The 71,155-nt window shown below is 41.6% G+C and overlaps 4 protein-coding genes across 6 annotated transcripts in view; 1 reads left to right on the top strand and 3 right to left on the bottom strand.

Moving 5' to 3' along the window:
- Positions 1 to 6,752, bottom strand: part of LOC105016240 (rho-related GTP-binding protein RhoE) — an 8,924-nt gene extending 2,172 nt beyond the window's left edge. The window contains exons 1-4 of the mRNA XM_010879931.4: positions 6,456 to 6,752; positions 6,116 to 6,203; positions 1,541 to 1,650; positions 82 to 216 (exon numbers count right to left, since the gene is read on the bottom strand). Of these exons, the coding sequence (XP_010878233.2) occupies positions 82 to 216; positions 1,541 to 1,650; positions 6,116 to 6,203; positions 6,456 to 6,605 (483 nt within the window). The 5' untranslated portion in view covers positions 6,606 to 6,752. The remainder of the gene's footprint in view (positions 1 to 81; positions 217 to 1,540; positions 1,651 to 6,115; positions 6,204 to 6,455) is intronic.
- A 31,983-nt stretch (positions 6,753 to 38,735) lies between these two features.
- On the bottom strand, positions 38,736 to 44,423 carry nmi (N-myc (and STAT) interactor). Its single transcript, XM_010879930.4, has 10 exons — positions 44,288 to 44,423; positions 44,162 to 44,203; positions 43,837 to 43,899; positions 43,588 to 43,746; positions 43,340 to 43,456; positions 43,039 to 43,204; positions 42,821 to 42,927; positions 40,349 to 40,535; positions 39,958 to 40,061; positions 38,736 to 39,812 (listed from the first exon to the last, which is right to left on the bottom strand). Exons 2-10 carry the CDS (start codon positions 44,198 to 44,200, stop codon positions 39,609 to 39,611), a joined length of 1,146 nt encoding a protein of 381 aa, XP_010878232.2. The 5' UTR covers positions 44,201 to 44,203; positions 44,288 to 44,423; the 3' UTR covers positions 38,736 to 39,608.
- A 14-nt stretch (positions 44,424 to 44,437) lies between these two features.
- Positions 44,438 to 59,843, top strand: parp14rs3 (poly(ADP-ribose) polymerase family member 14-related sequence 3). 2 transcript variants are annotated; one of them, XM_010879929.5, is made up of 26 exons: positions 44,439 to 44,743; positions 44,933 to 45,129; positions 45,237 to 45,255; positions 45,354 to 45,530; positions 45,887 to 46,126; positions 46,237 to 46,479; positions 46,693 to 48,755; positions 49,139 to 49,214; positions 49,307 to 49,411; positions 49,526 to 49,600; positions 52,535 to 52,711; positions 52,817 to 53,001; positions 53,088 to 53,139; positions 53,269 to 53,373; positions 53,463 to 53,525; positions 53,622 to 53,798; positions 53,946 to 54,118; positions 54,213 to 54,312; positions 54,393 to 54,512; positions 54,693 to 54,755; positions 54,858 to 55,034; positions 55,537 to 55,719; positions 55,841 to 56,473; positions 58,188 to 58,351; positions 58,440 to 58,614; positions 58,799 to 59,843. In XM_010879929.5, exons 1-26 carry the CDS (start codon positions 44,572 to 44,574, stop codon positions 59,092 to 59,094), a joined length of 6,210 nt encoding a protein of 2,069 aa, XP_010878231.4. In that variant the 5' UTR covers positions 44,439 to 44,571; the 3' UTR covers positions 59,095 to 59,843. The 2 variants fall into 2 exon arrangements, with proteins under 2 accessions (XP_034142622.1, XP_010878231.4); XM_034286731.1 differs by lacking the exon at positions 49,526 to 49,600 and having other exon boundaries at positions 44,438 to 44,743.
- Positions 59,844 to 59,894: 51 nt separating this feature from the next.
- On the bottom strand, positions 59,895 to 66,280 carry ubxn4 (UBX domain protein 4). Of its 2 annotated transcripts, none has more exons than XM_010879926.5 (13): positions 66,089 to 66,280; positions 65,386 to 65,488; positions 65,255 to 65,283; positions 64,967 to 65,085; positions 64,679 to 64,829; positions 64,343 to 64,481; positions 64,066 to 64,120; positions 63,726 to 63,890; positions 63,384 to 63,505; positions 63,141 to 63,243; positions 62,869 to 63,000; positions 62,555 to 62,769; positions 59,895 to 60,661 (listed from the first exon to the last, which is right to left on the bottom strand). In XM_010879926.5, exons 1-13 carry the CDS (start codon positions 66,168 to 66,170, stop codon positions 60,523 to 60,525), a joined length of 1,554 nt encoding a protein of 517 aa, XP_010878228.2. In that variant the 5' UTR covers positions 66,171 to 66,280; the 3' UTR covers positions 59,895 to 60,522. The 2 variants fall into 2 exon arrangements, with proteins under 2 accessions (XP_010878228.2, XP_010878229.2); XM_010879927.5 differs by having other exon boundaries at positions 63,726 to 63,878.
- Between the last annotated feature and the right edge of the window lie 4,875 nt (positions 66,281 to 71,155).

Here is a 71,155-nt window from a genome sequence, read left to right as displayed (position 1 = left end):
TGATGAGCTTCAGAGTTGCATATAGTATTATTATTTGGAACATCTAAAGCACTAGCCCAAGTCTACGCATGGAGCACCTACCTGATCATACGACACAGGAGTCTGTCTGTGATTGGATAGTTCCACCAGTGTAGTGAGATCTGTGCGTAGGTCTGACTTGCATCCCACCAGCAGGATCTTGGTGTTGGGACAGAACTCCTGAATCTCTCCTCTCCACTAGAGGGAAAATAGAAAAAAAACGTAAAATAACAGCTCTAGTACACATCAAATGTGAGCACATAACTCTTGACTTTCGCGTCGCCAATGAGACAAAAACAGTGAGTTATGTACCAGACCTCCAGTTAAGATTCGGGCTAAGATAGTTAGACAAGTGCATAAAGAGCCGCATTGAAGGACACTGGCGCTTTCCCAAAGAGTCAACCACCCACACGCTTCATATCAGGCCTTCATCTCTGAAAACAAAGGCTCACTCTTGACAGCGCCAGCTTTGTGTCACCCAACTAAAGTAATGGAAAACATCCTCTTCCACTTTCCCAGGCTTACGTTGCTCCTTGAAAAACTGGCCTCCTCTGAGAACCAGAGCATCCACATATTTCCCCTCGCAACAATGCCTGGTCTGATCTGCACGTGCGCGCCTGAGACCAGGGCCCTGCAGGGCGGGTTAGAGAGGCCGCCTGGCTGATTAAGGCCCCACTCCCTCTCTCACTGGATCACGCTCCTCTCAGCAGGCACAATACCATGCCTTTGTGACACCACAGGTCAAAGGGCACAGAGACCCACAATAGCCATGACTGGGATCTGTGAGAGCACAGGATTCTCACCTCCAAACTTCTTTAAAAAGGAGGCCAGAGAGGACGCTGGCAATAAAGACTGAAAATGCTATGAAAATGAAGCAAACAACTCTGCCTTCTCCTTTTAATGACATCTTCAATTACATGTAATGAAACAAATAATTTTTACTGTATTTGTTCCCAAAAATTTTAATACACACATTTAGTCGTGCCCGGAAGTAGCACATTGTTTTGAACACCTGCATGATATTGTCATTTGACAAAACCAAGGCACATTAGTATCTTTAACGGATGTCCGGCGTCAGGGTGACGAAGGACGCCAATTCCACCATCGTACTAAAGACTTCAATCGACATCCTATTAACCACTTATTTGTTTTCGGGGGTCATTGACAAGAGGATTTAGGATAGACCAAAACAAAGTGAAGAGGAAAACAAGAATGTGTGATTAAAACCTGCTGCGCCCATCAGTCAGTTCTGGGGTTTGTTCCCATAATTCCAGACTCCCAGTCCTCCACCCCACGTCCAGACCCTCTAATTGGCACGTCACCGTAGTTTCCCAGCACTCTTCAAAGGCCACTTGACCCGGTTACACAAACAAGCCTCATTTTAGAGGGTCAAGGGTACAGGCTGTGTCCGGTGAGTTGTAAGCTTCTGCTTCTTTGCCCCCGGAGGTACAGCAGGAAGTGTAACTCAGGGGCAAAGCAGCAAAGCTTACAACACTCAGGAAACAGCCCAGAAAACACTCACCTTTTTCAGTACACTGTCCAGAGTCTCTGGTCTACTGATGTCAAAGCAGATGAGGACGGCATCGGAGTCCGGGTAGGAGAGAGGTCGCACGTTGTCATAGTACGGTGAACCTAAGACAACATGACCAAATAATTATACGCCATCAAGAACATCGGATCTCCATAGCTCAAAATGTGATATACGGTAAAACTTTAACTGAAACGGTTTCGTCAAAACTTCCTCCCTGACACCATTTCACTGTACTGTGCGTGAGTCAGCACCTCAGGACATCCATGAATTAGTAAGAGCCCGTGACATAATTTCAGTCGCTCTGCCCGTGGGCCCCACTTTCCCTGCTTGAAGCGTTTGCCTCCATTTATACCCAGGCCAGAGCCCACAGTCAGAATTAGGACATGAGGCAATCTTAACAGAGCAGATAGAGGGTTTCTCTGATTACTCAAGCCCACGGGGTGGCAACCTTTATGACTGGAAGTGGAATTTATTTCAACAACAAAAATATAAATGTTGAGGTAGAAATGAAAGCAGATTTCAGTCAAAATAGAGCCACTATCAAGCAAGATAGTGGCACTAATATGCACCATCGCAAATAGCAGTCAGATTAAATTACCACAAAGTTTGACATTCACAGTGGCAGGCAAGTGGACTGACGGTGGCTGCCTGGTGAAGCTGCAGGGTTAATCAAATCTCAGACATTCAGTAAAGGTTTGCAGAAGGTTTGTTGAATGCCCCTTTGTTATTTAAATACCTTCCAATGAAGGAAATATTGTTTTCAGTGATTCATCCATCTATGAACGAAGTAGCGATCCATATGCGTCAGAAAGAATGCAATATGTGGCCTTCTACCTTGATTGAGCTCATAGCACAGGCCCCCAGCCACCACAAGGAGTCGATATGAGGAGTGCAATAAGGCTAGATAACCATATAATATTATTAAGATGCCAAACCAGGACATGCTGGCTAATTACACCACACTCTGTAGGACCCACGCTAATCTGAAATGTATGATTTCAGACACTACTTTTATAATGATGTAGGAGTAACTCAACTAACGCACCATTCAGAGGCCCAAGTAGCTTGATAATTAAAATACAAGCTGTGATTTAACTTCAGAGTTTTTCCTTTAACAGTCTCTTCCTGTTGGAAAAAAGAGAACATCTGTCTTGCCACCTTAAAGAACATGGCTCCAGGTGATTATCCCTTTGGTTGGTTGAAAGTGTAGGTGTTTATCGCCAGATGTGTCAAGGTTGATTGAAGAACAAGAAAATGGCAAGTAGCCTAATGTTTTCATTCAGTTTTGTGTAGCTAACTACATTATATACAGGCTACCTAAAGTATGGAAAGACATCTGGACTCTGATATGGGTCAGGTCATGTTACTGCACACACATACATCCCCAAATTGAAGCCTAGCAGCCTCTCGGCGCGTCTGTCAGTACATGCCAATATTGACGGAAACATTGTGTAAAATGAGGCACTTTCTATTGTTTACTCATTGTGCAAACAGGGTCCAAGAAAGTAATTAGTTATTACCATCCCTAGAAACTCCTATACACTACATCAAATATTCCTTGGCAGTTTTCCCCAAATAAGGGTCAATTGCTTGATTGTCTTGCTACATAGCATGCAGCTGGGCAATTGTGATTAGGAGCAACATGCATTGGATTCAAACTAATTAGCTGGGTCTGTGATCTAAATTTGGAATGAAAAATTCTTATGAAGTCTTTGAAGCATCTTCCCATGTGCAATCTAATGTCCTTAGTGCCTAAAGCCAGGTAGACAAATGAAAGACAACTTTTGTCATCTAGGAGGTATGCCAATCTGGCAAGTTCTGGATATCATTAACCACACATGTACAAACCAAGATGATTTGACAAGTGGAATTTGGAGAGGGACAAAATCTGTAATGACTATCAAATTAAATCACTTTCACATTCTGCCCTACATTACATTCCCTGTATGATGACAGGCAGCAAAATATATGTGCTTCCACAAATAGAATGCTATCCTGAAGCCAGGATTTTTTCCCCACCTTTACAGATTACAAAGATGTCAGGGAGAACTTAAAACTCCAAATGGAAGAGTTGATGACAACTTATTTCATTGGAAAGGGAATCACTACACTGGACAAGCACAGCTGGTTTGTTCTAAGAAGTATACTGAAACATATGGTTTAACCAAAGTCTACCTCACTCATTGAAAGTTTTCATGGTCAAATCCACACTGACAAGACGCCAACACATTCATTTTAAGTCTGGTGGGTACGGTTCAGAAGCTGTGTGCTATGCGTTTGATCGGTGCCTGGTGGGCCGCTGGTATATGAGGCAGACCACCCCGATTTGCCAGTCTGTCCAACTCAGTTGAAAAAACACAGCAAAAGAGTCCCTCCCACTGGTACACTTGGACCCACAACTCTTTGGTCGGGGTAAAGAGTGAAGGTAGATAATTAACAGTAAATAATTACCCTGAAGAGCATACACTGGGACATGAAGAATTGTTTAATGGACGATGAGAAAACCCCCAAAAAACACTGTAAAGACATTTGACAACGGTGGTGGCCCGAAGAAAGAAAAGGAATTCTACAGTCTTTTTGCAATTCTGCTACTGCCACTTTGAGGACACAGACACCGCTGAGGAAAGAGGATGGCTGACGGCCCTGCTGACGGACTGACAGACAAGACAGCTCATTAGCCCCATTTCGGTGCAGGCCTGAGGGCTTGTTCAATCCCCTGAGCCAGCCAGACAGCCGCACAATCTTCTCCTAACGCATTCTCCCCTACCCCCCCCTACTGTGAGTAAACACCCCCGCTATCAGACGGAAGGAGCCACTGGGCCTATTCTGAAGCAGCCATTCTGATGGCTTTAAAGACGATCCCAGTTGGAGTCCATAAAAGACAGGCTACCACAATACTTCTGACACGCAAGAAGACATCTTCCTTTATTCTTCCCATAATATTAATTCCTTAGGACGGTAACCAGCTCAAAACAAAACTACTGCTCCTCAGAAGCACAGGACACCATCAGTACGGCATCTCACATACCTGCGACTGGATGTTGTCAAGTGGCTGCAGTGTGTAAAGCTAAGAAGTGAATTGTAACGTTATTGTGGACTACTTTCCTGACTCGCTCTATTGATTACCTGTTGCTTTCAATCACTCGTCTCCATCCATAAACTGAGGTGTTCTCCAGATACCTCCATACTTAATGTGCCCACTTTTAGGGACACGTCCCATATGATGGGAACCCCTGTTCTACAACAAGCTGAGGAACTTCTCTCAACTCGGACACATAAGCACTGCCAGTGCCATCATAGCAGCCCAGACAGATTGTTCTAGAGCCGAACCACCAAAACAATGAAGAACAAAATGAAACATGATCATCAGACAGCAAGAGGCAAGCATTACATGCGAGCTATCTTCTGCCCCTTTACGAAGCTGCAATCACGTGACAGCCTGGACGTCTACATTACAAACACAACAATGGTGGTGGTGGGGGGGGGTAACATGTGGCCTTAGATGACCTCCAATTTGAAATGGAGGTCATCTAATAAAACATAACACATTGTATATAAGGAGAACTATGATATATAGTGGATGGTCTCTTTCTTCGTCTTCGGTTTGAGAGCATGAATGAAATATGTTTATTCATTCATTCATGGATTCATGAGGGAATAAACATTCTTCATTAATGTTTATGTTTTTTTACATAGCATTGTCTCTATATTTTTTAACCAATGTCATATACCCTAGCTCAAAAATTTTCCTAAACAAATGTTAGCTGGATTGGGCGTAAATGAACTCTGCACCTCGTCAAGCTGCATTGCAATCACTGGGTCATGCCCTGGACAATCAGCTGGAGGTCACAAGGGAGAGTAAAGGCAGCCCATTGCACACAACCCCCCCCCCAGCCCTCTCCCCCCTCTGAGGCTGCAGCAGCATAGGATGTTATTACCTGCAGAACTGGGTTTGGAGGAATACCCCAGGGACCTCCATTCCCCGGAATGTCTAACAACCAGAACAGGTAATGTGGGCAATGTGTCAGCAGCATTTATATACTTATGAATAACTGTATTTCAAATGGAGGCTGAGAAAAAAAGCAGGCTCCAGCTATTGTCATAGTCAGTCCTTTTTCTAAAATTATGATATTACAAATACACAGGATGGGTGTGGCAGATGTATTTGGTGAGTGTTTATTTGATATATTCTTAGTTGTTGGCTGCCCCACTGAGAGTGCCGAATGCCTTTTTTGAAGGCAGCTCTGGGTCAAAACGCATGGAGACACACAGGGTGACACTGCACATTGAGCGCGTATTGTCACGATCCATTACATCTCAGAAGCAGCAACAATGACTCCGGTATTTGGACATTCTCTTCACTTACTGAGCTTGTTTAATGTAGGCTATTGGATCGACATGACCCGTGAAATCAAGATTTCACGCAGATAGTTCAGATCATAACTTTTCACAAGCTTTTTAACGTGGTGACTGTTTCCTGTAATTCCAACGCTCAAATATCATATAGGACTAGGGTCCCGTAGTAGGCTATTAAGATATTATAATGAATAATTGTAAGATTCTCACCTGAAGTGTCCCAGAGGCTGAGTTCTATCCTTTGCGTGTCAATTTCAAAACTGGCTGTGTAGTTCTCAAACACCGTTGGGACATAATTCTATAGAAGAAATAATTAGCAGAACATAACTATGATAAACACAAAAATAATATACCTCGATGTTGAAATAAAAAAATATATGTAACGCTACATGCAATTTATTTGAATTATGGCAGCATGTGCGTAAAAACGCAGAAAGTTCACAAGCCGTATGAACATCAAAGACACAGCTCACCAACATTTCCTTGGAGCCTCCCAAACGGCACAGAGAAACAAGTTATTAATCAGTCCTAACTAAATCTAAAAACTTACCTCTGGAAAGCAATCTTTAGCAAAGACGTGAAGTAGAGCAGTTTTTCCACACTGACTGTCCCCAACGACCACGATTTTACATTTCACGCTCTGGTTAGGATCCATTCCGGATTTTGTTGAAAGCTCCTGACTGGATTCTGTGTCCTTCATTGACTATTAAAATGTCTGTATGGCTGACTTCAGAAAGAAAAGCTTAGCCCCGAAATCAGATTCCCATATCAACTGCTCCTGTCTTACAGTGTTTGAGTCCTCTGTACGCCAGCAAAGTACTATTGATAATGAACCGCTTCGTACACTAGGGGTTTAGTCTATATATGAGTCGGTGAACCAATCGGTTTCCTCGGTCCGCCCCTCTCTCGCTCGATGCAATGATTAACAATACCACGAGTACAGCGACCTCTATGCCTTTTTTCCGGTATTTTCTACCATGCGATTCTTCCAAAGCACATCAAAATGTCTTCTGAGGTGAAAAGAACCGGCCAAGTTTTCCATGTGTAAAAAAAAGCTGGAGGATGCGTGAGTACAACGCAAGTAAAACAAAAAACATTATGTTGCTTATACGTAAGTGCCTTTCAAACAGACTTTTCTATTCTGATTTTAAGTCTGGTATAAATGTCCTTATAATGTTGATGTCATCACAATTATTTGCATTACACAACTCACAATTATTTGCATTACACAAATGACATGGGGCAATGTGCCCCATGTCATTTGCTTTCAAACTGAGTCTCAATGATGATTGTACTTATACATTATGCACATATAACCAACAAATTACACATCCAGCCCAAAATGTAATGTTTAAAAAACTGTTGGTTATTCCCAGACTTCATTATTAACTGAATAAATGACATTTCATTAAGTAGACCCATTTAACAAGGGAGATAACATTTGTAAAGGCGGTCTTAAAATAACATTCAAATAACATCCGCTCTCTCAACTAACTTAAAATCAAACCTGGGACGCTCTTTGTCTTATACCATAGCATAGTGGTAAAGCTCCATCCGAAACAGGCATACATCCTCACTCTCTCTCCGCAACAGTTACTGTAAGACATTAGGATGGGTTCCCTGACTTCGCCCTGCAGCTGTTCGTCATAGTAAATGCTTAATGAGGCCCTAAATGAGGAGAAGATCCTAGCTTTCCATGAAGGAAGCACTTTATTCTGCCGCCTTGCCCCAAGGCCCAGTCCACAACATTTAGCCCGTCCCTCCACCCTCGCTCCACTCAAATGAGAAACTAATGGTGTCGTTTGCTGCTAATGATGCTCACCATGTGTTGTCACATACTGTTATTTCTCAAATATGCTAATTGTTGTAAACTGCACACAAATATGAAGAGATATGTATCTTCGTGAGTTTCGGATGCCGAGTGCTGGGAACGTCCACCAAATAACCAACAAACATAAACCGATGAAATTATCGCACCAAAACAAGTGAGAAAAGAATATGATCCATTGCGCAGCAATCCTCCTCACTGTCTGACCCTATTGATTTTTACTGGAGAGGAGCAGTGCAAGTCCGTCTAAATTAGTGTGACAGAGATGGATTGAAAAGCGCTATATGGTGAGCCCATCCCCCGTGACAGACTGCTTCACAACAGTTCAGAGCAACATGTAATGGGTGCTGACAGAGTGCTGCGGCACCTCCTGCTAGAGACCGGCTTGACATGGACCAGGTACAGCAGACGGACGCTGTCGCCGTCATGTCTCTCTACTCAGAAGATGACAATATTGGAAAATCTGCCTTTTGACACGTTTCATGTTATTGAAATGTACAGTAATATTAAAAAATCCCCGCAATTAGTCCACTTCAAACGTCTGCGGTTTTGTCTAAATCTGTGCGTGATTGAGTCACCTGACTTGGCAGTGTTCTTTAACCCACTGTCTGATATTATGTGACCTTAGTGAGGGAAAACCAACCCTTCCTTAACAACATATCACCACTGTAACTCAGATGTGGTCGCGGCGTTAAACAGCAATAACTTATTATTAACATGGTAGCATGTTACTTTAACACACTGTCACATCCACTCCATTGCTCTATTCAAGCAGGAAGCCCAATTCTGGCCTTTTTTTTCAGTACCAGATCAGCTCGGAAAAAGCTCTGATTTAAAAGGTCAAAAGGCACATGAACAGAAATGCATCAGGATCGGGAAGCCTTCACAAATACAGCCTGCGTGTTGGAACTGGACTTATGGCTGCAGTAAAATGGTCCAGTCTTTCTGGTCACTAGTCAAGCCAATGGTTGCCTGGTGGTTCGTCGCAGCACAGTGTCACAGTCGGGTTGCCACGGCCACGGAGCAAGTAACCGCAGATGTTTTGTCATTGTGAACACACACTCCAGCGTACGCGCATTAACACACACTGAGAGAGATGCGTGGGGGGAGGGGAGGAAGGAATTGGGAAAGGGCTTGGAAGAAAGGACAAGAAGAGAGGGAGAAAGAGGGCGATAGCACCGTGCAAAAAGAAACAGGAGGAGGCAGAGAGAGGAGGAATGAATAAGGAGGAACTTTGGGCAGGAGGCTAGTGTACAGAGAGGTTAAAGAGGAGGAAAGGAGGGGAGAGGTGTGAACATCTGCGACTCAGCTCTCCAGAGGTTCTGTGTGTGTGTGTGTGTGTGTGTGTGTGTGTCGCCCCAGCCCTATGTGTGGCTAATTAAACACAACCAGCAGGCAACAATGGTTCCAAGGTTTTCCCTGACTCAATTCACAGTCTGGCGGTATCCTCCATTAAAAGGCTGCCAGTGAGCTCCATCCACAACAACTACAAATGGATGGGCTTGGAGAATGGTGTGGGGATTTTTATTTGTCAGCCAGGATGTGAAGTCCAGTTGTCGCTGTGAACACCCACTGACAGCGACATTTTTAACAGCTCAACCGGGCTGGTCCAGTTGGTGGAGCATGTCACCTGCTCTTCCTGGAATGTGTGACAGAACGGTTCAAAGCCATTACGACTGACAGGTCAGTGAAATATCCAACTCTTATAGCAAGGCCCAATGTCAGCGGTGAACGTGATGTGTTTGAGGTGGTTGGATAACTAGCGGCGTTCTACAGAAACCAGATGGATCATACTGTGGCCTTGTTGAGAGCATGTTTAGGTTTTTGTAAAAACAAGTAACATACAGAAATGTCTTTAATATATTTCTAGGGGACCATGGGATAGTCCGGCAATACAACACAACCTGAGTGTATTACCGAGTTGAGACACTTCCTGTTCTCTGTAGTAACTGCAGTGACCGCGTGTCTGTTGATCTCTTGTTCCAGAGGGCTCCGATCCAGGAGAGGTGAGCAATGGAAAACTCCACTGTTGCTTCCTTTACTTCTCATTCTAAAACAAGCCCTGCTCTGACATCTGTTCTTTCCCTGTCTCTCTGCGTCTCTCCTCACGTCAAGGCCTATTGCAAAATGACAAAATTAGCTGCCCAACATGGGGAGCTCATGTCATATTCTTTTTTTTGATGACCAGAGAAATGTAACACTATGGTAATAATGTGATAGCAGCCGTAGTAGTCATAGAAGGTTAACACTATTAAATAGTCCTAATTATTCAGGGTTCAGGCAGAGGGATGGTTGTTGTTTTGTACAATTGTGAGTCAGGATAAGCTGTTGCTTGGTAAAAACACATTTGTAACACTGATGTATTCAAAGGGATTACAAGACAGAAAAAGATGACTGATGATTTCCTCTTTGTTGAGTGTATTTCCTAAACACTGAAATAAGTATTTTATACTCTGACCTCCCCAGAGCAGAGACTGGGTTAAAGGTAAATCTGTTACCACTGCGATCAATAACGTAACTCAAAGGTTAATGCCCACTGTTCTTCGAGGACTTGACCTCATGACCTTTTGACCTGACTTTTCCTTCTCTCCTGTCTGACCCTATTCTACCCTTACATCCTTGTTTTTAGGTCACTCCATCCTATCTGACATAATAACAACGTTAACTTTAGCTTAGTGTTACAATACTTCATTAAGGATTTAAGAATGTTTTGACTGGCTAAAATGTATGTTATATTCATTGATCCAAAGACATTTAAAAAGCATGTTTATTTTAGCAGACTACTGACATACAGTAATATAGACAAAACCCTGTGACACCAGATGAATGGGAGGATACTGACATACAGTAATATAGACAAAACCCTGTGACACCAGATGGATGGGAGGATACTGACATACAGTAATATAGACAGAACCCTGTGACACCAGATGGATGGGAGGATACTGACATACAGTAATATAGACAGAACCCTGTGACACCAGATGGATGGGAGGATACTGACATACAGTAATATAGACAGAACCCTGTGACACCAGATTATGGAGAGGATACTGACATACAGTAATATAGACAAAACCCTGTGACACCAGATGGATAGGAAGATACTGACATACAGTAATATAGACAGAACCCTGTGACACCAGATGAATGGGAGGATACTGACAGACAGTAATATAGACAGAATCCTGTGACACCAGATGGATAGGAAGATACTGACATACAGTAATATAGACAGAACCCTGTGACACCAGATGGATGGGAGGATACTGACATACAGTAATATAGACAGAACCCTGTGACACCAGATGGATGGGAGTGGCCATATCACAATCAGTCTCCCAACCCTCAACTAAATGTAAACCAATGGTGTTGAAAATGTAATTCACTGTGAGGTCTCCCCAATCTGCTCCCCACTATGAAAGGGTGAATGGGACTGCCAAGGGCACAGATTTATCAGTTGATGATTTCTTGGACAGCAGAGCAGTTTTAATGGCTGATGATGAAGATGATGCAGATTTGGCCTCCAATTGTTATGACTGGAAGCTCAACGTGAACCTTGTATGCCCCTGGAGTATGCTCCAACTTCAATGCCAAGTTAAGGACATGCCTACCCCCATCTGTTAATAAACATAAGGAAATTTAGGTGATTTTGGAGAATAACTGGAAAAGAAAACAGCCACAATACAGTATGTTCATACTAGAAAAAAAGTCACATTCTTTTGATGAAACACCTCTATTATGGAAGGTCATCTCAAGCAGAAGCTTTTTCTCTCCGAATCAATCACCCTCCAAATGTTCCGCTGACTGTAAACACAACTTTCCCCCGTCCAGAGCCAGGCTATATTAGATGGATGAGGCTCGTTGAGGAGAGGATTGTGAATTTGCCACAGTCCCTGCAATCCCAGTCTCAGAGTGAAGCTACACATGACTACAATCCGCTCCATCATTGGTTGGTTGGTTCTCAATACAGTGTAGCCCAAATTACCTCTGGAAACCTAGGATTAATGGATAGGTTAGGGGGAAATAAATCAATGTAGTTCCCACCATTTAGCCAGAGGCACCAAATGTATCACAGCTAAACATTTGGGTGTGATTACTAGACTTGGAACCATGTTTTCTACATTCAGTTTAAAACAGTAGATCCGCTCTACCTCCTGCCTATTGGTTAAATACACAAAGAAACATTGTTTGTGATTGGCTGCAAATGGATTTATTTTTTTGTTGTTTTGTATTTTTGAATAGAACAAATAATTCAGAATGGGGAGAATTTAAAAGTATGCATCCCAAAAACATAATTACTTTCTATAAAGTCAACTCTGAGTTGGTGAAATTATGTACCAACTGAAATGCCTCATAGTCTGAGTCCAAAATCATCCCATGATCTTTTGTTATTCTTTTTTTTATTTTTGAAAAAAAAAAGTGCTTTTGGCGTGCCGTTAACTTCCTTTAAATCATGTGAAACAGTGCTGCAATGCATTTGTCTGTCAACCATGTCCATTAAGTTTAACCTTGTTCAGTCTTTGGTCCCCTCAAACCTTAAATCAAGGACATTGTTTTGGTCAATACCCTGGTATCTCTGGGTCATCCATGTTTGTAACGTTTGCTATAGCCAAAGTACAAGTGTATCACTAATACAGCAAAGGCACTAGGGACTGTACTGGGACCTATAGACATGAGTTACTGTATGATGTTTCATATTCACCTGCTGAAACAGGACAGCGGTTGTGAAATGTCATCAGCCTGTGACCTTGTATGGTTAGACAGATGGAACAAAGTTGATCACCAGATATAGTGTAACCATTGTTTTTATCCAGTGCAATTCACACATTTATTATGATTTACCACAGGCTGTGGGCATGAATACAAAAACAGTAAATTATGCATAAGAAAGGTAAGAAAAGAGATGCAATTTCATGCCAGATTTGATGAATTATATCAGTGGAATAGAAAGCAAATTCTTGGTATTATGAGCTAATCCTTGTGCAAGGAAGTATGAATACGTTAAATTTTTTGTCTGTTCTGGTATTGTAGCTGTATGCGTTAAACAGTGGGTGTATTCACTCTATGCATTCTGATGTGCCTTTAACACCAGATGGATAACCACATGAGTGGCAGTGTACCATTTACCACCAGTATCTTCCTACTGTGTCAGCCCTGCACATGGAACTTGTTAATAATCTCCCCATTGCTCAACAAAGTTCCCCCAAGTGAAAATAGTGCCCATGTCTGGAATATCCCATGTCTGGAATATCTCAGTGTGGCAGGGTGTCATTCCTAAGGAATGTTAAGATCATGTCAGGTAGAGGAACAGTGTTTTTTCCCCCATGTAGTCATCATGCAGGAATGACTTCAGAGAAAGATCTCAGATTAATCTCTCTTATGGTCATTATAGACATTTTAATTCATTTCTGTAGACATGAAATACTAGTATGATCAGAAAGGATATACAGTATAATTTATCATTTTATTGTGTACAGGTGAACTAATCATTGATGGGGCAGTGAATAATATTCAGGTCATTCAATATGCCTGTGGACCATATTAACATATTCTTGCAAAGTGCTATTTTGTATTTATTTTTGCTGTGAGGCTAAATCCTGCCCCTAGGGTGAACAAAGTCTTTGATCAGCCAACTTACGGGCCGAGGCAGTTTTAAAAATGAACGATTCAAAATAAGTGGAGCATCTCCAATGGTTCCATGACAAGGATTTAGAGTTTCCACTAATTTAATGTCAGTGACTGGGACCAAGAGTTTATGAGGCAAAATAATATTGATGAAATACAATTTTTAAAGTAAAGACACTAAAACATTTAGTCATGGTAGTAAAATCACTCTCGGGGTAGCTTTTCTTTTTATAACATTAATTGAATACAATAAGTCGTGCTACATTTAAAAATCACCAAAAACACTAAACTAGCTCCTCCAAAAAAAGACAAGTAAAAAAGGCCTATATTAGAAACATTTTCTTCTGTAAATCCAAAAGGAAAGGGATATTATATCTGCTAGCAGCACACTTTACCATGTTTCCCAATTTACATAAAACCTTTAAATAATAAAATATCTCAATCTCTTCATGGTGTTAATGAGCCTTAAGTAGAATGTAAGTCCACTGATCATAATAAAGGGATACAGTGAACAGGATTGCTCTGCTAATGCCTTCCCTCATGATGAGAGGCCAGGTGCGTCGTGCTAACCTCAGTCCTCACTCTTAATTGGATCTTTGCTACTGGGAGGAAAGCCCAGTCTCTTATGAAATACTGTTTCCCAGAGAGACATAGGCTCATAGCCATCCCATAATTACCCAGCAAGCCTGTCTGATTGCAGCTGCTCTTTTCAGAGTTGTCTGGACTAGAGGACTTTCTCCTGTTACCATGTCTCAAGTTAAGCTCAAGACCCCTTTTCTGACTTTTCTCACAGGATCGTATGTGTTGGAGAACTAGTGTTAGAGAGAACATCTAAAGCTTATGTTGGAAAGCTTACAGTTGCCATTCATTTGTTTGAATGTGATTGATATAACAATCATCCAATATGTTTCATGATATTTGTATCAACTTCCACATTGTCCAGCCCAGAGGAAGCCATCCACTGTGGCAATATGACCTTTGACTTCTGAACCCTGGTATTGACTGCTCTGCTGACCACCCAAAGACACAAGTCTCCAATAGAAACAGAAAAAAGCAAAACACACAAAGCCATGACCCTATCGATCAGTATGAACTTTGTGCCTCAAGAGCACACAAAAATATCACTCTGCACAGAAGCAGTAACTCTGTTTTTACAAAACCAGATTCACAAAGATCAGAATAGTTCAATCAAACTAAATGTGATCATTCGCTACTGTAGGTATAATGCAGATTTTTTTTCCATTGTTATGTTCCGTATAGCCTAATGTAACATATCATCCAAATAAATAATGTGAGAATATCTGTGTTGAACCATCTGGTCGGGAATAATGGGGAGGCTACCAGATCAGGGGTTCTCGGTGGTTCAAACGTCCACATCATTATCATCAGCTTGATGAAAGAAGTGTTGTGTCTCCTCCATCAGATGCTGCAGTAGAAACCAGGTAGAGGGTTTTGTCTTTGGTTTTACTCCCCTGTAGCTGACAGGAGTAATTATATTTTGAGTTCCCATGGGAATTATAGGAACCATTTATACTGTAAAAAAAAGGAAGGTTGCTGCTGGTGTTGGTGTGTTTCTGCAGAGGTGAGCCACTGTGTTCGCTAAGGACCATGGTTCATCATGAGACATAGCATAATTGCATTCAGTTTGAAATCTCTGAGACGCTGAATTGATATTCATTAAATTAGATTAGCATCGGGCGAGAATGATATCTTCAACATGGCATGTCAACATTTCCCATAAAAAGTTCAAGATCGCCCCTGGCAACAGGAAGTGAGGCATAGATCAAGCTGTCATGTCATTATTGAAGCGTGAGCCCTCCAATAGGATGGCAACGTCTTGCACATATGAAATAACACATGACCTCAGCTCTGCCAGCCTGGGCCCCCCACTATGGCTTTTCAACGGGCCCCTGTGTATTAGAGTGATTGATTGGCCCCCTCAGTGTATGCATAATGGTCCTCTAAGGGAAGAATCATGTTTAGCCTTTGATCCCGCGTCTCTGTGTCATAGCTTTTGCATCACCGTAAACGCTGTCTAAATCACGAGGTAGGCACCGTGAAAAACAGGAATAAAAGAGGTAGTAGGGGGTAAGGGAGCATGACAAACACAAAGACATAGCTTGTTTCCTGGTTTGAATTACAATTGATGCATTTTAGTGTTCCCAAAACCTCCTCTTTCTATCCAGGCAATTCTAGCTGAATTGTGTTCAAATGGTGGTTAATGTCAGTCTTGAGGTAACAATGTCAATGGCTGTAATAGGCTTGAATCCTATCTGGAATGATGGGAAGAATCTCCAAATGAGTCCTGGGAGCTTTGGAACGACAGCAACATATTGATTACAACACTTTGGGGCTTTGAGGGCCTTCTATTAGCACTCTGCAGGGGAACTGTGGGAAGGAGAGGGGTACAGAATTCCAACCGCAGCTTTGGGCAACAGGTTGACAGAACCTTTTAATGCCCCACACATTTGTAATTGAACAAAAAAAGTAAAAATGTGTTAAAATAATACAATCTCTTTGTGGGCTTAGTTTTGGTCAATTGCATGTACCAATCCCCTAACTATCTAGCCTGGCTGACACCTTACTCAAATGCATGACTTCATAGTCTGGAAAGACTTCATGCTGGCGGCCAGAGGCGTTGATTATGAACAGGATGCACCCGCGTTCTTGAAGGTTGAAGCTTTTTCTGCTGTTTGGATATCCCCATTTCAAATTGTTATGACATAGAATCTAGTTGCTACTCCCAACTTAAGGAGTTACAGCACATTTTACATTTTAATCAAGTTTAACAGACACTCTAATCTTGAGCGATTTACAGGAAGTGCGTACATTTTAAGAGAGCTAGGTGAAACAACCACACGGTTATTTATCAGCAAATGTATTCCAACGCCAGATCTGTTAAGATGTTTGGGTTATTCTTCCTTGCCTCACTTCCCTAAAGAACAAGTATAGGGGGTAGTGATGGTCTGCTGTTTATTCACTTGATCAGGGACTGGATCATCTCATTGGACACTCACCAGCAGAATAGGACCTGGAGTGTGGATGGACATTTTTACATTAAAACACTGTTTAAAATAAAACTCAAAGTAAATGACTCATCCGTGTTGGAACACAGAATTCATGGGAAAATGCCTCACGTGAAATGTGTCTTACATGCGGTATTGAGATATCTTACATGCGGTGATATGGTGATATTAATCTTAACAGCCCGAAAACATCACCCTGCTAGCGTTAAAGATTGATGGAAGCAATATCACGCCAAGGCGTCATACATGTGTACAGAACTGGACGGTAGATGTGAAGTTGAGTAATGAGTGTAATATGTTACGTGCGCAGTGGCCGCCTCTGTCATAAATCACAGCGATGAAGGTGGCCATTTAAATGTGTATATGCTGAACAGTATAGAGAACGGTATTAAACAACTTCAACTGAGATGTTCTGCTGTCAGCTGTAGTGCGTACGTCATCCCTCTACACCAGGTATATCTTACCTGTGACCGCAATGATGTACGTCACATGATCAGGCAATCTGCACAGAGAAAGAACAAAAAACTCCCCCCAATACCTGATTAATCCATAGTGAGGATTAATGGTTTTCCTCTGGAGCGCAACAGTTCAGCGGGTTGACCCGATGTTGTGTAATCAGGCCCTCATCCAGAAAACAGGAAATTACTCCATCGTTTCCATCTCTTTACCAGAAGACTTTGGCAGTGAGTCCCTCAATTTAACTTGAACAAACTCTACCGGCTGAGGGAGGTTCCAAACTACATAAAAAAGAACATAGAAAGGGGTGTGGTGAATGGGCGTTAGGCCACGGCTAAGGGTTGTTCTTAGGCAGGCCTCATTAATACCGCCCACACCCGTGGTCCATTGACATCAAACACCACCCTGAGGGGCCTTATTACTGTCATAAACCTGTTATCAACACGATTACAACTGTAATAACATTGTTTCTGTTATACCTGGGGTGTACTGTGGCATAAACCATGGCGTTCTGACTTCCAACCACCTGGTTTATAATATGATGTAAGTGGAGTGGAGAGAATAATGAGCTTAGTTCTGGACTTTCCAACAGTCACACATCAGGTTTTGATTAAGCCTTTCAGTTTTGGTCAGGTTGCTTACCTTTAACCATGAGTCACATAGATAATACGGACACATGATTTCAAAATAAAATAAATTCCCCAGAAATTCAGTTTCTTTAGGCAGTCAGATTTGATGTAACTAGCAACTTGCACATTTATACATTTGTAGGTTAGTTCCTGTCCCAACTGCAGCGGTTCCTTTTAATATGCTAAATATGGGTATGAAATATTGGGGAACATTGAGTGTTGAAGATTAGAATAAATGTGGGGCTTGGAATGTGCTGCTTGTATGTTTTCCAGGTAAAGTGAGTAAGGCTGCCCAGGTCATCTGTCCTTCAGATATATTGAAGCCTTTTCTGACCTGGCTCTAAATCTGGTAATGCCTGGGGTGTGGGATCATTGTGGAGGTTTTTTACTGAATCTCACATGGGGAATCTCACGTGTGTGTGTGTGCGCATTTATTTGGGGTGGAGTTGTCATTGAGTCATTGCTTGTCTTCAACCAGCCAGCATTCTCTCTAAACAAGACACAGCCTACTGGGCCTTATAATCCTATGAACACTGTGTTGCCAGACTCACAGGGAGCTATAGATTTCATTGCCTGCTTCACATTAGTACAAAGTGAAGGGGTTGCTGTATAGCTGACAAGGAATAACTCTCAGTAAAGTGTGGGGGGTGGTGGTCCCTGTTCTAACCTTAGGACCAGATTATAAGTCAGTATGTGTGCACACAGAGGGATATACTGGAGAAAATTGCCAGAAGAGGGAAGTGGAGAAAAATGGATCTTGGAGAATTCAAGCCAAAGCACTAAAGTTCTACCACAGAAAAAGGAACAGGTTATGTTTTCATCTCTTCATATATTTATGCCAGAACTGTTCAATAGTTTTAGGCCATCTGAGAAAATTGCTAATGGGTATTTGTCAGGGCATTAAGTGTATTTGCTTGTAAAAACTTTATATAACATTAAAATGAATAAATAATTTACATGTATATAATATATTCAGGTTAATACTTTGGCGTCAAAGTATTACAAGAAATGATCTTGTAAGGTGTGCTGAACGAAGAAACCATTATTGCAGAAAGGCAACAAGCAGAAGATATTGAATGTTTTTGGCTGCAACACATAACATTTTTGTGGGGGGTTTTGTTTGGATCTAGAGAAATGCTTTTTTTAATTTTCCTGCTGGAAGATCCAAAAAAGACCATGTTGTAGCATCCTGGTAGAGGCAGACAGATTTTGATCTAAAATCTCCTGGTGCGTAGCAGAGTCCATGATGCCATGTTTCTAACCAGGTTTCCAGGGCCTTTGGAAGCAAAACATCCTCATAACGTCACATAAACAAAACCATATTTCACAGGAGGGATTAATTTATTTTCTGCATAACCAACCCTCTTTCTAGGCCAGTACCACTTTTGGGTTTGTGACCCAAAAGCTCATTTGACCAAAGAACTGGTTCCAGTGGAAGTTCCAATTAGGTTTAGCAAACTCAAGGCACTTGTGTTTGTCTTGATGAGAGTAGTGGCTTTCTTCTGACAAAACATTCAAAGAGCTTGTTGGCATTGTGGTGCCATCTAATTGTAGTTTTGCAGACTTGGTGATTCAGTCAAGGTGTATAAAACTGTTATCCTTTTAGGGTTGTTTATTTCTCAAACCATCTCTCTGACTGAGTGTGGGGGGAAACACACTTATTTCTAATAACTCTAAATTACTTAAACAAATATAACTTTTGTACAATATCAGCGGCAAGGCATTTCAATCAATGGTTCATAAGAATTTCTGCAGTGCTAATAATCCTGACACATGCCTCAGTGATGTTCTAGTTAAGAATGTTTTTTACTCTGACCTGAAGCAAGGGTTAGATTAAGCTGATAAATGCAAATATTTAAATGGCCTTTTTTGCTATTTATGAAGGGGCCCAGACATTCTGGAGGGCACTATATAAAAGCCAAGCTATTTTCCCTAGACCTGCTACTATTAACCCTATCCTTTGAAATGCAGCGCCATATTAGCCAAGGCTTGTGGCAGCTGTGCTGTACTAGGACGACTATTAGCTGCAAGGCTACGGGGGGGGGGCACAGTTGACATTGAGGAATTTAGTAAGGCACCCTCTTTCCACCCTGTAAAACAAAGGCTGCAGTGCAGATGCAGACACAGCGTCGGGCCGGCTTCATAGCAACTCAGGGAATGTCTTTGATCCGGCACCTGTGAGGAGGAGAAGTGAGGCCATGGTTTCTTCTGATATCTAGCTAACCAAAGATATTGGTTGCTGATGTTGCCTTTGCCGTCTGTATGTACCAGCAATCCAACACATTCTGTTTAGGTGCTACAGGAGCGACTACTGAGGTGATATATTGTCATTCCAGTCAAACGCCTGCTTACTCTCATCCTACCACATGGCCTGCATTCTAGTCTTAGGTACAAATATGGCATCCAGCACAAATTCTAACAGGGAACAGTGAAGGAATCTGCGGGCCACAGCTGGGATACAATATACAATACAAGTCAGACATTCCTGGACACACAGTCATCTGGAAAGCCATCGCTAGAATTCATGACTCATGCCTAACAGTCTATTTAGACACATAACAATGGTTACATAAGCACATTTCTGAGGAACATTAACAGTTGTCTACAGTGATGTCCTTATGTTTACAGCACAAATGGGCGGATACCAGAGGCATGAACTGTACAGCCCCGTGTGCTTATCTGTGGCCTTTGGCCCACTTCTCATCCAGGCCCCTCCCTCTCCTCGCAGTGTCTCAACCTTCACTCAACTGAACTGGCTGTTTTCATCCCGACGAGAGGAGGTGGGAGAGAAAGGTCAGAGGGGTTTTATGAAGAAAAAAAGGAAATTCCTCATTGTCCATACAGTCTGGAAAATGTCCTCTTCACCTAAGGACCCATCGAACACAACAAGTATCCAATCTGATAGGGTGGCTGTTTTTGTATTGAGGCCTTGAGGGTTACCATGGTAATGGCAATTTGTTAGCGATATGGGATTTGAGGAATGCCTTTATATTGGCTGGTAAGATATGTCTGGTTGAAAGTTAAGCTCAGCAAGAAGCTAGTGAAAGTGGTTATTATGGCCCATCGTCGGAATGCTGCCTTGCTATCGGCCTGATGTGGGGAGAGACCAGCGACTTTAATTACTGCGAGTGAAATAGCGCACTCTGTCTGTGGCCAGCAAACTCAGACAGACAGTCCACAGGCCAGCTTTCCATTCCAGAGGAAACAAAGAGAAATGGGTTGTCTATAGACAGGGCAGCAGTGCTGAGAGGAAGCTGTGCTAAGTCATTCCGACAACTTTGTGGTCTATCAATTACAGTGTGTTTTTCTTCAGCCTCATCTTATTGTACTTGGCTTGGCATTTACATTGCAGTAACACTAACCCATCTTTGCCATTTAAAAAATAATCGGTTGTTGTCAGGCTTTATACTCTAGCAGGTAATATTTTTAAATGACAGAATACGAACCTTCATTCCACAATGAGCTCAAACCTGAAAAAGTGTCTTGAATTGCAGATGTTATCTCCTGTGGTATTTTAAATAAATTGATTCTAGTAAAACTGTATCCTACAGCCCAAAAGACCTTCAGCAGACGTCACACAAACAACGTCAATATAAACATACAAGCTCTTTGTGCCAGTTGAAAGAGTGGTAGTTGAAAAATTCCTGTTCACTCCCCATAGTGCCTCAATGCCTGAACCGCCTGTTCACGTTCCAGACATTTTGTGTTTCGCATAACAGTCAATAACTCGGTGTTGAGATTCATCCGATGAAGGAGCGCTTTATATTGAATAATTTAATTGTCAATTGAATATACTATATATGTCATATAGTACCTGAACCTTGTTGTCATCATAGACTGGAACATGGCCTTTAAAACATTTGAAGAATGGAACGTCAACTCTAAGGAAGTAAAAACTACTGAGGCAGCTCACAGGAGCTATGTGAACAAAACATGTTATTCCCTACACTCCCTCAGTCAGATTTTAAGTGACAGGAATTTATCAATCAATCAAGTACATTTTATAACAGCCTTTCGCCCATCAGCAAAACCCAAAAAGCTGACGAAAACAAGATATAGACAGAAGGTTCTCATATTTACACTGGCTTGGCATCAGTAGATTGGTTCTCCCCTAATGAAGAAATGCCTGCTCAACATAAACCTTAAGCGTCCTGAGCAGCAGAGTTAATCAGCTAGACAGGTCCCATCCGGTTGGGTTGTCAGACAGCAGGGAACCCAGACGCCTTTCTCATTTGGTAAATGTCACTCTCCTCTGCTGAGCCAGATATGTCTTTAAAAAGTTCCTGCAGATGACAGTTTATACATCACTTATAAGAATGCACTGCGGCTGATGTCTGAAACGTTTCCCATCGCCGCAGAGCGGAGATCAAACATTTGACCTCCAGCGTCCTGAGGTTCGGGATCCTCCTGTCTCCGCAGAATGCGCCACGTACAGCACGGGCCAGCAGAGGCGCTACCTATTTCCTAACCCTAACACACGCTGTTCACACTGTTGTCATGGGACGTGTGGGACCTGTGATAGATCCTCGCGTCAGATGTAAGAGTGGGAACGGATTCCACGTTACCACCCTCCGACCAAGTCCACAAAGCTCAGCGGACACGCGTGCGCGCTGTCCCGCTGCCAGGGAATGCAGCTGCCCCAGGAGAATTGTCCGAGTCCATCTCAGGTTTCTGTGGCTTATAAAATCCTCTAGCGAGCAGATTTATGGTGCAGAGGTCCTGTTTAAAATGTACAACAAACATGACTAATAGCCCTGTCTCTCTCCTGGCCAATAAAAGAAACTCTAAACAGATGTATTCAACCTCTCTCTTATGCTCTCTAGCTCTCACATAAAACTTTCCATTTGGCCGGGTGTTAAAGAAATAGGAATAGAAATAGGCAAAGGATAAAAGTAGGTCTGCCAAAAGCACAAAGGAACAGTGCTCAGTATTATATGACATATCAATTTCATTATCATACAAGATAGCAGCATAGAATACTGATCTTCTTATAGTTATCCCCTAATGGATAAAGGAAACATTCACTGGAAGTTTTGAAGTCTCCTCGGCTTTGTATGTAATAAGTAGGAACATACACTTAGATCTCAGATTGCCTGTACATGCTGTCCCCAGGGTTTGGGGAGTAGGGAGGTAAAAGCTGAATTTAGACAGTTGTTAGATCAATCTTTATCCTCTGTCTGACAATCTCAGCTTTTAAAACAGGAATCAGCACCGAACAAGGTTTTTGTGACATTCTAGGGTTATTATTTTCTTTTTTTGGGGGGGAGGGACTGTTCTTAAAACCGACTCATTGTTCCTGCCAGGCAGTCCTAAAGCTGATTTCCCTTGTCTTCTCTGATTTGACAACTGCCACCTCACTCAGTGAGAGTTCTGGAAGGCACCTGTCCAACAAGTGTAAAGTCCTGACTAGGCCCAACGAGCTTACCTTCTCTCCCAACCCTTGGTCTAGGACTGTGATGTCAGCCATCCAGGAATGTGTTTGCACTCACTGCCCAGACAGTGGAGGTTTCTGGGATGGCCACAGAGGAGCTCAGAGATATTTCTCAGTGACAGACCCAGAACACACCCAGCAAAACTCTGGACCTCAGCCTTCCCCTTTGCGTCTGACCCAACAGGCATATGTTCCAGTGCTCTTTATTTGTAAACAAGTGCGGTTTCACTATATTCGACCAGACAAGGGTTTCACTCTTCATATAGACACCAGTTATATAATAGTTACAGAATGGTTTGGATGATCATTAAAGAGAAAAAATAAGTGTTTTGTGTTTAATGTCTCTGCTTACGGTCACTTCACTCCACAGGGACAGACCTGGCATCATGGTGTCAGCAACACTGAACTCAAATACCTCAACATCATTACATATCATTACATTTACATTTCAGTCGAGTAGCAGATGCTCTCATCTGGATTCACAGTTGATATCTTAATGTCAATTGTCAGATATGCCACTGAAATACCTCATCCAATCTCACGTCGTGGCTGGTGAAAACCCTTGTGGAACCGTGGTTTTGCTGCAGTGCAGTGCAAGGAAATGTTCCCGGGTGAAACAGACCACAGAATGCCAGGTAATTCATTGCATTACCTAATTTGAATCTAAATCCCTGTTTTAAATAATCACACCGAGGACGTTTATACGGCATTGTCCAGGTGAGAGGACATCTGTGTCCCAAATGGCTATGTACAGAAATGCCCTAATTTGACTGGAGCTGTATGGTTCTTAGTTCCATTTGGAACGCATCCTCTTCCGGGAGCAGCAGGCCAGTCAGATTAACAAATACTGCCCTGCCCCTCAAAGGGGGGAGAATGCCCTTTACCTCTGCTACCACCCCACAGCACTGCGATTAAATATTCACCAGGTGCCTCATTATTAGACTGGCAGTCACTCACTGGTCGTATCCCAAGCGGCAATCTATTCCCTACCTAGTGCACTACTTTTGAGCCGACCCCTTTATGTCTTGGTTAAAGGTAGCGCACCATAATAGCATACAATTTGAGACGCATTATAATACTACACCATCGATGACTTCATCTGGGTCTTGTCAGAATACATCATTGGAATGTATTGTATATTTACTTGGGGTCATGTTTTGGATCATATTTCGGCATAGAATAGTATTTTAAAGCCATAGTCGGTGGCCCTTTCACAAGAACCGTTGGAATTTAAAGCATGCTACTTAAGGAAACGTTTCCATTGTTTTTGTTTTGCACGCTAAAATAATAGGCTTGCAGTCGGAATGACAGTGTTTCACAAGATTGTCTGGTCTGCTCAGAAGAATGTGACGGAAACTTAATCATTCTTTCAGAAGAGTACTGTGGGTTTAGCTGAGTCATGTTGATATACCCTTTTATTTGAAGACCTTTGGAGGGTTTGAAAGATAGGACAAATGAGAACAGAGAGAGTCCAAATGGTAGAGAGAACACTGAAATTACAGATAGCATTGTGTAAATGTTCCACTCTCCTCCATTATCACTTATTTCTATTACAGCACATTTATCTCTAAGATTATAGGACCATTTGCCAGCAACTTATTTCTACCTAGGTCACCTATTCATTTAAATACAGTATAATTGAGCTATTAGCTATCACGCTGCTTGCAGGGCCTTGCTCCTTTCACATTCTCCTGATGGTAATAAGCTACCGTTGACTGGGCCTCTGTATATTGTATCTTTATATCCTCCTGACTCTCTGCAGTGATATGAAGGAGTGAACGTGTCAGCATCAGTTAGCAATTATACAGTAACCTTTAGCAACCTTTGCACATATCTGACATGGCATTCACTGGCTGGAATATGGAAATGGCTGCAAACCGAAGATATGGGCATTTATTAATTAGAGGATTCCAATCCTGCATGCTCACTGAAAGCAGTTCTACTGTACATACAGACTATACCGCTGGCATGACAAAAAAAAGTTTTACTAATTGCATTGGTAAGGAGTTCGTGATTTACGTTTAAGATTTAAGAATTATTTTGGCTTAATTCTACACTCCCGAAGCTTCTCAGAGCAATAGGCTCAAAACAGTAGGTTGAAAGCATGCTTTAACTGTGCTCTTCACATCCACGACAACACATAGTAGAAACAAAATAAGTCAACATGATTTATTCACCAGTACATCTGAAACTTATCCTCAGCCTCCAATGCCTCCTGTCATGAAGATCGATCATTATCAATCTGCCAATGATATCTGAAATATTTAACTTAGGCCAGGAACTCTTTGGGCCTGTGGCCTTTGCGTGTCAACAGTAAAAACCAGCCCCTTATGATAGACTGTGTTTTTTCTGTTTTTCCTCTGCTGGGCAGATCTCGACTGAGTCTTTAATCTGGACCTTGTTTGTTTTTCCTGAGTGCCCAATGATTGGCTTCACCTGAACTGACAGGAAAGGGTCAAAAGACCAATCAGGAAGTCCCCTGCTATGGCCAAACCAAACAAAGTGTCAGCCGTGTGAGGAACAGCATGACCTGTCTCCAGCCATCAATGTATACATGGAATGTAGAAATGAATCTGCCCTCCTTAACCCTTAATTAGACCAGATGGCTTTACCCTCAGGCATACTTCTGAATACATCATTGGGGGGTTGTGTATGCATCACCTTCTACAATTTATGAGCATATTCATCGCCTTAATGTGAATAAAATCATACTTTATTTCAATAGAATATTTCCACTTTGCTTTATTGATTCCACTTCGCTTTAAATATGAAATAAAATGAGCAAAATAATGTTTCTAAACAAAACAAAACATTTGAAAGAAAACAGTAGGTTAATGTGAAGAATACAGAGCCATGAGTAAGACTAGTATTGATTCATACGATGTAGTGTGATAGAATATCAACATCAGTCTGTCTGCACCACTTCCACTGGCCTTCAAGCCCACCCACATGGCCCAACACACTGTCTATCAAACCCTTCATGTTCTGCCCCGCATCATTACAAGGAGGCGTTGAAACATAGAACCAGCCCTCCTGGATCCCTTGACACTGGTGGTACTTCTAACACTTAGGGAACCAGGTCAGTCAGTCTTACAAGCAGCTCCATGCCTCTGAAGTGCCTTGTCAGTAGTCAACTCGCTCAGTCATTCTGAATACAGCCTCACCTTTCCCACTTCCTGGAATCCATCTCCATCCACCCGGTACCTCAAACTAAGAGGGTGTGGGGGAGGAAAGAGTGGTCATCCATCAAGTTCAGTCTGGTCCGTGTCGTGGGTGTTAGCACCCCCTTCCTTACCCTCCCCTCATATCCTCCTTCCATCTGGGACCTTTGTCCACCAACCCTCCATCACAAACCCCATACCCTCCTTCCATCTGGGACCTTTGTCCACCAACCCCTCCATCCCAAACCCCATACCCTCCTTCCATCTGGGACCTTTGTCCACCAACCCTCCATCATAAACCCCATACCCTCCTTCCATCTGGGACCTTTGTCCACCAACCCTCCATCACAAACCCCATACCCTCCTTCCATCTGGGACCTTGGTCCACTAACCCTCCATCACAAACCCCATACCCTCCTTCCATCTGGGACCTAGGTCCACTAACCCTCCATCACAAACCCCATACCCTCGTTCCATCTGGGACCTTTGTTCACCAACCCTCCATCACAAACCCCATACCCTCCTTCCATCTGGGACCTTTGTTCACTAAACCTCCATCACAAACCCCATACCCTCCTTCCATCTGGGACCTTTGTTCACTAAACCTCCATCACAAACCCCATACCCTCCTTCCATCTGGGAACTTGGTCCATTAACCCTCCATCACAAACCCCATACCCTCCTTCTTTCTGGGACTTATGTAAGCAGAGTCCTGTCTGGCTGGACCGGATATACATTCCAGGACACAGGGACAGCCTAGCACCATCAGTCATCCAGCTAACTGAGGGGCTGTCTGGGTTACACCACCTTTGTGTCTGGGCCTCGGATTCTCCGCCTTGCAAAGCCAGTCCCAGGTCTGGGAAGCATCCTAAATTGCATCCTATTCCCAATTTAGTTTACAACTTTTGACCATCTCATAAATCTCAAGTCAAAAGAGGTGTGCTATGTCACGAACAGGCTGTAATTTGGAATGTTGCCCAGAATTGGCAAACCAAGGTTTAAAGAGGCCTGACCATCGGTGACTTTGAATGCTGTTTGGAATTGTTTACAACGGACCTGAAACTCCTCATCATTAACAATTAAAGCCATGATCACAGGCTGCTAAATCTTTTAATTTGCTTTCAGCCTAAAACTACACAGTATATGATATTATATTGTTTGTAATTACAAAGAAAAAATATAAATAAAATGATGGCTGGTTAGGTACCAAGTTCTGTTAAATGCAGAATCCGTCAGTAAGCTCACATTTGCATCTGAGACACAAATATTTTTGTTAGGTTTCACGCTAACGTCAATTCGAGCATGCAAAAATAAAATTAGTTAATATATAAATGAAAAATAAAATATCCTTATTATTGCTGAAGTATATATTTTGGAGTATATATGTGACCAGCACATGTAGACAGATTCTGTCCATTATGAATTTGGACAGTCCATATTTTGATCTAAGACATAAACCTAGTTCACTTACTTTCATTAACATCAACAATTAATTTGCTTCATTAGTACGACACATCGATATTTCTTTATTTAAGTCCATGTACTCCCACAATGGGTAAAACAAGTATGATTTATATATTGTTTGTCCAATTGTGAGAAATAAAGTTGTGATTTGAAATACACATTCCACACACACAACGTTGTAATAGCCCTCACAGTTTGCCTTTACTTGGTTTCCAGATGTCAGGCGTTGAGAGCCTACATCTGATTCCAATGTATTAATTTAGTCAGCACCGTTATAAACCAGAGGCATTCAAATCCCTTTCCTTGAACTATGCATGATTCCTGAAAAGAGAGACAAAAATACAGGCATACTCTAACACCGGCACCTTTTTTCCTTTACTATTTTGTACAAGGGGATGTCAGTGGTACCATTTGGTAGTCATTAGTGTTGAAGAAGGAAATCGGAGGAGGGGAGAAGTGGCGGTGGGGGTGTGGTGGGGGAGAACACAGGAAGCAGTGCAGGAGACTACTGACTACCTCCATATGCAAACTATTAGCCTTATCAGACAGCCCTAAAATGTTAAATCTGACAAAGTACAGGAGAGATTTAATACAGATAAATGTGTCTGCATTCACCATAGCTGGAGAAAGTGTGTACACGTGTGTGTGTGTGTGTGTTTGATATAATGCAATTATCGCAGCAATTCATTTGCATCCGTGCCATATGTTTGTGTTCAGAATACAAATGCATAATTATACAGCCCTGGCTGTCTTCTCCAACGTCCAGTTTAACTGGGTCCAGTACAGCTGTGTGCAGGTGGGTATGTTTGCATTAACACAACGGACTGCATATATGAAATATGAATGAGCTTGTATGTGATCCAGTATTGCTATATGAATAATGCATGTTCGCGCCGTTAAATGAAGTGTAGTGACTTGTGTATATTTATAAATATTATCTATAAATATTTACGTCAGAAATATGGTGAGCACAGATAAACCTTGCATTTCAATGACTCACACCTCACAGACTTTTCCTAACGTTTATACCTAATTTTGAAGACAGCAGAAGATCTCAGCACTTTGGTATGACAGGGGAAGGGAAATTCAGTGCTGAAATCTCCAAGAAATGGAAATGACAGAGTGGTGGCACAGCGCAGATGTTCAAGATCTTCATGACAACCTGTTCCTTCCTGGTAGGGAGAAGTCTAAACGACATATCAGAGCAGAGATATGCTCTTTTTCCCCTGCACACCAGAAATAACTCATTAGCAGATGACAAAGCGAGGGCAACCATTGAAATTAGGCATATAATGGAATAAGTCAGACAGAGTCCAGTGCTTTCATTCGCTTCATACATTCATGTGACAGACATCTGCCATTTCTCATGAATCAAGACAATATCATAGCAACTGTCGTCAAAATGTAATATTAACGACTATACCCCCATCTTTTAGAGACACAGTTACACACTTTTTAATCATGTTAGGTATAATGTTTCTGAAAGCATTTAGGGAACGGGCAATTAATTGAAAAACAGATTATCCACTTGTGAAATGTAGCCACATGATTGCACTGAGAGCTGCACTTTGAGGTGGCTGTGGCTTGAGACTAGCTACATCACCAGGTTTCAGGTTCTAATCATCCCTGCAACACATCCGCGAATGGCATTCCGTTTAGCATAACACAGATATGTAACATAATTCGAATAACCCCACCCCAAAAAGTTTGGGTCCCATATTTTTCAAATCTTGATTTACGCTTCAAAAGTTTCCTTTAATGAGGCCCATGGCCTCCCAGCCAGCCGGGGGCAGCCCACGCGGTGAAGTCACTGTTATTCCAAAATCAGCTCTGGAGCCTGCAAGCCTAACATCCAGGCCCCAACTAATGAGATGGAGCAGTCACATACAATAAGTGTCTGATAAGCCAACACATAATGTGTATGTTCCAATTGGCACCCTATTTCATATATAGTGCACTACTTTTAAACCAGAAGATGCAGACAATAAAGAAGTGATGCCGCACCTTCCATCCCTCTGCCAATTTGGCCTCATGGCAGGAAGTAACATTCTGTAAAATTTTCTGAGGCACTTCATCTAATATGTTATATTATGCTAGGTTAACCCTTTAGACTCCAGAATGGCCTTTCTTTAAAGTAATGGAATGGCCACAAAAGGCCTTATTTATTTAACAATCATATTTGTGTAAATATCATAAAATGAACAAACTAAAAACCTTCAACTGTATTCCTGTGGGTTTTGTCATTAACAAGAAACCAAAAACAGGTTATGCTGTCATTTGACTTTTTTTATTCATATCTTTTATTTATTTGAAAGACTGTCCAAAGCGGACAGTCTTTCACGTTAGAAAATAATGTTTTATGTTGTTTGGTGATACAGACTTTTTCTCTTTGAAAATGTTTATGAGGTTGAGGTAAACTAATTCTCTTTTTTCTTTTGATACCATTGATTTATGGAAACTGCCCCAGCTGCTTGTTGTAGCTAACTAGTCAGCTAACCGCCTGGTTCATTTGTACACAAGTCTACTTAGAAAAGTTATGTGGCCGCAAAAGTGTTCTTCTCTCACAAGGAGATGATGTATTACTTTCACGAGCTAGCCATGAGTGGAGGCAATAATGTTATGGTTAGGGTCATACTAATTTCATTGTCCCAGATTTACATCTGGTCTATGAGGGCAGGCTGCTCTCATAGATGTTGTACAGGGTGGAGGCTGGATGGAGCATCACAGTATTTGACGTTGAAGAGACAGAATCACATTTACTATTAAACTTATAGGAATGGAGTCATTTTATTTATTTTGGAAGAGCTATAAGGCCAGTGACGCAATTGTTTTTGGATAGGATTTTAGCATGAATCGCTACATCAAAACTTTCAAGGTCAATTAGTCATGGCTGAAACAGGAATACATTTTTTGGAATACATTCAGTCTGATCTTTTTCAGCTAAAAGCAACCATTTGTCTAAATTCATAAATCTCTTGAATTAAATGATGGACTGTCTCTGTGCATGCAACTCCCTCACTTAGAGAGAACAGGGTTGAGCTAGCACAAGTTCAGCATCATCTGGTTATATTGCTCTCCCCCCACAAACGGGTCTGTTGTCCCAGGCCCAGAGTGGGGGTGGACCCAGAACTGGGCCCTCATTAGATTATGGAATCTTTTTTTTTTTTTTTTTTTTGAAAATAGGCCTATTTGTGGAAAAGTTATGTAGTATTTGAGGTACATAAATGTTTTTATTTGTTTTCTTCCTAATCTTCCTTGAAATAGTGGTCAAGAACACCCCACCCCCAACACAAAAATGGTTTGGCCACTGACCAAAATTTGATGTTGTCATTTAATTTGAAGTTCAGTACGCTCAAAATGTCCGGTCAGTAAGTCCGATGCTCAGAAAAAGAAAGAAAAGAGAAGAAGACAAGAAGAAAATAGAGGCCTTAGAGATTTTCTAAACAAATATTTTAAAAAAGGCGGTGACGGTGAAGCTGGAACTAGTAAAGTCAACGCAGAGCTAGGTAAGAAACGGTGCAGCCAATGTTTACCAGCCTTGTAACGTAACCTAACAGGCCAGTACTAATGATAATGTCCATTAGCTTGTATAAAAGCCTGACACCACACATTATGTTTGATAGAAACAGTCAGAGAGGATGAGACAGAGAGGAGAGATCCAGCTGCAGTTAGGTGACAGACAGTCTGATGCGGGAGGGGCCCGCTGCCCCGCAACGGAGAGACAGAGTCAGGCTACTGGTGAGAGAGAAGAGAGAGAGAGTCACAGTGGAGTGGGAGGGGCCTGCTGCCCCATCAGAGAGTCTGAGCAGGATGGATCAGAGACTGATCATACACTTAATTTCAGCGATCCTGTATTATGGCCAACTAGAATGGCCGACTCTGATAGAGTGAACCTCGTACAAGTGATGGCAAAACGAATGCCTTTCTCAGAGAGGGCAAAGGAATTGCCTGCAGATGCAGAGGGCAGAGAATTCCCAAACTATTTGACATATATAGCACCTCAAAAAAGGCCTTATTTTGCCTACCATGCATGATGTTCTCCTTTGAAGTAGAGAAAAAGTCAACTGGTGCACTAAACTCCACAGATGGGATGAAAATATTGAATATAAAATACAGAAAGCTTTATGACAGATTTCCAGAATAAGAAAGAATCCGTGCACACAAACATTGTTATTGGATATGGAAGAACCTACAACATTCTGTCCAACAGACTTCTGGAATTGACAGCCAACAACAAAAATTGATGGCGACAGAAATCGGGAAAAAACTAAGCACTACTGAAGCGGCTGCTGGATGTAACGCTGTACAAAGCCTTCAGGAATCTGCCATTCAGGGGCAGCACAAATACACCAGACATTTTCTTAGCAAAATTGAGCTGTTGGCAAAGTATGACAGTATCCTAAATTACCATTTACAAAACCTTAGAGAGCAACGGCAACAGGAAAAGAGACTCCAAGCTCATTACCTTTCACCTGACAGCCAAAATGAATTTATTGAACTTTGTGCTCAGCGTGTCTAAATACTATTTTGAGGGAAAGGCAAGAAACATTCTATTCCATAATGTGTGATGCAACGCCAGATGTGTCAAACTTGGAGCAAAATGTACTGTTGCTGAGGTATGTCAGTCAAACATCCCCTGAGGGTGGGTGGGAAATAAATGAACTTTTCCTTGAATTTAAGGACTTTTCAGGAGAGGAAATCACCACATTGGTGGAACAATCACTAGGTGAACATGGAATAGATATAGCTGATTGCAGGGGTCAGTGCTATGATAATGGAGCTAACATGGCAGGAAAAGTGAGAGGAGTGCAAGCTCCCATACTGAATAAATATCCCTTGGCCACATACTCACCATGTGCATCTCACACGTTAAACCTAGTTGGTGTCCATGCAGCCCGGGCCTGCCCAGAAATAGACATTCTTCGGCTTCATCAATCACCTGTACAAACTATTCAGTGGCAGCCCTCACCGATGGGAAATCTAACAAAGAGTTTTGGGATGTTCTCTGCACAGCTTGTCTGACACTCGATGGAATGCGTGGATAGAGGCAGTGCGCCCAGTGGCAAAACATTTGCCCGGTGTGATCCAGGCATTAGATACGGTTAACACTACAGGTAACCTCACCAGTGAAGCCAAAGCTGAACTTTCAGTTCTTCAATGAAGTTTTGCTCCTCACCTTTTGGGTCAAGGTGTTACAATGCATAGAGGATAGAAACCTTACCAGCCAGTACTCAACCATCTCACTTGATGTGCAAGCTGTCAAAATAAAGAAACTGGAGGAGGAGATTGCCTGCACGCGTGCATCATGGGACAGTTTTCTGATAGAAGCAACTGCTGTTGCCATCTCCATGGGCATCAAATCCCAATTAGAAATGAGATGGAAAAAGAGGAAGCTTTTATTTGATTTATTTAAGTCAGAAAAGCAAGGGACAGAGGAGCAAAGCCCAGAGACCCTATTCAGAGATAGTGTTTCATGTTGCAATGGACAGCATAATCTCAACTACATGTACGGTTCTCATCAATGCAACAGAGATGTGACGAGTTCTGTGTCCTGTGGAAATTCAGAGATATGCCACAGGACAGCATCAGTGCATCATGCTCAAAGCTCTCTGAGAAATATAAGAATTACCTAACAGAGTCCCTTGAAGACCAAATTCAGCACTTAAAGAAAATATATTGTGCAACTTTTGAAGACGGTCTTGGACCTCCTGACCTACTTAATGTCAATATACACAATGGGACTACAGAGCATTTATGGAGACCTGTGTGTCCTGCTGCGTATTTTCCTGTCTCTGCCTGTGACTGTGGCTCGAGGTGAGCGGGCCTTCAGTAAAATGAACATAATAAAAAACCACTTGCATTCTAACATGTCCCAGGAGAGGCTCAACGGTTTGGCAATGCTCTCCATAGATTGTCAATTTGCCAAGAAACTGGACTTTTCTAAAGACATCATAGATGATTTTGCCACAAGGAAAGTTTGGTGCATGGCATTTGGAGTTCAAATCTAAAAATGTCACACCAGCAGAAGCCTAAAATACAATGGTAAATATTCATTTATTTCCTGCTAGTGTCAGAATTCCAATACATATGAAGAGTGTATTTGGCAACAGCTTATGTGTAGTTTGTTAATGTTAACCATTATTGTCAATGGCTGTCACTTGTCTTTTGCAGAGAGAGATGTGAGGAGAGGAGAGGAAGAGTAGAGTAGAGGAAACTAAAGGGAAAAGGAGAGATCTTGGCGCGGGGGGGCCCCATCTAAGATGATCTCGTCCCGGGCCCAGGCAAGACTGTCAGCTGGCCTGGTGGTAAATATCATATACATGTTATATGATAATTATCAGCCACTGGTTTAATGTTTCGCTCCATATATTGCTTACCCAATTTTCTTTTTAAATGCTCACATGACATAATTGCTTGTAAATTCAGTAGCTCCCTGATCACAAGGCCTAGATGCTTCAAATCACTGTTAATAATCTTCTGAGGGACAACTAACACATTGCACAGCCTTTGGTTTTGTCATATATGTGTATTTAAAAAAGAATCGGGACTGTAGGTAGGTTGTCACCAGTGTTGGTGAGTAACCCATTACAAGTAATATGTAACAGATTACAAGAAAACAGCAACCGCAATCCGTTACGTTACCAACAAAAATATTGTAATCGGATTACAGATACTTTGGAAAAAATTTAAGATTACTTCTTGGATTAAATGTTGAGCATTGCAAGCCTCATCCCAAAACGTCCGGTACTCTGGGAGAGTCCTACCTCCCGAGCAGGGACTGTTTTGGGGGTAAAATGTAGTTCCTGGTTCTAGACCCTGGTCTCTGCGGTGGAAACGCAGCGAGTTCCTGGAAAGGTTCCTAGTTCCTGGTTCTAGACCCTGGTTCCTGCGGTGGAAACGCAGCGAGTTCCTAGAAAGGTTCCTAGTTCCTGGGTATAGTTCCTGCGGTGGAAACACGGCGTAGAATGTGATATTTGATCATATGTGATCAACAGATGCAATTTAAATGTTGTTACTATATTCAATTGCTACTCTATCTATAAACTCAGTAGCCTATATTTAGTGTTTGTGTATTTCAAGCAATATAAGGCATTCGTTGATTTATGCTTCTGCACTTGGCAGAATAATATAAACAATGTGTCAAAGTCGGAAAAGGGTGGCTTGCCCGCTTCAGGTTGGTGGAGAGTGCCTGCCTCAAGTGGAGGAGTTTAAGTATCTAGGGGTCTTGTTCACGAGTGAGGGAAGGATGGAACGGGAGATTGACAGACGGATCGGTGCAGCTTCTGCAGTAATGCGGTCGATGTATCGGTCTGTCGTGGTGAAGTCAATCTACGTTCCTACTCTCACCTATGGTCATGAGCAAGATCCCGGATACAGGCGGCCGAAATGAGCTTTCTCCGCAGGGTGGCCGGGCGATCCCTTAGAGATAGGGTGAGAAGCTTGGTCACCCGAGAGGAGCTCAGAGTAGAGCCGCTGCTCCTCCACATCGAGAGGGGTCAGCTGACGTGGCTTGGGCATCTGTTTCGGATGCCTCCGGAACGCCTTCCTGGGAAGGTGTTCCGGGCCCGTCCCACTGGGAGGAGACCCCGGGGAAGACCTAGGACACGCTGGAGGGACTATGTCTCCCGGCTGGCCTGGGAACGCCTCGGTGTCCCCCCGGAAGAGCTAGAGGAAGTGTCTGGGGAGAGGGAAGTCTGGGCATCCCTGCTTAGACTGCTGCCCCCGCGACCCGGCCCCGGATAAGCGGAAGATGATGGATGGATGGATGGATGGATGTGTCAAAGTAAAATACTGCAACTTTCCCCTCAATTTGCTTATATGATACTTTGGGGAACTCCCAACACTCACTGAGATTTTGCACACTCGAAAGACTCCTACCAAACTGAATACATAAACATCAAAATGTAGAACCTGTTAGATATTTATTAGCAAGACATTACATTCTCAATTTTTAGCCCCTGGATTTGTATAAATTAAAGTGGACATAACCAACAATAGAATGATATGCCACCTTTAAATTTCAACTTGCCACCCTCCTACCATCCCATGTAAAGTTTTCTAGAAATGCCACTGCCAGCAACAGACATTACATAAAATGTATGTGGTATGTACCACAATCGATTGAGGTACTCCAATATTGTTTTTGCTGTGCCAGACTATTTGTTAAACACATAGAAAATTGTTGTTTCACAAAGTTCCATCAATTTACATTGATACAGGGAGAACAATATAACCAGATGATGATCGCACAAGCTCGAGAGTTGCATGCATACAGTAGACAGATACTTCAAGGAATTTACTTCAAGGAATTTATGAACTTAGACAAGTTGTACATATTCATTGCTATTCCTCTTCCAATTATGAACTATATTCAGTGAGCTGAGATATTGAAATTGATATATATAAAGAGAAAGACAAGGTATTAAACCTGGTTAAAACACTTGTTTATGGAACTTTGCTGTCACTCTACAGTTAAGTATAAAACATGCCTGTGTTTAGAATACCCCAACAATCACATATGTACATTTGGTATAGCATATTTCAAAAGACAAATAGCTGTGCTAGATAGATTAACACAGATTACATTTGTCAGACACCAGTTTTTATTACTGTTGTAATATGTCTGCTTGTTTGTTAGAGCTTTCTATCTGTTTATTCATATACCTACATTTGACATTTTAATTATTTAGCAGATGCTGTTATCCATAGTGATGTACAGCAGGGAGTGCATACATTTACATAATGTAGCCAGTGAAGTAGTCTTGAAGTAAACGCAATACAATGCAGTTGACCTCACTGTTGTGTCGAAGAAATGCAGTGAAAGTATAGAGGACTTAATCTTTTTTCTTTTCCCACAACCAGTGAACAGAGCTTAATCACCAATTATTTTGCCATCACAGCACTGACTATAGTTATGTCATTGGGATCAGTACTTCTGTTGACAATGTGACAGACAGAAACAAGACAGAATATGAAGAAGGAATGGGTGAAAAGGGCTGTTCTACTACAAAAGGATGGATGTCATCTTGAGCTTTGTGAAGGTGAGAGATGTTCTTTCTCTGTCTCAATCTATCATTAAGAGAACTGTCCAGTTAGCTAGTCTTTTCCACCCACTGCTTTTCAATCTGGGGACAAGGTTACCAGTGGGTGGCTCATGAGCACCACTTTCAAAACTACTGGCTGAAATTGTATAAACTTTAACTTCACATAAAAAAAATGTCAATGAAGACAAATGGAAAAATCATCAACACCCATAAGCTAGTAAAATATTTACCTCAAAGATGTTATATCAATTTGCAAAGAAATAGGGAATAATTTAAGGTGCACAGATGCCAATACATTTCACCACAACTGTATACAATGTTCAATATAAAGGCTCTGTTTCGCAGTAGTCCAAAGTAAGATCCAGTCTGTCTCTGGCTAGATTCTGATGTACAGACCTTGACTGGCTGCTTAACTACTTTAATCATCATTTTGGTTATTGCTTTTTAGTAAGGGTAAATCAGTAAATATTCTGAAGAGCCATACGTCCTGGATTAAGACATGGTTGCTGTGATTGGAAGCACTTACTGCAGTTTTAGGGATTTTCAATTATGAAACAAACCTTTAAAGGCCACAGTGTGATTAATGAGTCTGTGGACACCATGTTCTCTGTATAGCACACTGTTTCACTGTTTTGACCTGGGCTCCAAGAAGTGCACTACATCAATCAGCCATAAAATTATGAGCACCTGCATATTGTGTAGGTTCCGCTTTTGCCGCCAAAACAGCCCTGACCCTGGAGGCATGGACTCCTCTAAACCTCTGAAGGTGTGCTGTGGTATCTGGCACCAAGACGTTAGCAGTAGATCCTTTAAGTCCTGTAAGTTGCGAGGTGGGGCCTCCATGGATCGGACCTGTTTGTCCAAAACATCCCACAGATGCTCAATTGGATTGAGATCTGGGGAATTTGGAGGCCAAGTCCAACACCTTGAACTCGTTGTTCCTCAAATCATTCCTGAACCATTTTTGCTTTGTGGCAGGGTGCATTATCCTGCTGAAAGAGGCCAATGCCATCAGGGAATACCATTGCCATGAAAGGGTGCACATGGTCTGCAACAATGCTCAGGTAGGTGGTACATGTTAAAGTAACATCTACATGAATGGTAGGACCCAAGGTTTCCCAGCAGAACATTGCCCAAAGCATCACACTGCCTCTGCCGGCTTGCCTTCTTCCCATAGTGCATCCTGGTGCCATGTGATCTCCAGGTAAGCGACGCACACGCACCCGGCCATCCACGTGATGTAAAAGAAAAAGTGATTAATCAGACAAGGCCACCTTCTTCTATTGCTCTGTGATCCAGTTATGTTGTTCATGTGCCCATTCTAGGTGCTTCGGCAGTGGACAGGGGTCAGCATGGGGACCCTGACTAGTCTGCGGCTACGCAGCCCCAAACGCAACAAACTGTGAAGCACTGTGTTCTGACACCTTTCTATCAATTCCAGCATTAACCTTTTCAGCAATTTGAGCTACACTACCTCGTCTTGTTGGATCGGACCACAGGCCAGCCTTCTGCAGACCACTGCAGACCGGGAACACCCCACCAGCACTACAGTTTTGGAGATGCTCTGACCCAGTCTAGCCATCACAATTTGTCAAAGTCCCTGAGATCCTTACATTTGCCCATTTTTCCTGCTTCTAACACTTCAACTTTGAGGACAGAATGTTCACGTGCTACCTAATATATCCCACCCACTGTGTGCCACAAAAACGAGATTATCAGTGTTATTCACTTTGCCTGTCAGTGGTCATGTTATGGCTGATCGGTGTATATCGGAATAAATGTGCCATTTGGATTATAATTTAGCTGGAGAGTAATAATTTGCGTCACTGATTATCCCCATTCCAGCTGTGCCTATGAACAGCTCATAGTCATGGTACAGTGTCTTCCGAAAGTATTCCAACCCTTAACTTTCTCCACATTATGTTATAGACCGATAAAATCGAAAAGCCTTGTGGGCTACCTTGGTTAAGATAATTACACAGCACTGCCATCTAGTGTCCTTCAGCATTCCTTATATTCAGTATTACAGCTTGTGTGTTATGGATGTAACCAATATTCTAATGCTGTGTATTCAGTCAGAAAATTAACCCTATGTTTATGTACAACCAGTGTAGGCGAAAGGACACAGGTCTTTCAATTGAATTAAAACAATAGCATCCGATATTGATTTTCTGTATATTTATTGGGATGGGCTGGGGTAAAGAAATAATGGTGTTATTCAGATATATTTAAAGACTGAATAATTACCACAAAGATCCCTGACACAGAAAACAACAATAACATAATGAGATTCAAACAATTAAATTTGCATCCTTCTAGTTTTGGATGCATTTGATCATTCTAATATTTTAATCTAAACTTATGCCACTGCAAAATGCATTATCATGTCCTTGTTAAACTTGAAGACTTCTAAATCAGTTATAATGCTATCACCACAATAAGCTAATTTAATAGAACTTGAAATAATGATTGTGTAAAATTACTGTTCTGTCACAAGCAAAACACAATATTGGCAAACCCCAATTAAATATCATGTAAAATGTGATAAATGTCATTTGTGGGTTTTAAAGTTTACCTTCTCTAACATTTCCATGGATGGATCATGGACTAAAAGCACAAGCCAGCTTTGGGGATGTCAAAAAGGTCAAATGTTAAGCCACAACTGACATATATCCCCAAAAATGTATATGGCCTGTACCACAATCAATTGAGGTTCTCCAATGTTGTTTTCGCTGTAACAGAATATTCGTTAAAGACGTAGATAATAATTATTTAATAAAGGCTTATCAAATACATTATTATTTGACATAAGAGCAATGTAACCAAATGACACTGCACTCACGCTAGTTCGACCCAGCTCTCCCTGAGTGAGAGAGCGTAGACAGACAGTCCAACAATAATATCTTCATCAAGATATCGGCCATCACAATGTGCTCTGTGTCAGTGGGGATACAGTTTAATGGGAAAGGATGATCAATGTCCCAGCACTGATGAGACATTAATCTCATGCATATTCACTTGGATGTTAAGGTTATGTTATGCCTCCATCTCAGCAGTGTCCTCGCTGAAGAATGCTTTAATCTTCTTGCCCCTGGAGATGTATTTAATGCACTCCACCTCGCCGCCATAGTTACTGGGTTTCTGGAAGTGAATCTCTAGGTGGTCCTGAAGGTCCTCCTCATCCTGGACGTCTTCTATGTCGTTCAGAATTATGCTGCGTCTCGGAATGCCACAGAACGTCTGGGGAAAAAGAGACCCACGTTACAGGAGACTACCACACAATTTATCGGCATGTTGTAGGTGTTCAGGAAAACAAAAGATCTACTGACATACAGAATGCAAAGAAATGACAGAAGAAAGATCAGTGAAGATAACTTGTCGTTACCTGAAACTTCTTCAGCTTGTAACTGTAAACGAGGCTAACGTTGACATTCACCTCGCGGTCAACATCCACACAGAACTTCCCTTTCAAAGCAACACTCTCAGCAACTAAAGAAGTAGGCCGACACAGAAAGGTTATGAACAGAAGTCTTTTGTGATAAAAATATTCAATTTTCCCAAAAAATACAAATTTCCCAAACAAGGACCCCTGCATCTGGGGTTGCCTTATTTTAAACGGATAGCTTGAGAAATATTTAAGTATGACCCTTGGTACTTTCAGCAGTTGCATTATTTTACTATTATAAAAATTGGGTCGTGTGTTAATTTTGGGGATACCCACAATACCAGAAACAGAATGTTCACACACACACACTTAACAGAATTGATATACCTACCTCCTGTGTTGAGGAAGGTAATTTGTCCTCTCCCAGTGTCCATGTCATAGTCGACCCTCTCCAACTCGCCCCCGCCTCGGCTGGGCTTGGAGAAGCTGATCTCCAGACGATCTTTCATCCGCTCCTCTTGCATGGAAGGCGGGATATTGGAGAAGTTGACAGCCTTTGTGGAGACGTCAAGATGAACCTGTGTAGCAACAGTCACATACCTTGTTAAGAGTCAGCTTGGTAATGGAACAGCAGTTCATTGACTATATTCTCATTGCGGGACCAAGGTTCGAATCCTGCTTGCTTGTCTCACAGACAGCCCAGGTTTAGGGGTTTAGTCATTGATTATGGTTGCCTTGCCTCCTCGCTCTCTAGTGACTCCTCATGACATTTTGGACGTTTTTGAGATCAACAAAGTAGAAGACCGTAGAGTGTATAAGGATTACGGAGTTCACGTCCATAATTCTGACTGTCCCCAGTACTCTGGGAGTTGCAGGAATGAGGAAGGCCCTTAAATCCCAAAATCGGGGGACGATGATGACAAGGTAAAAGTAAAGGAAATGTAATATATATGTAAACCTAATTAAACACACAAGACAATTCATAAAAAGATATGGACACATTTCTCCACAAACAGAAATGCACCAGTACAGGCAAATTAACCAAAGATTATTTTTTTTCACACCTGCTGAGACTCACATACTTATCGAAATTGTTGAAAGTTTTGTTTAGTCTTTTTATTTATTCTCATTTGATAGTATAGTTTTCTCAGTTTAAGCCTTTTGTTGTTTTCAATATTTGCATGATTGCACCCCATATTTCAATGTGCTTTGTTTTTTTCTGTCTTTCTACTTAAAGCCATGTCTTGAAGTATACAAATATACAGATTAAAGGAAATGTATTCCAATTCCACAGTTTCTAATAGTCTGTTTTCTATTTCTGTTCATATGCTTTGGATTTTGTAACATTCCAGAAGGCATGGAAAATGTAGTCATTAATGTAGTTGTGATTTAGATGTAAGATAGAATTCTAGAGCAGTGTTTCACACATGATAGGCCAGAAGGAGCTCGGTTTCCCACAGTATTATATCAATTTGGGTATTGAAGGACAAGTGAGATCTAAAAAGGAAAAAAAATTAAGTCATGTTTTTGTTTCAAAATCAAGCCACAAGTATATTTTATATTTAGCTGCAGTTATTCTTGATTGATAGCACTATTGGAGTTCTTTCAGGTATGTTCCTATTAGCTGATAAATTGATAAATATCCATTGTGTCAAAGGTTTTCCTCCTAAAAGGCTACACTTCCTGCTCTGCTGTAGCCACTCCCCCTTCACTCTGCAGTTTCTATAAACATTATCCTAGACAGGATACTGCTAGATAGCTAGCAAACTTCAGAATAACCAACACAAAGGTTTATGTTAACTATTCACAATAACCAACACAATGGTTTATGTAAACTATTCACAATAACCAACACAATGGTTTATGTAAACTATTCACAATAACCAACACAATGGTTTATGGAAACTACTCACAATAACCAACACAATGGTTTATGGAAACTACTCACAATAACCAACACAATGGTTTATGGAAACTACTGTAAAATGTATTACCTACACTTTTTACATACTAGTTATTGTTGTTATACTGGCAAATGATAAACCCTTGTTTATTAAAACTATGCCTATGAAATTAACTATTGAAATCTGTGGCAAGCTGTCTACTGTACAATGTATTTTACAAATGCAAATGCAGTTCCTTTGTTGTTATTCAAATACTGTCAGAACATTTACTACAACAAATGTTGCGTTCCTTATTGTTCTTGTTTTTGTCAGTGGTGTGATAGACTAGACTATATATTTGCAGTGTTTTTAGATATTGCTAGTTAAAATGGCAATTGATTTGAGTCATGCTTACTTAAAATTGTGACTATGGGAATGAATTGTTGACATCTGTCGCAAGCAATCAAATGTATAACGCCTACTCTTTTTAAACATGGTTACTTCGCTGTTAGTGCAACAAATGGTTGTGTACTTCATAGAACAACCAGATTTTGTAGAAAGGTGAGAAAGCATGAATTCTTATTTCTTCTGGCAAACGTGTTAATGTTTGCATTTTTGCAAAGGAATATAATTTGCTTGTCAAAGGTAAATTATGAATGGCACAGTCATCTCATCTTGGTAAGTGTGTTAATTTTATTGTTTGTTAGTTTTTTTGGATGTTTGTTTGGATGTTTTAAATGAGAAACAAATTAGTAGATTGTGTTTTTAAGACAAATGTATCATTGCTAACATTAGCAATTAGTACATTAATTAGTTGTGTTATGGTCAAATAACACACCATCTTACACCTATATTGGTTATTTTTACTCATTGTTTTCACGTATACACAGACTTCATCCAGTAAACTAAATCATCATTGGAGAAGATTGTCTTGAATGTCTTCAAGGTACTTGATTGATAAAGTGTGTGAAATGGTGTACCTCAAACTTGACAGAAGGATCCAGTGTAAGGAATTTGGGCTTCACGTCCACCTTGTCTTTGTCACAGGACACAGTACATTTGGCCATCTTCAGGATGTGGGCAGCCACTGAGAGAAATTAGGAATGTCAATAACACATAAAAAAAAATGTATGATTCAATTGTAAATGAATATGGACAAAAAGGGCAACAGTACATCAACCCGTTGTGTTTTCAGTACCTGTCTCCTCTTCAAAGGTGATGAGAGCCTGCCCTCCCTTCAGGATTACTGTTGGTCGCTGGGTAATGGTGAAAACCCCCTTGATGTGCTCATCACCATTATCACTGTCCTCTTTCTCAATCTTATTGGTAAACTTCAGCTTTTTCTCAGGGATCTGGGCATGGATCTGTCCAGAGGAGCTCAGTCTGAGTAATATTTTCTATTTAGTTCTATAATAGCACTTCATATGCACGTGAAAGCAGTCTGTTACAGCACATTGGTCAAGTTGGTCTCAGATGGGACAAATATTGAGGGGTCTTACCTTAAACCTCTGCTGAAGTTGAAGAGACTCTGCCCTCTTAGCTTGTAGCAGAGCCTGGCTTTCCACCAGTTTCTTCATCAGGTCCTCATTACCTTTCTTAAGTCTCAAGATTTCCCCCTATGTACCAGAAAATGCTATGCATGTAGTAACAGCATACAAAATATTTTTTATTATCCACCCTAGATTATATTCACCTTATTAATCCTATTGTAGTAAAAATAAAATGGCCGTCGATGAAGTGAGTCTACCTTTATTCCTTTGAGGGTTTCAGTGAACTCCTCCATACGCTGCTCCCCCTGCTGTTGAAGTACGAGCATATCTTTTTGAGCTGCTTTCTTTTCATCTTCTGCGCTGAGTTTTGCCAACTGCAGCCTGGATTTTTCATCCTCTGCCTTTTCAAGTTTCATCTGAAATATAATAGTAAAGAAATACTATATATAAATACTATTATCTAGATAAATAAAGTTGGTTATATGCCAACTTGCTATACTACTTACCTTCCATTGCTCCAGCTCTTCCTTTGCTTCAGACAGTGTCTGTTCTTCATCGCCATGATCCATCTACAAATGGGATTCAATTTCGTTAGAATCAGTGTTTCTCAATCCTGAGGACCCAAAGGGGTGCACGTTTTTGTTTCACGGTAGGTTGTTTACGTCGATCAAGTAAGTGGTAGGGAAACATTTGAATCAGGTGTGAGGGCTAGTGCAAAAAACGAACACCCCTTGCAGTCCCCCAGGATCAGGCTTGAGAAACTGCGTTAGCGTAATAGAAACTGTGAGAGTGAACTGACAATTTCGCTAACGACTGCTTGTTTTGGCTTACCTTTCCATTCGCAATCAGACTGTCGTCGGAGTTACTCATTATCTGTGAAAGATATTACGAGTTATGATACCATCTGTAAAACTTGAATAATATACAAGTAATTATTGATATTGAAGAAAAACTTACTCGGGTATGATGTGCACTACAATCAGGGGAAGATCACTGGAAACCTATTTCAAGTTCCGCGAAATCATGTGGGGCGAAATGAAAAGTGAAACTATGGTAAACCGGGCGAGACCGTTTGGACAATATATACTGGGGATTTTCCATTGACACCGAAAAATAAATATGTTTTTGCAATTACACAATCATTATTAGACTGAGAGCTGAACTCGCAACAAACACATTTTCTGTGAGATTTGAATCACAATGTGATGCTTCCTTCAAAGTAGTTCTTTCAAAGTCTAATAATGACGGAGAAAACGCTGGTTTTGGAAGGCCTGCCTGACGACATAGACACAATCAAACCCAAGTTGGATTTGTACTTCAAAAACAAAAGGAGGTCTGGAGGAGAGATATTGCAAATCCAAGATTACCCTGGGGACAAAAGGAAGGCCTTGCTCGTTTACCTTGATGATACAGGTATTAATACTTATGCGTAATTGTCTTTACGAAACTATTTACACCATGCTTGTGAATAGTCGATGTTGAATGGTAATGTTAGACTATATAGCTAGAGCACCAAGGAGAACACGGTAGATTTAGTTCTGTAAGAGATTTTAAGTGATTATGAGCATGCCTAATGTTGGTCTTTCACCCACCCTCTACCAGCTCTACAAAAGGTGTTGCAAAGAAAATGCCATAAAATAGATTTTAAGGAACCCCTAGGGGTTGTTGAGCTTCATGTGAAACTGAAGGAGAATGGTGGTGAAACAGCCGTGAAGAAAGTTAAACCACCTCTTTTTCCCCGACCTACAAAAGAGAGAGTTCTTATTGTTGGAAAGACTCCATTCAACACTGAAGAGAAGGTGATTTATATATGTGTATATTAAGTATCAAGATAGACTTGAATGTAAAGCATTACCGTTTTGAGACGAGTTGCCCCCTAATGTGTTTTTCTCTGTGTATTATGTAGCACCCAGAGGGTCAAGAAGGTAAGACTGATATCCAATCATGTAATAAAAGAATATATACATTTTATTAAATCAACAGACAAATAACAGGTGTCTGAGATGTTTTTTTTTTATTCCAGTTGTGAAAGAACAGAATATAAAAGCAGATACACTGTCGCTGCTTGTCAAAACCACCAAGGAACTTAAAAAAGACATCATTCAATTGTATTTCGACCAGTTTGATTCAACAGAAGAAGGAATCAGCCTTAACAAACTTGGAAAAAACTGCTGGATCCTTAAACTGTCCTGCCAGTCGGGTGAGATTGTGTAGGCCTGACAATGCATTTAGATTTCTTTCTGTAATCAGTGCAAATTTAAACTTTGTCCTTGTAAAGACAAACACTGGTGCAACTACATAATGTTTAATATCTTGGTGTCATTCAGAGAGAACATTGTTTAGACTATAAAATGACCTGACTCATCTCAGCAGGGAAATTATTCCTTCATCACTCCTTCCTCATTCCTACGCTCACAAACACAATATCTGCTGCTTGGATACTTTATTACATTAATTCATCTACGTGTCATCTACCTATTATCCAGTGAATATTATATGTTTATTTTTTGTCTGCTGGGAAAATCAGACTCATTGATAAGTACTGTACCATTTTAGATGCAGAGAACATCCTTTCCAAAAAGGAGCACCAGTTTGGCATTTCTGTGGAGGTGTACCGTGAGACCGCTTTAAAAGGGAAACTGGACAATAAGCGTGCCATCCTGACCGGTTTTAATGACAACTGCGACTGCAACATCATCTCTTTGTTCATCAGCAGCTGCAGCCAAGGGGCTGAACATGTCTGGGAGGCCCTGGATGATGGAGATAGGGTAGTGGTCACCTTCAAACAGGAAATTGGTGGGTCCAAAGATAGTTCAAAAAACCTTCATACACTATCTTTACAGTTAAACCATTCAATGACAAAAAAAACACAAAATACTAAACTATTCATCTTTTATGTTTGGCAGACATACAGTCCTTCCTAAGGAAGTGCTCATCAAAGAGGTTCCAGGACATCGAGATCGGAGCGTGTCGTTTAGAGCTGACCGATTCTGTTCTTGTCCAGGGAGAGATGAGCAAAATCAAAGGAAATGTGGACGAGGTCCTCAATCTCTACTTCTCTAGCAAAAGGAGCAAAGGAGGAGAAATCAAGTCCCAGATATGGGTTACCAAGGGCAAAAGCATGGTCATCACCTTTGAAGATTTGAATGGTAGGCTATATTTCAATGATAATACGAAGTACGATTAGCTGATGCCTAATACAATTTGAAACACTGCAACTTAAGCAGTCACATCCACAGGTGTATGTCTAACATTATAGATTAAATTGCAATGTCCATTGTAAAACAATTTATATGCATGGAGAAATTAAGTATGAATCTTAAGTTTTCTGTTATTCATTTTATCATGTTCCCTATTTTCAGTTGCCTACCAGGTGGTGGAACACAAGCACTGTTTTAGTGGGGTTGACCTCGTTGCTGTACTGTTCTACCCTGGTCTGCAGAAAGCATTGACTGGGCAAAGGGTCCTCTCTGACATTACCACCAATTTAGCCCTTCCACTCAGTTCAGCACTTATTGACTTCATTAACAGTGAGAAGAGCCATAAGCATTATTTAACAGATGGACTCAATAAGGTTCATGCAAGTGTCTTCCTCAACATGACCACAGAACCCCCTCAGATGGAGCTGGAAATGACCCTACAAAAGGATTCTTTGGGTATGCTCAGATTGGGCCCTAAATGGAAAAGAAATGCTCAACGAGAGGCTCTGACCTTGCTAGAAAAATACAAGGAGGTTCAACTGCTCACAGAGGAGGACGTTTGGAATAGGGTTGGTAGGAGTTGTCTTGCCCTCAACTCCTCTGATGCCAGTGTCTCTTACAATTCAAGAACTGTTAAGATAGTGGTAGTAGGTGTGCAGAATGAGGTGAAGATGATTGTGAACAAGATTGAGCAAATGATAAAGAAGGTCAGTGAGGAGCTTGAGACCGAAAGGAATACTGTAGTAAGAAAGATCACACTAAACTCCAAGGAGGAACTTGATTTCATTTCTAATCTCGTCTCTGGTAAACTAGTCGATGTAGAATTTTCTGAAGACACAGAAAGTTTCATCATCTACCTCAAGGGTTTGGAGAACAAGGTTAGCACAGCAGAAGGTGCCATCAAACAGGCCATGGGGAATGTTGAATCCAAACTCCTTGATATATCAGTGCCTGTGGTAGAGTTCTTGAAGTCGATAGACCTGAAGAAGTTTGAGAGGAATCACTTTGCCCAGAACCATATATCATCTGTGCTACTCCATGGTAATGATTCTGTCCACATCCTGGCAGAAAGAGCTGACATCCAGAGAGCTGAAGACAAACTACATGAGGTCATCAAAGAGGAAGTTATCAAACTCGCACCAGACCAAGCCCATGTGACCAATGGCGAACAATGGACAGAGTTTTTAAATGCACTCCGAGTCGAGCTTCAAGTCACAAAGAACAATCACAATGTCAGCATTGTAGAATCACAGGAACATATTGGAGTGTGTGGATTCTCCAGTGTGGTGGCAGACGTGGCGGGGAAGTTGAGGGGATACCTGGACAACAAGAAGCCAGAAACGGAGGATGTCCCTCTCAAATCCGTGCAGGAAGTTGAGTTTGTGACCTCTTGCATGAACCTCTTGGAGGTTCCTGAAATCAAGGATTTGAGCATGACAATATTGCCTTGCGAAACACAAGGTTCCCCTTGCCTGAAGATCACTGCAGCAAGTGATAAAATTAGGATGGCTGTAGATAAGGTGAAACAGAAGGTCAGTACAATAATAATGGAGAAACACAAATACTCCAAAGCTGGTGAGTCCAAAGTCCTGGAGAAGAACGAAGTGGCACTGCAGACTAAGGCCAAGGATTTCGGTTGTAAGCTCTACCTATCAGCGCTAAGGACTATCCAATGTCAGAAATACAGCTACAACATAGAATGTATCACTTTAACTGTTGGTCAGGGTAACATCTCCCAAAACGCTGCAGACGCTTTGATCTGCCCCATAAGCAGAAGTCTGTCCTTTGATACGCCGATTGCTAAGCAGTTCCTTCAGATTGGTGGACCTGAGATCAAAAAGGTGTGTGATAAATTCCTGAAAGAGAGGCAGACCCTACAGGCAGGAGATGTTGTCTTGTCCAACACAGGCACCCTTGGAGCTCAGCAGCTTATTTATGCTGTGATTCCAGTGTGTGGGAAGGACGCCGGCCGTCTGAACAAAATCTATCTGCACTCGGCGGTCCGGGACAGTTTACTGAACGCAGACATCAAGAGGTGCGTGTCCATATGGATGCCGGTGATTGGGTGCGGCACCTTCGGTTTTTCTGTCACAGAATGCTGTTCGGCAGTTATTGAGGGAGTCACTGAGTTCCTTAAACAGAAACCCAAACACCTCAGGAATATTTTCGTGATAGACTCTGATGCTAAAACAGTGGAGGAGTTCCAGTCAGCCATTGAAGGAGAGGTATGTGTTCTTCTCCAGATTTGATCCCAAAGTAATCCAGTTGAACTGGAATTTTTGTTTACACCTGGCTATGCATAGTTAACATGTCAAGTCAATCTTCGGCACATTCATGGGTGTAATTATGCATGAAATAGTGTAGGTATTGTGAAGTATTTCCATTTAAGATGACACCTTGCCTCAGGTGGCACAGCAGCTTAAGTCGCTTTCTCGTTACACCAACAGGCTAGGTTAGTCTTGATTACGCTGCTTGCTTATTGGCCAACTGTTGGAGCTGTTGGATGAGACAGCCCCTGTAGATTCAATTGGATGTGATGAAATGGGGAAAGGGATGAAAAAGGTAGTTAAGACGAAAGTTAAACTGCTTGTTGTATTTTTTTGAGCAGGGTTATCAGCGAATCACAGCAACAAACACAACTTCAAGCACTGCCTCAAATAACACACCAACATCAACCATAGCAGGTAAAACTGGCTCAGTCATCAAACAAGATTATGAAGATTAATATTGATTAGTATAGCTTGCCCTGTGCTCACTCAGAATTTTTTCTAATAAGTGACTATTGGTGGAGTCTCTGTAATCCTGAAGAAGGGAGACATCACCAAAGAGACAGTGGATGTGATAGTGAATTCCAACAACAATAATCTTGATTTATTCTCTGGTAAGTTGTTTTGTCTTCTGTGTTTCCAGTTACACCCATTATTCAGACAGTATTTTGATGTGTATTTTGAGGTGTAATTAAATTTTTTGGGGGGTTATTATTAATGTCTGGCAGGTGTGTCTGGAGCCCTTCTGAAAGCAGCTGGGAAATCTGTAGTGGATGAATGCAAAACCATAGTACAATTACTTGGTATAGTATACCTTTTTTATTTAACCTTTATTTATAGTGGTAAAGGTTACTATTTTAACCCTGATTTTGAAGGAAAGAATGAGATGTCACCCTTATATGGGATATAACTTCATGGAGCAGAACTTCCAAAGCAACTGAAAAACCAAAATGGCTGCATTCATTATCAATACCCATGTCGTGATTTCAACACACCACTATATAAATACATGACAGTGGAAGATATGTAACACTCCGTGAAACATTAAAGTTACCATGCTGGCTGGAGCCAACTGGGATGACTGCTCGTTCTCTCCTTTATAGACCTGGTGTTACAACAGATCTGTTTCCATCAAGAACTTGAGTTCACCCTACTACAGGAAAAACATCTGAATATTGTAGAAAAGGTCCCCCCCCCCCCATAATTAAAATCATAGAGTGACACCTTCCTAAATTCGAGATTAATTACACATGAAGTGAAACATTTCAAGCCTTTTTTGTTTAAATCTTGATGATTACAGCTTACAGCTCATGGAAAACAAAAATCCAGTATCTCAAAATATTAGAATAACATTTATAATACACAAATGTTGAACTCAGAAGAGCTCTAATCAGCTAATTAAGTCAAAACACCAAGGTTTTCGAAGTATGTTAATTTATGCACTCAATACATGGTCGGGGCTCTGTTTGCACGAATTACTGCATCAATGCGTTGTGGCATGGAGGCAATCAGCCTGTGGCGCTGCTGAGGTGTTATGGAAGCCAAAGTTGCTTTGATAGCGGCCTTCAGCTCGTCTGTGTTGTTTGGTCTGGTGTATCTCATTATCCTCTTGACAATACCCCATAGATTCTCTAAGGGGTTCAGGTCAAGCGAGTTGGCTGGCCAGTCAAGCACAGTAATACAATGGGCAGCAAACCAGTTGTTTTGGCACTGTGGGCAGGTGCCAAGTCCTGCTGGATAAGGAAATCGGCATCTCCACAAAGCTTGTCAGCAGAGGGAAGCATGAAGTGCTCTAAAATCTCCTGGTAGACGGCTGCATTGCCTCTGGACTTGATAAAACACGGTGAACCAACTCCAGCAGATGACATGGCACCCTAAATAATCAGACTGTGGAAACTTCACACTGGACTTCAAGTAACTTGGATTCTGTGCCTCTCCACTCTTCCTCCAGACTCTGGGACCTAGATTTTCCAAATGTGAAGAGAGGACTTTGGACTACTGAGCAACGGTCCAGTTCTTTTTCTCCTTCTCCCAGGTGAAATGCTTCTGACGTTGTCTCTGGTTCATGAGTGGCTTGACCCTAGGAATGCAAGACTTGTAGCCCATTTCCTGGACACGTCTGTGCATGGTGGCACTTGATGCACGGACTCCAGCCTCAGTCCACTCCTTGTGAAGCTCCCACAAGTTCTTGAATCGACTTTGCTTGACAATCCTCAAGGCTGCGATCATACCTGTTGCTTGTGAACCTTTTCTTACAACACTTCACTTCCAGTCAACTTTCCATGAATATGCTTTGATTCAGCAAACAGCTAGCCCTTTCAGCAGTGACCTTCTGTGGCTTACCCTCCTCGTGGAGGATGTCAGTGAGTGTCTTCCGGACAACGGTCAAGTCAGCCGTCTTCCCTGTGATTGCGGTTGTGTGTACTGAACACAACCTTTGGGATGAAAGTGGCACTCATTATAACTGTGAGAGCCTTCAACGGTGCCCTGATGTCCACCTTTCAGACTGAGAAATTGAAGACTCAGGGAGTTAATTAGCAGATTAGACTCTTCTCTTGTCAACATTTCTGAAATTTCTGAAAAAAGTCTTAAAGTTAATGGGGGGGGGGGGGGGGGTAGTAGTATTTGATCTCCTGCTTATTTTGTATGTTTGAAATGATCAGTCTATAATTTTAATGGTAGGTTTACTTGAACAGTGAGAGACAGAATAATAACAAATAAATCCAGAAAAACAATGAAATAAGTATTTGATCCCCTCTCAATCAGAAAGATTTCTGGCTCCCAGGTGACTTTTATACAGGTAACGAGCTGGGATTAGGGAGTGTTCCTAACCTCCGTTTGTTACCTGTATAAAAGACACCTGTCCACAGAAGCAATCAATCAATCAGATTCCAAACTCTCCACCATGGCCAAGACCAAAGAGCTGTCCAAGGATGTCAGGGACAGGATTGTAGACCTACACAAGGCTGGAATGGGCTACAAGACCATCGCCAAGCAGCTTGGTGAGAAGGTGACAACAGTTGGTGTGATTTTCCGCAAATGGAAGAAACACAAAATAACTGTCAATCTCCCTCGGTCTGGGGCTTCATGCAAGATCTCACCACGTGGAGTTGCAATTATAATGAGAACTGTGAGGAATACGCCCAGAACTACACGGGAGGATCTTGTCAATGATCTCAAGGCAGCTGGGACCATTGTCACCAAGAAAACAATTGGTAACGCATTATGCCTGCAGCACCCGCAAGGTCCCCCTGCTCAAGAAAGCAAATTTACAGGCCTGTCTGAAGTTTTCCAGTGAACATCTGAATGATTCAGAGGATAACTGGGTGAAAGTGTTGTGGTCAGATGAGACCAAAATCGAGCTCTTTGGCATCAACTCAACTCGCCGTGTTTGGAGGAGGAGGAGGAATGCTGCCTATGACCCCAAGAACACCATCCCCACCGTCAAACATGGAGGTGGAAACATTATGCTTTGGGGGTGTTTTTCTGCTAAGGGGACAGAACAATTTCACTGCATCAAAGGGACCTTAATCCCATAGAAAATGTGTGGAAGGAGCTGAAGGTTCAAGTTGCCTTATGTCAGCTTCGAAACCATAATTACTTATTTTTTGAGATGCACCTGTATAATACAAATAATTACTTATAAAACCTTGGGTTTTAAAATCACTTCCTACAGTTTTCAGCTTGCAACGAGTTGTCAATCCCACAATAGTGAATTTTTGTCTCCATTTTCCTAGGTCCCCTAAAGGCTGGTGGTGTTAAGACAACACGTGGGGGGACCCTAAACTGTAAAAACATAATGCACATGGTTGGGACCAAAAGGACGTCAGATATCACCACCTCCATCAGGACGATCCTTGAGCTGTGTGAGACAAGCAAGGCAGCCACAGTGTCTGTCCCAGCTATTGGCACAGGTGATTGAACTAAATCCAGGTGTTATACCACACCTTACATTCAAGTGTCATTTGTATTCGTTTATCGGTAAAAGTATTCATTTTCAAATGTCTGTTGTGCTTTAGGGAAAGGTGGAATTGGACCCAATGACTCCATTGAAGCCATACTAAAAGGAGTGGAGAGCCACTTGTCACAGGTGACCTCATCCAGTGTCCAACTCATCACCATAGTGGCCTTTGAGCAGAATATATTTGACTCCATGAGGGATTACTTAAACAAGAGGACTCTAGCCCCACACAAAATCCAGCAGGTATTTTTAATGCTACTAAGGCTCAACGTACAGTTATTTTATTGGTGTGAAGGTTGTAATGACTCTAGTTCCTGGGTTGTGTCTAGGCAAAGGCTGCATCTACTTCACCAACTCGGTCCAATCTTCCCTCACATCAAGGTTTGAATTTGATATGTTTTTGTCCTTTTATTAAATTTTTTTTGAATTCATGGTGTCTAGTTACCACACGTGAATGGATTTCCTAATCACAATAATGTGTGTGAAAATCTTACTTTTTCCATCTGCTAGTTAGGATCCATGGTGTCACAATTGAAGTGAAGAAAGGCAATATCACTCAAGAAACCGTGAGAGGCATTGTGAACACCACCAACTCTACTATCGACTTAACAGCTGGTTTGTATAGTGAAACCAAAAAACAGGAAATGGTTATTTGTTAGCACACAACAGAATATATTACTGAATTTCACGAATATTCCTTTTAGGAGTTAGTGCAGCTATTATCAAAGCAGCCGGGAGCCAAGTTGAGCAGGAATGCAAGACAATTTGTGAGTCACTATTCTACCAATTTATTTTTCTTTAAAGGAGCTTCTGCGGTGTATCACAGCCAGTCACCCTGACAATTGTTTGCTTTCGGTCTCCAGGTCCTCTGACAGGTAATGCCCCAGGAGTGACCAGTGGAGGGCTCCTTCAGTGTGACTTCATCCTGCACATGCTGGGGCCCCACTCTGTGGCTGATGCTACCCTACGAGTTACCAAGGTCCTGGAGTGCTGCGAGGACAAACAGATCACCACCTTGTCCTTCCCGGCCGTGGGCACTGGTAAGCAACAGTTTGTTTGTTATTGAATGGAAAAAGCTAGAACAAATATTTTTTGTAGACTCTATACGCACTGACAGTTTCATTTGTCACGTTTGAAAACCTAGTTTTCCACTGCTGTAGGTCAGTTTTGTATTGCTCCCATTGTAGGTGGGGGTGGGCTTAATGGCACAGACTCTGTTGGAGCCATCCTTCAGGGCATCCAGAATCATCTGTCCCAGTGTACCTCCTCTGTCCTCAAACTGATCTACTTAGTCATCGCCCAAGAAAACATCATGCAGGAGTTTCAGAAAGGGTTCGACCAGTGGAAGACAAGACTGACGGTACAGACTTAACAAAATGCCTTTTTTCCTTCATATTTGCATCATGGTCTTTCTTTACCAATGAAAAGCAATTGTTGTTGTGTTTCTATACCAGTCTGTAGACGACTGCGACGATGACGACGATCTTTACAGTGAGGAAGATGACAGTGATTGGTTGGACATGAAATCTGATGAAGATGACAGTGTTCAGACGGGTTCGTACCAGTCCAATCCATTAGAGCTGTGTTCTGCTAGGTGTCTGCCGCTTATCTTTTCTCTGTTTCTCTTTATCCAGGAAATCCCACTGAAGCAGTCATTGGGCCAGTGAAGGTCAAGGTGGTATGTGGTGACATTACCCAGGAGACCACAGACGCCATTGTAAGCAGCACCAACACAACCCTCAATTTAAATACAGGTGAGTTCCCTCTTTGTCACCGGGCAAAGCAAACCTTTTCACTTTTTTACAATCACGACTGACATTACAGCTTGGACAAAATACCTAAACATTAATATACACCATGCATAGATCAGCGAGATGGTCCTGCATTATAAAGGTCGGGTAAAAATGGCATTTTCTTTGTTGCTGTCTTTGAAGGTGTGTCTGGGGCCATTCTCAAAGCAGCTGGACAGACTGTTGTGGATGAGTGCAATGCGCTGGGTAACAGTTTTCTTTCTTTCCCATTATTTCCAACATGTTCTGAGGTCCAGGGATTGTGCTAAATTAGACATGAAATTATACATGCTTGCTATCTGACCAAAGGTATGCAACCCAGTGATGGGGTTGTCATGACTGCACCTGGGAACCTCCCAACCAAGAACATCATTCACATGGTGGGGCAGACCAAGGAGAAGGACATCACCAGCTCCATGCTGAAGGTGTTGAAGATGTGTGAGGACAAGAAAATTCAGTCAGTGTCTTTTCCAGCACTTGGTACAGGTAGCTATACTAAATATCCACTGCAGTCTTTGCCCTCCTTTTGCCTTTAATAGACTTCCCAAGAAAACGACAGCTTATGACTGAACAAATTTGTATGCATCTCTGGTGCCAAAGTCACATCTACAGAACTATGAAGACCAGCGGGTCTTCTAGACATTTTCCTTGCAAAAAATGTAACCATGAAAGGAGTTCTGTAACCAAGCGATTTGGGACTAATACATTTATGTGACTTCTGTCTTCTCCAGAACTTGTTACTCTGTTAATGCCGAAATAGTGCATTTTATGCAAAGCAATACATAACTGCCTGTAGATGTGCACAGTTGAAAAAAGACCTTACTTACATAAATGAGAAAGTTGACCTGAGAAATTTGTCATACACCTAGTCATAACTCTAATAATGACATTTTACTTGCTATGCATGTACTATACTGGTAAACAGATGTACTAGACATGAACTACTTCGTATTCAGTTCTGACGTGGTAGATATGTGATCCCATACAGGTGCAGGTAACTTGGGAGCAGCACAGGTCGGAGAAGCAATGATGGCTGCAGTATATGACTTACTATTAACAATCCGAACCCCCTCAGTTAAAACCATTCACATTGTTGTATTCCAAACCAAAATGATGAAGGACTTTGAAGACATTCTGAGCAAGATCAAGAAGGTGAAGCCCAAGCCCGTTGGTCAGTAGATGCCGTGTCTTCATGAATCACTATGTGTTTAAAAAACCCAATTATGCAGGTTAGCAGGTATAGCTGTGACTATTTCTCATACGTCATATGTATGTGTCTACTTACACCACAGCCAGTAAGTTATCCAAACCAACCACACAACCCCAGCCCAGCCCTACCAAATCAGCCCTTTGTTTGGCTGGTGCCTGTGCAGAGGTAGAATTCCCTGGGATGGAGGCTGAGGTTTACGGGCTGTCCCCAGCCAGCCTCGCCCAGGTGAAGAAGCTCCTGGACGACCTGATCTCTGAGGAGTGCATCAGCCAGGACCTTCCCTCCAGTCACCTGTCATTCCTCCTGGAGCCGCAGAAAAAGGCCATAGTGGCCCTGAGCCGGAAGGAGCAGGTTCGAATCCAGGTGGCCTCCCCGGATAAGTTGACCGTCTCTGGGAAGAAAGACGACGTTCTCTACTCCATCCTCCAGATCAAGGACTACCTGCAGGAGGCGAGGGACCGGAAGAGTCGGGAGAGTGAGGAGAAGAGAATGAGGGAGACGGTGCGCTGGAAGACGTGGGAGGGACAGACCTGGGTAGAGCTGGACCAAAGCCTTAACTATGACCTGGAGATGGCTTTCCATGTAAAAAACAAGACTTTTATATATAGTAAACAGGGAGAGAAATTCACAGTGGACCTGAAAAACATGAAACAGACTGACAGCAAAGGAACAGTCACCAAAATCAGAAGGGTCCTCGTCATCGACTCTGACACAGGTAATGCCTTACTGATGTTTGAGTAGGATAACTCCTTCAGAGTGAAGTAAAAAAAATGTTTTATAGTATATACAGGTGCTGGTCATGAACTTTTTGATATTCTAATTTTATTTATTTCAGTAATTCCATTCAAAAAGTGAAACTTGTATAATGTATACATTCATTCCACACAGACTGATATATTTCAAGTGTTTATTTATTTTTATTTTGAAGATTATAACTGACAACTAATGAAAAACCCAAATTCAGTATCTCTGAAATTTTAATATTGTGAAAAGGTTCAATATTGAAGACACCTGGTGCCACACTCTAATCAACTAATAACCAAAAACACCTGCAAAGGCCTTTAAATGGTCTTTCAGTCGAGTTCTGTAGGCAACACAATCATGGGGAAGACTGCTGACTTGACATGTCCAAAAGAAGACCATTGACACCTTGCACAAGGAGGGCAAGACACAAACGGTCATAGCTAAAGAGGCTGGCTGTTCACAGAGCTCTGTGTCCAAGCACATTAATAGAGAGGTGAAGGGAAGGAAAAGATGTGGTAGAAAAAAAGTGTACAAGCAATAGGGAAAACTGCACCCTGGAGAGGATTGTGAAACAAAACCCATTCAACAATGTGGGGGAGATTCACAAAGAGTGGACTGCAGCGGGAGTCAGTGCTTCAAGAACCACCACGCACAGATGTATACAAGACATGGGTTTCAGCTGTCACATTCCTTGTGTCAAGCCACTCTTGAACAAGACACAGCGTCAGAAGCGTCTCGCCTGGGCTAAAGACAAAAAGGACTGGACTGCTGCTGAGTTATGTTCTCTGATGAGAGTACATTTTGCATTTCCTTTGGAAATCAAGGTCCCAGAGTCTGGAGGAAGAGAGGAGAGGCACAGAATCCACGTTTGAAGTCCAGTGTAAAGTTTCCACAGTCAGTGATGGTTTGGGGTGACATGTCATCTGCTGGTGTTGGTCCACTGTGTTTTCTGAGGTCCAAGGTCAACACAGCCGTCTACCAGGAAGTTTTAGAGCACTTCATGCTTCTTGCTGCTGACCAACTTTATGGAGATGCAGATTTTATTTTCCAACAGGACTTGGCACCTGTACACAGTGTTGAAACTACCAGTACCTGGTTTAAGGACCATGGTATCACTGTTCTTAATTGGCCAGCAAACTCGCCTGACCTTAACCCTATAGAATATCTATGGGATATTGTGAAGAGGAAGATGCGATACGCCAGACCCAACAATGCAGAAGAGCTGAAGGCCACTATCAGAGCAACCTGGGCTCTCATAACACCTGAGCAGTGCCACAGACTGATAGATTCTATGCCACGCCGCATTGCTGCAGTAATTCAGGCAAAAGGAGCCCCAACTAAGTATTGAGTGCTGTTCATGTTCATACTTTTCAGTTGGCCAACATTTCTAAAAATCATTTTTTTGTATTGGTCTTAAGTAATGTTCTAATTTTCTGAGATACTGAATTTGGGATTTTCATTATTTGTCAGTTATAATCATCACAATTAAAAGAAATATACATTTGAAATATATCAGTCTTTGTGTAATGAATGAATATAATATACAAGTTTCACTTTTTGAATGGAATTACTGAAATAAATCAACTTTTTGATGATATTCTAATTTTATGACCAGCACCTGTAAAGTGTACAACATGTCACCACAACAAACTGATTTGTTTGTTGTTTCTCCTCTGTTTTTCCAGCTGTCATTCAGTTCCCACCCAACTGGTCCCCAATGGATAACAAGGACTTGGACATGGTCACACTGGATCCCACCTCAGCTGAGTACCAAAGCATAGAGAAGGACTTGGTCGCAACCTCCAAGAACCCACATACTAATACAAAACCAACCATTAACATTGTCCAGGTAAATGAACAATCACTGAGATTTATATACAACCACAAGTAAAATGGGTTGCTTTTCTCACTCAGTATTTCTAATGGTTGATCTGCAGATCCAGAGGATTCAGAGCAAGGATCAGTGGCAGAGGTATGCAGTGAAGAAACAGGCGTTGGATAAGAAGTATCCTAAAAACAAGAATGAGCTGAACCTTTACCATGGCACAACCAAAGAAATCTGTCAGAAAATCAACACCTGTGGGTTCAACAGGAGCTTCTGTGGGAGAAATGGTAAGTAACATTCTTATGCTCATACACTGTCTTATCCGTGCCGATAGTCATTGGAAACAATTCCTGAAAATAATTTGACCACATCAATGGGTCTCTTGCTGTAAGTAAATTGTCAAAGATTACATCTTCAACACAATGATTTTCTTTAATCCGTTCAGTTTCTCTATTATTCTTTTTTTGTCAGCTACTGTTTACGGAGATGGGACCTACTTTGCCAAAGAGATGTGGTACTCGTGCCACGACACTTACTCCAGCCAGGATGCCAGTGGGCAGAAGTACATGTACCGTGCCAGGGTCCTGGTGGGTAAACCCTGTCTGGGGGTGAAAGGGATGAAGGAGCCCAACCCCCTGAACCCCACTGACATCAGCCAGGGGCTGTTTGACTGTGCTGTTGATAATCTGCAGAATCCCTTCATCTATGTGGTGTTCTGTGATGCTGGGGCCTATCCAGACTACCTCATCATCTTCAAGACTGCCTGACAGATGGAAGAGATGGTCTCTGTGCAAGATGGCATTATCTTGCACAGATAATGCCAGACCCTGTAAAGATGTGTACTGTGTTGCCTCTCAAAGCCAAATGTGACAATTCTTTCCTAAATAATGCAAATGTTAAAACCTCAGTAATGTCTTAAACGAGCGCCTTATTACAGTACAATGGAGCCATCCTTTAGGGATTGAGACTAAGCAATACTGACCAACCATACTAGACCAACTCAGGGATATGATGCACTGCTTGTGAAAATGGTGAACGAGCATTGAGGCATTGTGTTACTGAGTGTTAGCATGTGTTAAATGGGGTGACTGTGCCATCGGTGGTGCACCAGTTCCATTATCTCAGAAAAAGGGGTGTGAAAAACAGCATTGCAGTACTGCCCAACTTGCAACTCCTTAAAGACAAGGTTCCACTACTGTCAGCTTAAAACAAGCAGAGGCTTCAGGGGGCATGCAATAAACATCACCTGGTCACATGTCATGTTTCAATTGACAGCAATTAGGTAAAGCAAAATGATCATGAACATGGACTTAAAACCTGTGGGAAATCATCTTGTAGAATCCATGCACCTAAGAATTCAGGCTGTTCTGTTATTGGTGTTTTTTTCCACTGTTCCACAGCCATCAACAGATCCTAAGGTCTCCTCTATCTGGAGTAAAAACTTGAGTTATGGCATACTGTTGCGTGTGTGTGTATTTTGCACAATCTGAAGTAATAAAGACTTGATTTAATTATATCACTGGGCTACTGATGTTTTAGTTAATCTTAAACCAGCCGAAGAAAAAAGTTGAGCCGTCCAAAAGGTTGTTTATTGAAAAACATGTATTTTTATTCTCAGTTGAATGAGAGCAGTACAGTGGTTTCTCATGTTCAACTATTAGTAGAAACAACACATTCTACTGTCTATGCCAAGGGGGCCTCAGCCTTGTATAAAACACAGCTACATGTAGAGCCCCCCCCCCCCCCCCCCCCCGCCAGACCAGAGCCCTCATCATTAAACAGGGTTGTGCCCTGGGTCACGGATTTAAAATACAAATGTATTTTATTCTCAAATGCAACTGTTAACATCATTTAGAAGAGGACTTCAAATCAACATCTCTTCACCCTTTGTAATCAGCACACATGCCAGGATACTGAACCTGGCTGGTTTTATTCTGTAAAAGGCTGAATCAATCAAGTAACACTTTCAACACAAAGTTTTTTTTTGTTTTTTTTCCAAGCCCAACGGTCAGGGGTTAATTTCATTACATCTACCCATGCAGGTAAGGAGCAGAGTACAGGATTGGACAAAAGAAATATAAAACAGAAACATTATAGCCCTATTTTCAACATTTTCCTTCAGACTGACTGAAACACACTCGGTAAACTCACCAAGTCAGAGAGAAGAGAGAGGAAAAACCACCAGTGTTATTGCATTACATTTGCTGGGTAGAGTTGCCGTTCCAAGTGTTGTTTTCATCCTCGCTGTCTTCATGATTCCGTAGCCTGTGGATCTTGCCGTCTCTTTTGAAGTCTGCAGGTTGCTTCTCCAGAGTGCGTTTGCGGAGGGTTTCTCTGAGAGGGGATGGAAAACAACCTGTCAAGGATTTACGACAACCCAACTGATGTTATTTAATGATTCTATATTAAACCACTTAATGTATGTTGGTGCACCCTTCTCAGTTACATAGTAGTGCAGTGCTTAAAGTTAACACTTGAGAAATAAAGCTAACCAAATAAAAAAATGTATGAAAAAATGTACACCCCCAACTTTAACAGCTGGTGTTGCACACTTTGGCAGAAATAACAATGTTGGCCACTGTCAGTCTTTTACGTCAATCATTTTTTGCCAACTCTCCCATACAGAACTGCTTCAATTATATAATGTATTTTATCTTGCCATTCTGTTGTGTATTTGCTAATGTATTTGACAGATGGCCTTGCATCCTATTCTAAATATTCTCTGGTACAAGGTGGAATTCCTATTTGACTCAATAGATATAAAGCATAGATGGGACATTATAGTTCTCACGTCTAAATAGCTCCGCCATCCTACCTGTGACCAGTTTGGAAAAGTCAAGCCACTTAACACTAGTCATGGTGGTATTTTGTGCAGCAGTAATGTGGTCCAGAAAAGGATGAATGATATACAGGAGGTGGGAAACATTGTTCATGCATAAGTGTAAAAGTCTATGATAAAGTAAAGTATGTTAATACAGCATGTTTTTAATCAATGAACAAGAAAGCTAATCCGTAGCTGTTGAGCCACGTAACTTTACTCAGTTGTATAAATTAACACGCTCAGCTAGCTTGCTACAGTAAATTATTAATCAATGTTGCACACAACGTATGTGAAATAAGGCCTATTTTTCTGTATATAATCAGCAGATGGCGATGTTGCGAAGACTTTGTCCACAAAAAGTGGTCTTGTTTTACACTTATTTCTGTCCTCCAATTCCTATGCTATTGTTAGCATACCAAATTCAGTTAGCTAGCTTACTCCGTTTAGCATAATGTTACTAAAATAGTGATTTCTACAATGAAATAAAATTATAATATTCATAGGTATATACAATACATGTGTTATAATCTAAAAATCACAGTTAACTGTTATCTTTGGAAATAAAGAAATCTACATTTGCAGTACAGACATTTTATGGATTATGCTATTCATGACATTGGTTATTTAATGATTCTCTAGTTACATTGGTAACTGTTATAAGAACTGAAATGCCACCTCTACCATGTGTTTGTATTGTAGACTGTTTAGAACAGGTCCCAGGGTAAGATGCCTGTCAAATTGCTCTATTCTGATTGATGGGGCTCCATGACATCAGCCTGCCTACTGTTTTTATTATCTATTGTTGACTCAATAATGTGAAGCAGGCCCTGAGGGAGCATAGCATTCCAAAATAGTAAAGCCTCCTCTACCATGCATAACAGTTGGTAATGTCTGTTTATTTGGCATTGTGGTCCTCCTTCGATTCTTGTGTCCAGAGCACGTTGCTCCAGGAGGCTTGTTCTTAACTCTGGTGAATGTATACTTTTTTGACCTCCCAGTTTTTGATAGTTGGGAAATGCAATTTGACACTGATTTTAGCAAGACAGGTTTGTTGATCCCCAGATGTTACCCTCTATATTTAAACTTTGAGCATCTTTTTGAGTTTTGTTCAATTAGGTTACATGACGACCAGACTTCCATATATAAAGGCATTACTTTTCAAGGGTTGTACTGTATGTAGCAGACAATGACCTGTTACAAGTGGCCAATATGATATCTGACCACCAATCTTGATGAGATCAATCTCATTTGATAATATGCAGTTAGTGTTTAATCCAGAAGACTAACTTAAGCTCCAACTCAAATTGTACAGTCTAAAACAACTACTTTTGAACATGACTGTTGACCAAAACAAAACTGTCATGGGTACCTCGACGGGACCTTGGCAGAAGAACGGGGCCACTCACCTCTTCGGTTCGCCAGAGGAGGAGGCTGAGGCGGTGTCAGGCCGCTGGGCTAGACCCCTGGGGCCTGCTGCTCCGGTGCTAGGGGGGCTGGAGAAGAGAAAGCCGCTCAGGAACCTCCACACAGCCAGCAGGGGGTAGAGAATGGTGCCTAGTACTGCCCAAATTCCCCCTCCGGATGACGACTGCACTACAGTGTTGCTAGGCCGTCCCGTTTGCTGCAAGGGATCAGTAAGGTTTAAAAAAATTAAAATAAAATGAGAGCCAGAAGTAGACCTATTAGTCAATAATATTAGCCAGGGAAAGGAGGTCCTTACAGGCAGCAGCACTATGGAGGCACTGGGGGCCAGCTCTAGCTCCCGCAGCGTCTTGTCCATGTCGTCAGCTGTAAACTCCCTGCGGGGGAACATGGTGGCCAGGGAGAAGTTGCCGTAGCGGTTTCCAACTTCCTGAAAGGGGGAAAAACTCTTTAGTGATGCCTGACGTTACGATATTTAATATCACAGTTTTATATATATATATATATATATATATATATATATATATATATATATATATATGAAATTGAGTTGTAAATGTAATAACTTACATTGACAGCAAACTGCCGAGCATCCTGCAGCCTGGCCTCCGAAGGGAACTGGTTGGTGAAGGAAGAACCATCTGGAAGACGGAACTGTATTCTGGCTATGGCACTGGAGAACAAAAAGGCTTTTTTTAAATGTCAACCTAGGATTAAACTGATCACAATGATGAACAGAGTGATGAAAAAAAAAAAGAAGTGATGAACAGAGATTTTCCATCCCAGCCCTGTGACTGCAGTGAATCCCCATACCTCCTCTCCCGGGGCGAGCTCTCCTTCTTAACCTCCGCCTGTCTGGCCTGTAGAGCTGCTAACCTGGCTGCCTCCACCTCCTCTTGGTTATTGGCATAGCGGGCAGCTCTGTCAGCCCGGTCCTGTGGGAGCAAACTCAAATCAGCCAGCCGCTATACTCCTCCCAGAACAACAAACAACATTATGTGGCTATTTCATCATCAAACCATGCTGCGCTCACTCATGCTACTAGAGAATATTAAATGAGTGAAAGTTCAATCAGGGCCCCGACAAGGGATTCGTTTATGTGGACGTGTGTCAGGTCTGGAAGCGGAGAGCTGACTGTGTGATTGGTCTGTTTACCAGAGCAATCTGTGCTTTGACGCGCTCCCTGGCAGCCTTTTCCTCAGCTTTCTCCTTGTTCCTCTCCTCCATTATCCGTTTGGTCTTCTCATCCTCATTCTTCCTCTTGAAGTCCAGCATCTCCTTCCCCATCTTCCTCCTCTCCATCTCCTTCTTGATTTCACACTGAGCGTCATCACACAGATATACATGCAGGTACACAGGTGTATTACTGGGCAGTCCTCACGACGGACAACAACCGAGCTTGGCGTTAAGCGCCATTTAGATTATTAATCTGTTATTAATAGAGCTACAATAGAAGTGTCAGTATAGGACACCAATGTCTACAGTTACTCTGTACCTCCTCCTCTATTTTCTTTTTCTGCTCCCGTCTTTCCTCCAGTTTCTTGGTCAACCTATAAAAAGACAAGGATTCAGTTAGCGAAGTTACAGCACGCTTCGACCCTCTCCACACCTTTTGTGTTATTGGTTTTTCAAAGTCATTTCGGGAATATTCATTTGATATTCAACCATTCGTGTTGAGAAGCTGGTAATGTAAGCATTTTACAGCCCTGGGCTGTAACCCTGCTCAACCTTGGCACGCCACAGACACACGGTCAGGTTTGTGTCAATTCTACCTCTCCACCTTGGCGTTGAGACCTTCGTCAGGCTGAGAGCTGGTTGACGTGTCGTCGGATGATGCACTCCTGTCCTCCCCGGGGGTCACGACCACTGAGGCAGAGGCTCCGTTTTCATCCGCTGACCTAGACAGGCATTCTGGGTGGAGCCATCGGCACGGCACAGCAACCGTTACCGGTGTTTCAATTTAAGTTTACAGTTTATCATTCACAGGACATGTCGAGTAACATAAACAGCCGTTCAAATACTGTAGCTCAACTGTATTTTGTCGCATTGTTATGAAGCGGAACCATTGATGGTCATTCTGTCCAGAGCTGCTCCTCACACAAACTCACCTTTAGATGTGGCTGACGCTTCTGGCCGGTTTGCTTCTGCTGGTGGCGTGTGGTTGGGATGGAGATCCTGTGGGGGTAGATGGGGCTGGGCTGGGGCTGGCTCTGAAGCCTCCATGGGCGCCACCACACCTGTTATTTGCTGAGCATGCATCTGCAAGACCCAGGAGATGGGTTTTAAGTGTGATACCATGTGTTTTATAACCTAGTGTTCTTGTGATCTATTAAACAGCAGCTGTATAAGTGTTTTCTGTTGCTTTTTGTATTTAATTTTTTTAATAGTTACACCACCTGTTTGACTTTGTAGATTCTTTTCATGAGTTCCTCTGCAGATATGCCCCCGGCAACTACTTCCAGGGGGATTCCATTCTCTCCGATGAAGAAACTGGACGGAATGCAGACAACTGGGTCTGGTTCAGGGAGGTTAAGGGCCAACCAACATTGTTCAACCACATAATAATTATAGATAATAATAGATTCATTTTAAGGGTTGGAAGACAAAGTTTGGTAAATAATCAAATCAGGTTTGATTATTTACCTGATCTGGGGTGATACAAACCCAATAGAGACAAAGGATACAGATTTGGGAGAACTGAGTGCATGTCTCGCTGCAAGAAAAGAAAACCAGTAACACTTACATTTCAATTTGAAAGTGAGGGAAGGAAAGGCTGTGCCTTGTATCCACAGTATTTAGGACTCAGCTAGGTTACCTTTTGGCGTCGACCTTGATTGCAACACAGCAGCTGTGGGAGGCCTCAGCAACTCTGCCGTCCTCCCAACTGGACATCATTTGTGCTGACACCTCATCGTCGCCTGGTTAGAGGGCAAGAATGTCAGATTCAGAGCTGGTGAACAATCACTTACACATTCCATGCAGACGCAGAGCCTACAACACACGCATGTTGGGTGAAAGCCGCCATTATGGATAATGCCTGGTGAACATCTGGTTGAATGTAAACAGAGCGGAAACAAACAAGCAAAACAGTTACTAAAGTAGTAACAGCTAGCGCCAAAATAATAGGCAAGCTAGACAGTTAGTCGCATGAAAAAAAAACATTAAGTGAGATTTGGCATTTAAGCTGTCATTCCTTTTCTTTTTGACAAGATAGCCAGCTACGTGTAGCTAATGACATTACGACAGCTTGTTCAAATTCATTTTGTTGACATCCATTACTATCTATTCACATAGTTGTCTGACAATGACAGGGCATGTTTCATTTCCGACTTCTGCCGTTTACTAAATAACTACCTGGCTATTGGCTTCTGACATGCACTGTAAGGTAACCAAATACCGAATCATTCAACTGGTTAGTAGCTAGCCACGGTACTACTGTACTGTATGTAAAAACGTCATTAGCTAGCTAGCAACCTTTGCTAATACTGACTAGCTAACGTTAACAGATAAGAGATTACCTGTAATTACGACGACGAAGATTGAGCTTTGTTGTTTGGCGGAAATAATGGCTGCTGGAATAGAGCCTTCAAACCAAATCATTTTTATAATATGTTGCCTTTTGCTGTTTTGCAATGTTCTCCAGTCGTTTCTATTCTTAAAGTGCCTACTAGAACGTTCAATCTCATCACGGAACTAATCGAGTATGATGGAAGTTGTAGTCCAGAAATGATGTCACCCAATAACCAGCAGATGGCATTATGGTACTGATAAAATAATAAATAGGGATTTTAAATGGGCGATATAAAAGATTTGTACTTTGCTACTAGCATTAAAACAAGCAAAAATTACCAGTAGAAATATGCAATTAGCGGTTTAAGTTCATGTTTCAAATAATAATTTTCCACAAAATTAATCAGAGTGACTGACATTTTCCCCATTTTAACTTTCTCGTCGGACCATCTATCGGTTTGCATTGATTTGTAATCCCCCATACTTGCTTTCGACACTCACAGTAAGCTACTATTCTTCCCAACCAAACCACCCTGGACTATACTGGTCTCGTTCGATAAGGGAAGACGAGGAGGAGACAAGTTGTGTTATTGTTTAAAGGGCAGGATGTTACACAGTGCCACTTTAAATTAACGAAATAAAAAACAAGGCGTGTGCTATCTCTTTACAGAAATGACGTGCATTATGCTAAGACAGGACCAGAAAACGTGGAGGAAAGCATTTTGAAAATCACTTTTAAAATACTTTAATAAAGTATATGTAACTTTTAATAAGAGAGGTAGTGATCTGGTCTTCATGTTTTGTCATGTGGCGCCTGGACCAAAATGTTCATAGGGTGGTTGTCATGACCCATCTAGTTGACGAGAATCGATGTGGAGCAACGGACATAGATAAAGGTGTGCTTTCTTTTCGTAGAAGTTTCAGGTTTACAAAGTTTGCATATACTACATTAAACGATTTCAAAAGTGACGTGGCAAATGCATAGCGTACATACCGCTGCACATCAAAATTCATACCTGCATATTCCAACTAGACATTAAAAATATATATATATATATACATTACCCCCCCCAAAATACAACAGCGGTAATGACTTTATAGTATATAGTAAATACACAACTATTTACGCCGAGTCAGAATATATGTCTGTTATGTTTGTTTGGGTAATTGCATGGAGTGAGTTTTTGTGCCTATTCAATCTGAGTCAGGTGTTCAGCAGTCTGAAAGCTTAAGGGAATGTCTCAGCCTCATAGAACTACCCTATGCTTTGGTACAGTCCCCCCTCGCACACCAGCCACGCGTTGGGTAAGGTGAGAGTGGCCCTAAAAATGAGTCATTTTGTCCAGCATAGTTTTGTATAGGTGTCCTAGGATGGGTTGGGGCACAGCAAGCAGCATGCCAAATGTCTTTAGTCACCTTATTGAGTAGAGCTGCTATTGTTCCTTCTTGACAACACTGTGCACCAGTCGTATTGATGGTGTATGGTAAATCATTGGTTATGTGGACACCCAGGAAATTAAAACATCTGACTGTTCATACTGCAGCCCGATCGATCAGGGTGTTTCCTTCTCTGCTTCCTTAAGTCAAACATAATCTCTTGTTCTCCTTATGTTCAGGGAGAGGTTGTCCTGGCCCTGCACATTGAACCCGAAGCCACAGACTCACGCCAAACTCGTGTTACTAAAAGTGAATTCCAAGTTCTATGGACAGAAATTTAGCATAACGTTATTTCATTTAAAGTACATTTTATATTTTATTTCTTACAGCCAATATGCGCAATGTATACCCTAGTTAAATGCCGAGCACTATTTCTTTACATGTAGGCCTAGCTCATTAAAATAATGACATTTTAGTTCCTTTTTGGATGCATGTTGATAAGGCTTTTTTATTTGAATTTTAATTTAATTCCAAGCAAATACATTTAGCATACTATTTTATCGAACACAATCTATAGGCAAAATATTGTTTAAACATTCTGAACATTTGATTTCCTTGGCAGCCGATAGTGTATCATAAATGCTTTACTAAATCGTTGTCGTATAAGCTAATAATATATAGTCCTACTTGTTTGTGTGTAGGCGATACATTTTGATTAAAAGACTAAGATTGATCTGTTCACTATTTTAAATTATGATTACTTTCCTATTGTATCCTCATCCCTTCGTGTTGTTAATAACAAGCTAGCCTTCATTAAAATACTAGCCTATGTGACTTAGTTATATATACAGATCTGGAAAAAATTAAGAGACCACTGCAAAATTATCAGTTTCTCTGGTTTTGCTATTCATAGGGATGTGTTTGAGTAAAATGAAAATGTTTTTTATTCTATAAACTACTGACAACATTACTCTCCAAAATTGCAAATAAAAAATATTGTAATTTAGAGTATTTAATTGTAGAAAACAACAACTGGTCAAAATAACCCAAACAATATGCATTGTTTTCAGACCTCAAATAATCCAAAGTAAACAAATTCATATACATTTTTCAACAACAAAACACTAATGTTTTAACTTAGGAAGAGTTCAGAAATCAATATTTGGTGGAGTAACCATGATTTTGAATCACAGCTTTCATGTGTCTTGGCATGCTCTCCACCAGTCTGTCACATTGCTGTTAGGTGACTTTATGCCACTCCTGGCACAACAATTGAAGTAGCTCTGCTTTGTTTGATCGAATTCGATCATCTTCCAAATGATCAAATTCCAGAGGTATTCAATGGGGTTCAGGTCTAGAGATTGGGCTGGCCATGACAGGGTCTTGATCTGGTGGTCCTCCATCCACACCTTGATTGACCTGGCTGTGTGGCATGGAGCATTTTCCTGCTGGAAAAAAACAATTCTCAGAGTTGGGGAACATTGTCAGAGCAGAAGGAAGCAGGGGTTCTTCCAGGATAACCTTGTACTTGGCTTGATTCATGTGTCCTTCACAAAGGAAATCTGCCACAGCATCCCCAGATCATCACCGATCCGCCACCAAATTTCACAGTGGGTGCGAGACACTGTGGCTTGTAGGCCTCTCAAGGTCTCTGTATTTACCATTAGACAACCAGGTGTTGGGCAAAGCTGAAAATGTGCTTCATCAGAGAAGATGACCTTACTCCATTCCAATCCTTCTGGTCTTTTGCAAATTTCAGCCTGGCACTTTGCTTCTCATTGATGAAGGGCTTTTTTCTAGCTTTGCACAACTTCAGCCCTGACCATAGGAGCCTGTTTCAAACCATCCTTGCCATGCACTTCACCCCAGCTGCTGTTTGCCATTCTTTTTGAAGCTCACTTGATGTCATCCTACGTTTGAGTGAGATTTGAATGAGTTGACGGTCATCTCGGTCAGTGGACAGTCATTTACGTCCTCTGCCAGTCTGTAGCTTTGCTGTCACCAATGCACTGTTTTCGCCACCCAGCTGGTCCTAGATAGTGATGACCACAGCAGTGGTTTTTATACTTTTCCTTGTGAAATTAGATTTGGTTCAGGTAATCACCTAATCAGTACTTCATTAGGTAAAATGAGGTGTACTTATGTTGGAATTCAAGAATTAAGAAACGTATAAAGGACACAGCCAGTGCTCACTAATGCAGATGAGGAATGTGGAAGTATTTCCGGGGCAAAGATGCTTACAGAAAAGGTAACTTACTCCTCTTCCCCCGATCTCCCTCTGTTCCAGAACTTCTCCTCTGACAGGCATACAAAATAATCCTCCCACCTGAACAGTTTCTTTCCAGTGCAATGACCTTGGTCAACCGGCCATCTGTCCCTCAAAGACTAAGACTGCTCCCCATAGCAAACTGTAAACTAGCTGCACTCAAAATTCTGCTCATTTCTCTGCAACTGGATGTACAATACTGAAGCTTTAAGGCCGTACAATATACCGCCAATGTCATCACCTTGTGATCACCATACATTTTATGTATGTAATTGTATGTGACCTTTGTGTGTTTTGTACATTCTGGCCTTTTATGTTGTCTACCACTAGCAGCATCATTACACCAAGAAAGATTCTGTGTACATTTGTTTAGCAATTTAAAGTGATTTTGGTTGTGATTCAGGGATTTTAGACAAATGTTAACTTATCAAATGACTTGGCTAGTAGTTCATTTATTCCTTTTGTCATTGATGTTTTCAAGGACGGAAGGAAGGATACATAGGTTATCCCAAAACATGGGCATTGACGCCATAGTTGATTATTTTTACAGGCTATATGGCTAATTTAGGCCATTGCCATTTATCCACATGAAGGCCACAGTTGTTACATCTGTTGAAAGATTATTTATTATTCAGCTTTTTGAAAAATGGCCTCACATTGGCTTATATTGTTATCTTGTACAATGGGGAATTCATGGTGAACTAAATAATGGCAAGCATGCCAGGCCCTGAGGCCACAAAGCAACACCAAAGCATAACGCCTCCTCCACAATGCTTTACAGTTGTTGTTTTTTCTGTTCAAAGGCTATGTGGTTTGCCAAACATGTCTGGCATTGGGACCAAACACCTCATTTGACTTATCTATCCAGAGGAAATTGTTTAATTTGTCTTGTTCTTCACCCTGGTGTTGTCTGGCGAACTCCAGTAAACAATTCATTTTTAAAATGAGATTTCTTCCTGACCACCCATGTAGACCAATTTTGTGCAGTCCCTTGCCAGTTGACTCATGCACTTCCACATTGATTGTGGTAAAAGTTGCTTGTAGATTGCTTATGATACCTTGGGGTTACCAGCCCAGGCTGAATCGAGGAGGAGGAGGGGGGGTGCTATTCTTGATAGCTTGCCAGTGGTATGAAATTTTATCCATTTGCAGATTATTCATCAATGTAATAATTGACTTTGAATAGCTTGGTATCTCTGTCATTCATATTGTGCACCAACAATATTTCTTGAGGGCCTCCATTTTTAAGGTTAAGACCAAACCAGAAGGGTTAACAGGTGTATTAGCTAGTAGCCAGTGCTGCTCAGGGTTAATTATAAAAACCTTACACATTTTTGACATGGATGAAGGTATCTTTTTTTCTCTCAGCGGTGTTGAAAGAATACCCCCCCATCTACTGTCAGGAAAAGCTGTTTCATGACATTGCAAGGCC

Source organism: Esox lucius, chromosome 16 (assembly GCF_011004845.1).
Source record: "Esox lucius isolate fEsoLuc1 chromosome 16, fEsoLuc1.pri, whole genome shotgun sequence".
Lineage (NCBI taxonomy): Eukaryota > Metazoa > Chordata > Actinopteri > Esociformes > Esocidae > Esox > Esox lucius.
This window is presented reverse-complemented; position numbering and strand designations above follow the sequence as displayed.

What these genes read in the sequence shown, in the direction of transcription:
- nmi (XM_010879930.4), bottom strand. Translation starts at nt 44,200, where the DNA reads ATGAGTAACTCCGACGACAGTCTGATTGCGAATGGAAAG. An exon ending in GTCTGATTGCGAATGGAAAG is followed by an intron (nt 43,900 to 44,161) that starts GTAAGCCAAAAC and finishes TCCCATTTGTAG; the next exon opens with ATGGATCATGGCGATGAAGA. An exon ending in CACCTTTGAAGAGGAGACAG is followed by an intron (nt 42,928 to 43,038) that starts GTACTGAAAACA and finishes AATTTCTCTCAG; the next exon opens with TGGCTGCCCACATCCTGAAG.
- parp14rs3 (XM_010879929.5), top strand. Translation starts at nt 44,572, where the DNA reads ATGACGGAGAAAACGCTGGTTTTGGAAGGCCTGCCTGACGACATAGAC. An exon ending in TAAACTGTCCTGCCAGTCGG is followed by an intron (nt 45,531 to 45,886) that starts GTGAGATTGTGT and finishes GTACCATTTTAG; the next exon opens with ATGCAGAGAACATCCTTTCC. An exon ending in CACCTTTGAAGATTTGAATG is followed by an intron (nt 46,480 to 46,692) that starts GTAGGCTATATT and finishes CCCTATTTTCAG; the next exon opens with TTGCCTACCAGGTGGTGGAA.
- ubxn4 (XM_010879926.5), bottom strand. Translation starts at nt 66,170, where the DNA reads ATGATTTGGTTTGAAGGCTCTATTCCAGCAGCCATTATTTCCGCCAAA. An exon ending in CTTCGTCGTCGTAATTACAG is followed by an intron (nt 65,489 to 66,088) that starts GTAATCTCTTAT and finishes CCCTCTAACCAG; the next exon opens with GCGACGATGAGGTGTCAGCA. An exon ending in GAATCTACAAAGTCAAACAG is followed by an intron (nt 64,830 to 64,966) that starts GTGGTGTAACTA and finishes TGGGTCTTGCAG; the next exon opens with ATGCATGCTCAGCAAATAAC.